The sequence below is a fragment of the Trachypithecus francoisi genome, unplaced genomic scaffold (genome assembly GCF_009764315.1).
Source record: "Trachypithecus francoisi isolate TF-2019V2 unplaced genomic scaffold, Tfra_2.0 Lachesis_group8, whole genome shotgun sequence".
In the NCBI taxonomy this organism is placed as follows: Eukaryota; Metazoa; Chordata; class Mammalia; order Primates; family Cercopithecidae; genus Trachypithecus; species Trachypithecus francoisi.
In genome coordinates this window covers 45594268-45666356 of record NW_022681473.1, presented here as the reverse complement: position 1 = coordinate 45666356, position 72089 = coordinate 45594268, and the positions used below count along the sequence as shown (strand labels likewise).

The 72089-nt window shown below is 43.5% G+C and overlaps 1 long non-coding RNA gene across 1 annotated transcript; it reads left to right on the top strand.

Moving 5' to 3' along the window:
* Positions 1-16232: 16232 nt before the first annotated feature.
* On the top strand, positions 16233-69422 carry LOC117081749. Its single transcript, XR_004436263.1, has 4 exons — positions 16233-16384; positions 22746-22872; positions 68508-68694; positions 69163-69422. It is a non-coding gene; the product is annotated as an uncharacterized LOC117081749 (long non-coding RNA).
* The last annotated feature ends 2667 nt before the right edge of the window (positions 69423-72089 follow it).

The window sequence follows — 72089 nt, the reverse complement described above, 5'->3', positions numbered from 1 at the left end:
CCCAGGTGGGAATGCTGCTGGAAAGAGAAGACCCCTGGGCTTCCAGGGGGCTGCCTTGTGTGCTGGAATCTCTATCTGCAGGATGAATGTTTCAGAAAGGCAGCTGGGAAAAGCAGTGCCTTTTTAATCTACGCTGAATGGCGCCTGAGGGGGAAGGGCACAGTGTCCTCGGGAGTGGAATAATGTGCTGCAACACCATGTTCCCTGTGTACAATGGGACAGGAGGTGAGCGTGGGAGACAGCTTTGGCTATAGAATTCTTTTTCTTTCGGCCCATGCTGAATGAGAGCCCAGAATTGTTGCCAGTGACCTTCGACAGCAACACAGGATGAGGCAATTGTGCCGACTGGCAAACCTTGATGAATTGGAACTTGTCGGGGAGTCAAGCAGCGTCTGCTGTTCATGGAGCAGCTCGCTCCAGCCAGATGCTCCGGCAGCCCACTTACAGGCTGTGCTTTCCACACATGACTTTGCTTCGTGGCAACAACAGCTCTGTGGGAAGTAATTGTCTCCCCCACTTTGCAGAGGAGGAAACAGTGGCCCAAAGTCTAATGACTGAAAAGCGCAATGCCTGGCACATCATCCCAACAATAGTAGCTGAAACTTAGATAAGGTTTGTTCTGTGTTATACACTGTTCTAAGTGATTCTATAGGTAGAGCCCATTTTATCCTTATAACCACCTCATATAGCTTCCATTATTCACCCCATTTTATAGATGAGGATGCTGAGGTACAGAGAGATTAAGTGGCTTGCCCAAGGTTGCATAGCTAATACATGACGGAGCCAGAACTTGAACCTAGGGAGTTTGACTCCAAAGTTTGAGTGTTTGATCACTTACTATACACTTTGTATATAGATAACACTCAATAACTGTTAGCTGCTATTACTCTTATTACCTCCAAAGGCATATAGCTTGTGAGGCCAGAGCTGGGATTGGAGACAGGATGTCTGACTCCAGGGTATCTGCATTGAACTTCTACATTAGGCTGATTGAGGGATTTGTGGATTTTTCTTGTTAACTGAGGCTTAGGAAGAAATCCCATTTGCCTTCAATCCTGTGACAGACACTGCTGTAGTGTACTAGTATCTGTATTCTCTCTGTCCTGGCTCACAGCCCCACCACATATCCCTGCTTCCTTTGCAGTTAACTGTGGCCATGTCAATGAATTCTAGTCAGCAAAACATGAGCAGAAGAGATGTCCACCCCTTCCAGGCTTGGCCCCTCTTCCCAAATAATCTCATGATACCAGAGGACTTAAAGGAGAGTCATAAGGTGACAGTAGCCTGAGTACTTGAATAGCTACATGGAGCAAAGCCCTTCAATTTGCCCCCAGCATTAAACTATGATGCAAGTAAGAGATCATCTTTTATTGGGTGAAGTCAATAAGTTATTTATATTGTTACAGCAGTCAGTTTCTCCCATCCCTGCTCCCAACAATATAGACCCTTTTTAAAAAGCCCTTGAGAAATGCCTTAGTCTGCATCTCTACCACAGTAAACAGAAGCTGAGAGAGTCAAGTTTTGAAACAGCAGACTTCGGTGTCACACACAAATGAGTTCTGGTCCCAGGTTACCATTTCATAACCGTGTGCCTCAGCCTCTCTGAACTCCACAGACCTCCTATGTGAAATCAAGGTAACACTACCCTTGCTGGTATTGCAAGGCATCAGAAGTAATTCAGCCAAAGCCCCCGCATAGTACCTGCTGTATATTTGCTCAATAAGTGTCAAAGCTTTTTCCTTTCAATGAGAGAGTAGTTGGACAATATGCGTCAAAACCTCAATGTTTGTGTTCCTGTTAACCCAGCAATTCCACTTCCAGGAATTTAGTCTAAGAAAATAATCTTGGATGCTCAAAGATTTAGCTCTTAAAATGTTTATCCTCATGTTGGATTTAAGTGAAAAGTTGGAAACAAGGTTAATTTTCAGCAATAGGGAATTGGCTAAATAAACCGTGGTGCATCTATTTAATTGAGAACTGTTCAGCCATTAAACATTATGTAATAGAAGACTGTGTAATAACATGAAAAAATATTCAGAATAGAATATTCAAAGTAGAAGAAGCAAATTATGTAATAGTGTATATTCCATGAACCCATTTTTAAAAATAGAGACAAAAACATATATATGCAGAAAGAAGAGACTAAAAGGATACATCTTAAAATATAAAATGTTTATCTCTATGGAGTAGTGCTTGTATATTTTTCTTCTTTGCTTATTTGTAGTTCCACATTTTCTATAGTAAACAGATATTACTTTGGTAAAGAGAATAAAATGAGTCATAAAAAGTTATTTTTTTGGCCTTGCCTGCATTAGCTGTGACCTTGAACATCCTTTATCATCTTTATCATTGTGCAGATGTTGACTTCGACAGTGTGAGAGACGAAGACAAATGTGAGTTGACTCAGGATATCTGTGAAACTATCTAGGATAGGGTTGGATTGCTGTCATTTGTGGCTTAATTGGGTGCTGGTTGTTGGATTTTTACTGCTATGGGTGTTATTTGCATGGACTCATGTGCACATGGATCTCTCCACCCCTCGCCTTCCTTGCAAAAGTGCTGCTTCTAGTGTGAATCCAGTCCTGGATAGGACCATGTATCCTGCACACTCTGCAGGTGCCCAGTGAATATGAGCTTCTCTGGACTGACTGAGGACCACATGATGAACACTGGAAACTCTCAGCCTTCATACAACAAGGCATCTGGTATGGAACTGTTCAGTGCAGCCTTCTCTGGCTGATACACTCGCGACGGACCTCCTTATCCCTGAGCTGGGACCCTAATGGATGTGCATGAGTTTGTCTCCAAGCTTGTAAAAAATGTGCTTTTGCAAGAATGAGTGAATCACAGACTGAAAGAATATATTTACAATGCATACATCTGACAAAGGATTCACATCCAGAACATATAAAGATTTCCTAGAAATGCACAATAAAAAGACAACTCAAAAAAATGGCAAAAGACTTGAACAAGCACTTCACAAGAGATATGAGAATGACTATTAAACACACAAAAAGAGTTCCACACCGATGATAATAAGGAAAATGCAATTTTCAACCACTATAAGATACCCTTTTATACTCATTAGAATGGCTAAAATACGAGAGTCTAACAATTCCCATAATAGATAAGGATATGGAGCAAATGGGATCTCAGTTCAGTGCTACTGTAAAATCAGTTTAAATTCCTGTTTATGTTAAACTCTGTTCAAAATGATTTGATGTGATAAAATAGTTTTGGATAAATATGTTTATTCAGTTATGCACTTGTCCAACAGTTATATATTTAGAGTTCATGATGAGTAAAACAAAGTTAAAGCCTTCAAGAACCATAAGATAGTTCGCAAAATGAAGCCTTGTTAAGTTAGCCACCATATAGCTAGTGCTATTTATCATAGTTTCTTGGTTCTCAGACATACGTATTATCTTACAACAAATTTCAAAATACACCTGACAACTGCAAAAAATGTTTTTGCACCAAGAATTGAAGTCTTGAGGTGCCTGTGTTTGTCTGTCATTTTTTTTTCACAACTTAGACCTTTCTTCTTCAGGAAAGATGATTTTTAACCTCTTGCCTTTGCCTCTGCATTTAAGTTCTTTGAAAAGAAGTGCATATTAATGCACATGGTAATAATTATCTCATTCTATCTGTAAACTGTTTATTTCTCAACTGCTTTTTCAATATAGCTCCATTTTTGACCCCTCAATGTAAAAACAATTATCTTAAATTAACGCAGTCTTAAATTGTACATTGACATGGCTTTGTTTACTTGCCCAAAAGCATGAATGTAAGGCAAAGATAAATGCATTTAACAATCTTTCGGATACCCAGCATTGAACCAGACACAGAAGGAATAGCTCTGATGTGAAAAACTGGTATCATTTTATAATGAGAGGGATTCTGGTTTTGAAGTCAGAGAACTGGGTTGCACTATTGCTCTGTGATGTCTTATGTGATCTTGGGCACATTCCTTTAATTTTCTAAGACTCTGTTTTTTCCTGGATGGAATGGGTATGATACGACCCATCTCATATGGTTGATTTAAATGGATAAAGTATAAACATCCTGGCATGTAATAGGTGCTCAGTGAATGCCTGTTGAATCTGAATCTCAATGGAGACATAAGATACACTCCAACAGATTCTCAGAGACAGCAGGAGACAGTGGGGAGCCTGTATTACCAAGTTCACATTTGGACTGGTACAGCTTTTAGTGTAACTTCTACCCAAGGATTTTTCAGCAGCTTTCATTGAGCCATAGTATAACATCAGGAAATGGGTCAATAACTTTGACCTTGGTTTCGTAGAGAGAAAATGTGAGTTGGCAAAACTAAAGTGAGTTTTTGAAGCAAGCTCCAAAATAATCCCCTTATCTCTGTGACTTGAAAAGGTAATGGGTAAAGGGTGAAAAAAGTGGGAGCAGAGACATGATATTCAGAAATAATTTCCTGAAAAACAATAAAGCATGGGAGGAGCTCAGGGGAAAAACAGACGGAGGTGACACCTGCTCAATGGAAGGACAGTGGGGTCTTTCTTTGGGGTACAGTATAGGCAAAGGCGTGGGATGGGTGCTGGGAGCTGCTTACCAAGACTACACAGGTGGTTACTGCCTGATCCAGGACAGGAACTCACATTTCATCCTCCAAGTATCCTTTTTCATTCCATTTCAAAATTTTCTTTGATAATATCATTTTCTTGGTCTTTCATTTACTAAGTGTGCTCACACACACACTTGCACTCACACACACTCTCTATATGCACATACACAAGACAGTTCATTGGTTTACGATAATCATTTAAAATTTTCCATATCCTGCTGGGTAGGTTTTAAGCATCTGTGATCCCAATCAGCTAGGTGCTCAGGGAGCATGGTGGCGGGAGGAGGAGTAGCAGTGGAAGGACATCCCAGAGCTTTCTTTCTCTGAGGTTAGAGGATGACAGCTCTAAAGAAAATGAGGTAGTTCAACCATTATGGAAAACAGTATGGCAATTCCTCAAGGATCTAGAACTAGATGTACCATATGACCCAGCCATCCCACTACTGGGTATATACCCAAAGGATTATAAATCATGCTGCTATAAAGACACATGCACACGTATGTTTATTGCGGCACTATTCACAATAGCAAAGACTTGGAATCAACCCAAATGTCCATCTGTGACAGACTGGATTAAGAAAATGTGGCACATATACACCACGGAATACTATGCAGCCATAAAAAAGGATGAGTTTGCGTCCTTTGTAGGGACATGGATGCAGCTGGAAACCATCATTCTTAGCAAACTATCACAAGAACAGAAAACCAAACACCGCATGTTCTCACTCATAGGTGGGAACTGAACAATGAGATCACTTGGACTCGGAAAGGGGAACATCACACACTGGGGCCTATCATGGGGAGGGGGAAGGGGGGGAGGGATTGCATTGGGGAGTTATACATGATATAAATGATGAATTGATGGGTGCTGACGAGTTGATGGGTGCAGCACACCAACATGGCACAAGTATACATATGTAACAAACCTGCACATTATGTACATGTACCCTAGAACTTAAAGTATAATAAAAAATAAATAAATTAAAATAAATAAATAAATTATAGCTAACTTAATCACACATACACACACACACAAAAGAAAAGAAAATGAGGTAGTTAGGATGCAACAGCATTCCAAGGAGAAAGGGCTGCATAAGGACTCGAAGTGTGGAAGTTTCAGACACTGCCTGTAGTTCAGGCTGCTGTAGCATGGGCTGGGAGGTGGGTGGTGCAGGAGAGAAGCTGCTGAGTCTCACTACCCATTTCCTCCAGGGGACATTTTCTTTCCCTTCCCAGTTCTGCCAGCCAAGTGGAATGGAGAAGTATTTTCTTCCTCAAGCAAAGAGACAGGAAGGGATTGAGTAGCTGGTGGGTACTGAGTAAGGCTGCCTGGATCGCAGGCAGCACTGGGGACTTGACCCACAGAGTCCCAGAAACTGGAAATAGAGGACTGGAGCCGTTTTAATGCCAGTGAAGATGGTTAAAAGTGGTTCAGAGGAACAACTCTGAAGTCATTTGTTTTCTTTAAGTCTTCCTCTTTGCTGTAATTTGATTTAAATAGAGTTCTTTGATTTTCAGCCTAATTTAAAAGTAGCATTTACAGGCCAGGCGCAGTGGCTCAAGCCTGTAATCCCAGCACTTTGGGAGGCCGAGACGGGCGGATCACGAGGTCAGGAGATGGAGACCATCCTGGCTAACACGGTGAAACCCCATCTCTACTAAAAACTACAAAAAACTAGCCAGGCGAGGTGGTGGCGCCTGTAGTCCCAGCTACTCGGGAGGCTGAGACAGGAGAATGGCGTGAACCCAGGAGGCGGAGCTTGCAGTGAGCTGAGAAGCGGCCACAGCACTCCAGCCTGGGTGACAGAGCGAGACTCCGTCTCAAAAAAAAAAAAACAAAAAGTAGCACTTACAGAAAAAAAAGCTTAGTGTAGAGGAAAAACTTGCAAACATGTGGTTCCCTTCTATGAATCTTTGACATGATTCACCCACTTTTTCTCTTATTCATCTCCTCTCTCAGTGAGCCAACCTCCAGCAATGACACTGCCTCTGAGCTTGTTAGAAGTGTAGAGTACCAGGATCCTCCCCAAGACCTCCAGAATCGGAACGTGCATGTTAACAAGATCCTCAGGTAATTTGAATGCACATGCTATGATAATCATAGAAAGTATAACTAATTTCCTAGGAGGTGAGACCTTGAAAACTCCAAGAAAGAAACTTCAGACTTTGGGATGGAAGGAACGGGGTCAAGGGATTTTAGAAATGATGTTCAAATCTTTATATGTTTTAGAATACCTCATGAAACCGTGGATTATACAGTGCATAATTGGAGTTTCTCAGGATAATGGGCATTTGTGACTCTCCTTGCAAACCCATCGCTCATCTCTGAAAAAACTTTGCAAGAGCCCGACTGTCCCAGCTGTTCCCAGTCCCAGAAAAAGAAGCTTTATCTCAGATGTCTTGAGTCCTGCTTCCTCACAGTGGAGCCTCATTGGAGATGCTTAAAATTTGCCTGCTGATCCTCTTTCTTATTCTAAAGATTTTAATTGCTAGAAATTAAAAACACCCATGTAATACATATTCCATCTGAGAATCTGTTTTTCTAAACTTCCTGTACTATAATCTTCACAGAAAGATTGAACTATAAGATGAATGGGGATTTTGGCTGGGAGGAAGTCTGAGAGGGAGTGGGTGTGGTGGTGGATTTTGGTGGATTTGGAGAAGGTGCTTGACCCCGAATGCTGCTTTCCTAGAGACTTACGAAATAAACGTTAGCAGTGTAGGTACACTGGGCAAGATAATACCTGTGCAATCTTATTCTGTTATCACCCCTAAAATTCACAATAGCCATAGTTTATCAAATACCTACTGTGCACTATGGACTTTGGATACATTGTCTATAATCCCTACAACAATCCCATCAGGCAGATGGTGTTCTCCCCATTTATAGATGAAGAGACTGAGGTTCAGAAAGGTTAAGTACCTATCCAATGCCACAGCACTAGCTGTGATGCCAGAATTTGAGTCCAGACTCTTTTAACTTCAGAGTTATTGATCTCCCTACTAGGTCTTCAATAGTCCACTATGAGCCAGGCTCATTTTTGACATAACATTCTGGTTTTTTACCAGCCTCCTCTCTCCAGCTATGCTTTGTGATCTAGCTCACAGCTATCCCCATATCAATACTCATTTCCCTGATGCCTCCACTGATGGAAGCAAAACTCATAAACTTGTCTCTCTGTGAACCACTGGAGGGTGAGCAGTGACTGGCTTGCTGTCCATCCTGTCTGTTAGCAGTCAATCCACCAGCTTGTCAATTCACCAACATTGGATAAATAGCTGCTATGCACAAGGCAGGGCTCTAGGCCACAGGGAGGTAGAAGCCTTTAAGATAGGGATTTTAGTCTTACGGAGACAAGCAAATAAATACATTTACCACTTACCTGCATGTGCTAAATTGCATATTGGAAGCACAGTGCACTTTTCCAATGTGTCTTATATTTCAGAGGCTGCTGCAATATATCAGAAAGGGCACAGAATTTGGACACAAAGTGCCTGGCTTTGAATCTTATTCTCCCACTCACCAGATTTGTGCTGCTGAACAGATCCTTTTCCTTCTTTGAGTCTCAGGATCCTCATCTGGACCATGAAGATCAAGGGCAACCATCACACAACCACTCACAAGGAGTTGTGCTTCACTGTGTTGTGCCTCACAACTCACTGTGCTGTGCCTCACAAGGGTTAAATGCCACAATTTGTGTGAATGGCCGGTGCAATGTATGTATGGCACATAGTAGGTGCTTTAAAAATGTTTGTGGAACTATGAGTCTTTGGTGCTTTACTATTTTAAATCTTGCTGTTCCCAGACATCTCATCTGTGTTTCTGTGGCTGGCCTAGGCCTCTTGAACTTTCCTGAAATTCTCCTGCCCAGCCCACATTGCTAAGCTCTGCACGGTGAAGGACTGGCCAAGTTCCTACATTGCTTCTCAGCTGTCAGCTGGTCAGACCAGGAAAACTGTGACCTCAGTTCGGAGGCAGAATCCCTCTGCCCTCTATTCATGGCCCAGACTGCTCTGTGACCCTAGCCATGTGATATTTTTGTTATTTGGCTAGAGTTTTGTAATCTGCACCATTTGTGCAAACATTCCAGGAAGGAATTGTTTGTGTAGGCTCATAAATTTGTGGATAGTTTACATGTGAAGCCTGATTGCATGATAATCTCCAGGAGCGCAGTGTCAATTCCAGGGTCCTCACCATGGTCATTGCTTTATTTTTGGGCCCAGCTGTGTGGGTGCTGGTGGACTGATGCTGTGATGATTCTGTTCTGGTCTCCTTGGACTTGTTTTCCATGCCCTCTCTGTGGCCTTTCATGATGGATGGTCCTGGGTTCACAGTTTTCTGTTTCTCAAGTCTTTCCAAGCAGAGATCACCATATCCTTACCTCAGCTTTTGAAGCCCAGTGGATGACTCCCAGATCTGTCCTGAAAGCCTAATCCTGCTTCCCTGCCAGAAAAATAATAATAAATATGAATTTGGTCCTTTTGCAAACATTCGTTGAGCTCCTACTATGTGCTAGCCCAGGGGATTCAGGAAAATTCAGGGTGAACAATATAGACGAAGACCCTGGACGGAAGCAACAAACAAGTAAGATAAATAAATAAATCATAAAGTTTCACTTGAGGGGAAAGAAACATCAAACCAAATGGTCAGGGAATAGGGCGATTGGGTTGATGGATTGTCTCATAACTGAGGATTAGTGAGAAACCCCTCTGGTTTGCCTGCTATGAGGAAAGTAAAGTAGGGTAAGTGGTGAGGGGGAGTGGAGGGAAATGGTCAGGGAAGGCTTCTCTTGGGACTTGACCTCTTAGCAGACCCTATATGCTGAGAAAGAACTGGAAGATCAGGGGAAGAGGAAGCCAAATGTACCAAGAGGCCCTGAGATGGGAGTAGGTTTGGTGAGTGTTAGGAATGACTACCATTTATTGTCCAATAACTACTCGCCAGGCACTGTGCCTAGTTCTTAAATGCAGCATCTAATTGATCCTATGAGGTCAGTGATAACATTATCCCTTCCAATTACTCAAGAGATAGGAGCTACTCTAATTCATTCCTGTCTTAAGAATGAAGGTGCTGAGAGGCAGAAAGGATAATTTGCCCGTAGGTATCTCAGGCCAAGTAAATGAGGAGCCCAGCATTTCATGGGAGTCACTGTACCCCAAGGCTTTCATTCTGTAGTGATAATTGCTCACACTGCCTCCTGCTGCCCCAGTCTCATTTTGATTAAACCTCACCCCTGGTCTTCACTACCACTCACCTCCAAGAAGGCACCCCTTTCTTGTCAGAGCCCCTCTGAGCTGCCTCTGACCTGTCCCCCTGCTTCACCCTTAGCTTCCAGTCAGTTCTTTCTTAGTGTCTCACCTCTGTTCCTTCCCAGCTGCTGTTTCACCTGTTCCCAAAGCCCATAGCCTGGTTTCTACCACCCTGTCCACACACCTTTAATAGAAAAATTGTCCTCACATATGACTTCAGCATCACCCTTGGGTTAAACCCTCAGTGAGTTCTGATGCTCTGAATTTCAAAGGATATCAAGTATTTTAAACCTTATCAATGATATTGAGAATAATGTCCCCTTACATTTGAGGAGGATGTTGAAGTGGGCAAGACATTCACTGTTAATGTGTCCCTGTAAGTAGCAGGAACAGTGGGATATGATTTTAAATTTGGGTGTTGCTAATGGCACTGCTGTAAGAAAGTAATAAATCTTTTAATGCCTGTTAGTATGGTTTGGGGCAGTGAGGGAGGGCAGGAACAGCAGGGGGATGGATTTTATACTGTGTGTTGTAACAAACACTGGAGTTAAATCTCAAGTGTGACTTTTCTTTTTGAGTTTATTCTTCTCCAGTGTGTCTAGAATACTGACTGACAAATACTTAGGACAGTGCCATGCACATGAAGATGCTAATACTCATTCCCCCACTATGTCTCCACCCAGCAGCTCAACCCACAGTGATTAACCAGCTCTCCTATGTGTTTATTTTAATGTGACCATCCTTGAGAAAATTATACTTAAGTGAAGCTAAAAAATAAATAATGATTATAAATCATGGTAAGGGAGGGAATACATTAAACTCCTGACAAGAAGGCCTAGAGAATGGAGAGTTTGGATTAGTGGTTTCTAGGAACTGAGGATTACTCAGACTCTCCTTTAACTTTGATGACGGAGAATCAGACTTGGAAAGTAATATGGAAGAGTGGGTATGGGCATACACTTTGCCAGCTGCATTCAAGTCCTGACTGTGCTCATTGCAAGCTGTTTGAGGCATGACTTAATCAATCCAAGCCTTGATTTTCTCATCTGTAAAATGGATAGAATAAGAGTTTGTTCCAGGCATTTATTGCTATATAACAAACCACTCCAACACAATGACTTAACTCAATGACATTTATTTTAGTCAGGAATCTACAATTTCTGAGCAGGGCTCAGCAGGGGTATTTTTTTTTCCTGCTTTTTGCTCCATTCAGCGTCAGCTGGGGTGACTTGAAGCTGGAATTATCTGAAGGTTCTCTCACTAACATACCTGGTGGTTGATGCTGGCAATCAGCTGGGCTACATGTGGCCTGGCTTTCCTTACAATGTGGTTCCTGGATCCAAGAGGGGGCATCCTGACAGCATGAGCAAGTCAGGCAGAAAATGTACTGCCTTTTGTGACCTAGCCTCAGAAGTCACTCAGCATCACTTCTCCAGCATTCTGTTCAATGGGAGTGAGTCTGGAAGCCTGGCCCATATAAAGGGGAGGGATATTAGACTCTTGATGGGAAGGGTGGTAAATAATTTGCAGCCATACTTAAAACTGCCACATAGTTCCTACCTGGTCAGGGCTGTAGTGAGGTTCAAGTGTGATCTTGCAGTAAATCCAGGCACAGTGCTGGGCACACAGTTACAAGAACAGCCTTAGGAAGTATGTTATCTTTCTCATTTACAATTGAAGTGACTGAGACTCTGAGGTGATAATGTGACTTTCTCAGATTCCCAGTAAGTGCCAGAGCAGGGATTTGAACTTGTTTATGGCCTCCCTATGGGTATTCCAGAGGCTAGCAAACAGTAGTGATGTCACTCAGCATTGTTGGTGCGTTGTTCCCTGGTGAAATATGCTATGCCACTGGTCACAGGCAGAGATCTGTGAATTGGATGATCTAACCTCTGCAGCCTAAAGTCATACTTCCCCCTTCCCAGACTGTCCATCTTTTCTCTTTGAAAGAGGGCTTATGGGTTGATTACCTGGGGACTGTAATATTTTGCTTTGCACTGCCCATCCTGCCATGGGAATGACACAGTAAGACCATCAGTTTCATTCTTCTCATGCTGTTGGCCAGAAGGCCTCTGATAAAGGTGCCAGACAGGCCTGTATGCCATTGAGCCCAGTGCCTCCTGCACCTTGGGAGGCTTCTAAAATCTGCTGGCTTGCTCTGGAAACTTCTGTCCTCTACTTCAGCTATTAAGTAAATTGGTCTGATCTGTAGCTTTAAAACATTTCCATCCCATTCCACTTGCTGCGCTCCACTGATTTAGAGCGGAAGCTGTGGATCCCTTTGTCTGTTACACACAAGGCTTATAAAATCTGAGCTATATCTGTGCTATGAAATTATGTGACAATAAAAAATATATTTTTTGGAAACAAACAAACCTTGACAAAATGTATTTTAATTTTGCAACAGAAATCATATCAGCTGTCAAATTAAAATTTATTTTTTCTCCTTGAAATGAAAAGTACCTTTTGTAGACAAAAGCGTAAGGAAGAAGACAATGTAATTGCACATACCTCTAGGCTTTTTAATTTGGAATTTTCTTCTTTTTTCTCTCTCCTCTGTGCCTGGTTATTTTTCTTTCCCAGTAGGAATTTGCTTGCCTTAAATTTGAAATGTACTGACTGCAGAGCCTTTTGGCTCCATATTATTACTTCTGTTCTAAAAAGAGATTTTATAACTTAAGGTTTTTTTTTTTTTTTTTTTTTTTGGTCAAATCTCACCTGTAAAAGTGTGAAATTCATGTAGACTGTTGTATCAGAAACTTCTCTTTCCATTTGGAAACTGTGAACCTGGAGCATTTTCAGAGGCAGCAATGTTGAAGACCTGCTTTACTTGGGGAAGGGAGTGAAACAAGAAGTCAAAGGAAACATCATAGGTCTCTTCTGGAAGCTAAACTCTGAGCCATTCAGCATGGTTTCATTCCCATGGACACTTCATATCCAGGAAAGTCACTGATTCTCCTTAGCATCCTGGATGCTTTGCCCAATGGTGCCTCATGATTTTACTGTTTAGGGATAACTTTGGGTCCTGGGAAGGAGGGTATTTCCCAGTTTCTTTCTATTTCTCTTTAAGGTATAGATAGTACTTTTATAACGGGGGGAAAAAACCCTTTGATTTAAAAAGGAAAACCAAAACTCCAAAAGAGACTGTTTCCAGGGTTGTTGGGCATTCATTCACTCATTTATTTCTTTAGCCAATATTTTCTGGACACTTACTATATTCCAGGCATACCCATGCTAGACTCTGGGTACATAGTGGTCAATGTAAGGAGCCAAGACTCTGGGCGCACAGTGGTCAATGTGAGGAGCCCTGGCTCCTGTATTCTCAGAGCTTAGAGTCTTGTGGGAGTGATAGCAGTAATGATAGGGCCTCACAGACATCGCATGTTCAAACAGGGATATGGTGACACGTCTTGTGGGGAAGGAAAGTCCCAGGCAAGAAGGTGAGACAAAGCTTTCCTGAGCTGAAATCCGCAGGCAGAGTGAAGTTGATGAGTGAAACAGAAGGGAAGAGTACCTCAGGCAGAGGAAACAGTGTGGGCAAAAGCCCAGCGGGGTGGGGAGTGGTGCATGAGGACCTGAAAGAGGCACAAATGTGGCTGGGATTGAGGCCTCACCACACCACACAGGGCTGTAGCGCATGTTCAGGAAGGATGTCCTTATCTGAGAATGAACCAAGGAACGGCTGAATGTAACCTACAGTGTGTGTGGTTGACCAGTACATAATCCCATACAGCCCAAAATGCAGGAAGCCACTGAGCTGCTAAATCTCACTCATCAGAGGTCTTTTTCAATCTGTGAAATGGGAACATTAGCAGTTCCAATGACTTTCCAGGTGTGGACAGCTTTGGGTTCGCACAATATCTTGAAATCTTCTGGTGCTGTGCTTTGGGACAAATGAGGAAGAGTGAGGCTGTGTTCCCATGGACACACCTGTGAGCATGTGGCCATGTGCATGTGTGAGTCCAGGGCTACACCTGAGTGGGTGCATGCATGCTGCACGTGTGAGTGCATTCACATTCCTGTTCATCAGTCTGCAGATATTTGTCAGGAAGAGAAGGCCCCTCAGTTGGGCCCACACATGTGCTACCTTGGATAGCACTTGTCCGTCTTTGCCCTTACGTTTGTTCAGTGTGCATTTTGAAGGCCTCCTCTGTGCAGAGTGCTTGGGATGTAGAGAGGACTCTTGTTTCTGTCAAAACTGCCCCAGCCAGAGCCTAGTCTGTGGAGAATGCCCAGACAGGGTTGAGACCACCACTCTGCAGGGCAGTACCTGTATCTTGCCCTTGTTCAGAAGCAGGTGCATCTGCCCAGGTCCTGACCAAGGAGACATCATCTTTGCAGGAGTCTGAACCATGATGGTGGCTGACAGACCTTCCCACCACTGTCCTCAGGGCATAGGATGCTTTTGGAGTGGACAGTGGCTGAGCCACTGAACTTGCTACTGGTTTCTGGATGTCTCTTGGGAGCAAACCAAGCACACGGATGGCTCTGGGATTGATTTCAGCCTCTGTCCTTGCCACTGGGCCTCTTCCTGCCTCCCTTCCTCATGGTCTCTGTTCCTTTTTCCCCCTCTCCTCTTCCCCTTTACCTGCTGACCCCCTTTACTAGGGCTATGTGTAGACACGTTCCTTCAATTATAAGAGGTTCTCTCTGATTACCAGAGCTATCTAAAAGTAGACAGGATGCTATTCCTGTAACAGAACTGAGTCTCTGTCCCAGCCTTGCACTTCCTTACGGAGTATAATCTAGGAGAGTTTTGAATTGGCCTCAGGCAGGACTTGGGAATTTGCTCATCTTAACAATGGGTGATAATGCCTCCCTCCTGGAAATTTGTGAGCATTCACTGGGATAATGCATATAAAGTACCTAGAGCCCTGCTCAGCACATCCCAATAAATCCCTAATAAATGAGGATAGTTGTTGTGAATAACCAGTCTCAGCAGCTAAGAAAATACAGAGGAGAGAGGATGTCTTTAAATCAGCAGAACAACTGGCATTTAGTAAGCACCTACTACTACCACTGACTAGCATCTGAGCACTTTGTAGCCAGTACTTGTCTGTACTATCATCCGAGATGGCATGGTGAGGAAGTACAGAGGCAGGATTCAAACCCAAGCAGGGGCCCAACGTGGAATGTGAGACCGTGACTCAGCCCAGTGGCGTCTGTCTTAGGTTGGCGTTTGAACTGTGACTCACATACAACCCATGAGGGTGTCTACACAGTGTGCATTTTCTGTGAAGAGGTAGCACATTATTCAGAATGCTCTATCTGTGTCCTTCTGCTCTTGTCCAGGACTTCCCTATAGTGGCCACCCTACTAGATCTATGAAGTCCGTTGCATCTCCAGAAGGGAGCATGCGCTCTTTCCATCCCCTGGCACCTCACTGGGTGGGGAGGTCTCCACGGTATGCTGGTTCTCGGGCTCTGCTCTCTGCTGGTGCATTCCTTCTTAGGTGTTCACTGATAAAGAGAACTTGGTGAACACTGATGGAGTGGCCCATGGGGCCTCCAGTTCATGTTTGGAGTGGGATCCAGATATTTGTGTCGCAGTGGATAGTGTGGAATTTGATGCTTGTTTAAATACCCCCAGAGCTCTCTAGTAATGCAGAATTTTCACTTTCCAAAAGAATCCAAAAATACATGCTACCAGGCAAGTCATCCTTCATGACTGCTACATTTGGACTTAAATGTGGTGGATTCGCTTAAAGTGAGGCTCACGTGTATTCACTGGAAGCCACTTCCTCCTTTTATGGGGACCACTGGGGAGTGAGGGTGTAATGAATGTATCTCTCCCTTGCAGTTCCCTGTGGCTCCAGCCCTGGATGAAGCTTGTAAGGGACAGGTGGCCCTGAGCCTGTTCTTCAGATACCATTGATAGAACCAAGGGTGGTTGCCATGGACAGGAGAGAACCCAGAGGGCTATGGGGACTATTCTTAGATGCTTGGAGGTCCCCATAAAAAGAGGGAACTGACATGTTTAGGGGTGTCAAAAAGGTTAAACTAGGGCTATGGGTAGTCATTTTCCCTCAATTATAAGAGGGTTTCTCTGATCACTAGAACTATCTAAAAGCAGACAGGATGCTTCCAGAGGTAATGATCTCTCTCAGTTTTGGAGGGACACGAGTCAGGACTGGGTGACCACTTAGCAGAGCTACTGTGGAGAGAATTGGATTCTCTGGGGAGTGTGTGTGTGTGTGTAGAGAATACTGCTGTCATGTCTGCCTCCTGAGAGGGAGCTGTAAACACCTCCCGTAGCTTATCAAACTGTTACAGTGGTTACCTCTGGTACATGTGTTTATGGATAAGCTGGGTAGGGGAGGAGGCACATCATCTTTACATTTTATTATTATTTTTGCATGTATATTTAATTTGATTTGTCACAACAAGCAAGCATTGGTTTTATAATAAAAAATAGATTAAAATTTCACCTTGAATAAAAATGACCTCTAAATTATATGTCACAGAGAAAAGGTCAGTGCTTAAGAGACCTGGAGTCAAGCTTCAGATTAGCTGCTCTCTTGCCACATGGCTGGGTGAGGTATGTCTCCACTCTGGGTCTGAGTTTTCCCATCTGTAAACTGGGAGGACTGGACTGTATATGCTAAGCATGAGCCCATACAGCTCTGAGACTGGCTGGGCTGCAGTGGGGGAGGGGAAAAGAGAAAAGGAGAAAGGGCAGCAGCAGTGCCTCTATGTGATGGGAACAGAGACAGTAGCTGGCATCGCTGTACTCCAGAAGCCTTGATGCCAAGAGGGATGGCTTTTGGAGAAACAGGCTAGGGAGATGGCACTGCTGGCTTCCCCCGTGTATTAGGCCATTCTTGCATTGCTATAAAGAGATACCTGAGACTGGGTAATTTATAAGAAAAGAGGTTTAATTGACTCAATACTGCGGGCTGTATAGCAAGCATAACTGGCATCTGCTTCTGGGGAGGCCTCTAAGGAAGCTGACAATCATGGTGGAAGGCAAAGTGGGAGCTTGAATGTCACATGGGGAAAGCAGGAGCAAGAGAGAGAAAGCAAGGTGCCACATGGTTTTAAACATCCAGATGTTGGAGAACGTACGTACTCACTATTGCTAGGAGAGCAACAAGAGGATGGTGCGAATGCATTCATGAGCAATCAACCCTCTTGATCCAGTCACCTCCCACCAGGCCCCACCTCCAATACTGGGGATTACATTTCAACATGAGATTTAGGCAGGGACACAGATCTGCACTACATCACCCTGCATCCGCCTGTCTCTGTCCCTTTAAACATAGCTGGCTTTCCCATGTACCATGCTTCTGCCACCACAGAGAACCTGTGGTATCAGCCCCACTTACACTTGTTGGTCCACCAAGCCCCTGCTATGTTCCATTCACCCTCTCTGCTGTCGGGACTTCTGACCCCTGCGTTCATTCTCCAACCTTCTGGGTGTCCTTCCCTGATTTCCTGAACCTCAGTTTCCCTTCTGACTCTCAGTTCTTGCTCAGCCCCTTAATTATGACTTGACCCACCATTTGGGATTAAGAAGCATTCTGTTAATCTCCCGCTCCCAAGCAGCAGCCTGCCCTGCTGGGGATCCGGGCCCCTCCTTCCCCCCCAAGACACACTCACAGCTGGTGGGTGCACAGTATTTTTGGATGCAGCCTCAGCTCCTGGCAAACACCTTTCCTGAACTCAGGGTCACTGTTGCTTAAGTCACAGCTGGAGGCTGGCTTCAGAGCACATTGATTTTTCCCAGGGCTTTAATAACCCTCTGCTTCAGTTTGCCTATTGGCTCTTTTGTAATGCATCAGCCTCATAAAATGGTCACTTTCGGTTAAAAGATCTTATTACTGCAAAAAGAGATGTTGAATCACACTTTCAAGGTCGCTGGTGAAATGTGATCTTGGAGACTTGTTGGCCCTGTTCCAGGGCACGAGACAGTGGATATTAAGAAGATAAATTAAAAGTCAAAACACAGTTCTGTTTTCCCCTGTGTCTTAGGCTGAGTGTCTGTGATGAATTTTGCAAGAAAAAATCAGAACCCACGCTGCACTCCCTGCCACCTTCAGAAGTCAGATTCTAACCTGGAGAGTCAGCAGATTTTTATTTCAGCTCTGACACTACTAGTATGCTAATTTCCCCGGGTAGTAATGCAGGCGGCTTCCTTCTCTCCTACAAGTCAGAGATTGGATTTACTCCTTAGCCCATATTTTGCAATTCTGTGCAGCTCAGCAAATCCTTACTGATCAATTTTCTCTGTACAGGCCCAGTGTAGGTGGACAGGGGACATAGAGAAATCGGACAAGGATCCTGCCTTCAGATCCCACAAGCCTACAGTGTGGGAGCAGTGGACAGATGGGGGTCAGAGCCCCCTCATGTCCTCAGTACTGCAGGGTTAAGATGGCAGGCCCTGTGCTAAGTGCTTAATGTGTATTATGTCATTGATCCTCAACTGTAGTTGCTATGATCAACTTCATTTATGGTGAGGAAACTGAGGCTTAGAGAGATTAAAATGCCCAGGGCCGGTGGTGAAGCTGAGACTGAAACTGGGTAGGTCTGCCTGACTCTGAAGTTAACTAGCCCTTTACCACATATAGGGTGCTGCCCCTCCTGGCACCTAGATCGTTGGGGGGTTCTCTGATATGATGGCTCTAGGAGTACAGAAGAGAAGTCCCTTACCCAGCCTGGGGTCAAATGGGCTTCAGGAATAGATTGCTGGAAATGACGATGCTTCAGCTAGGTCTGAAAGACTGAGCAGGAGTTATTCATAGTTAAAGGCAGGTGGGAGGAGACTATGAGAATATGGGAAAGAATGAAGAGGGAACAGCAGTTACTCTAAAGAGCAGAGTGCATTTGGGAAGCCGTAAGTCTTTCAGGGAGTTGTGGGGACTGGGAGTGTGTAGGAAAGTGTGTCTGAGGGGTAGGCCGGAAAAAGATTGAACACTTCCTTACAGCAGAGACAAATCCTATAAGTTAGGATTCAATTCAGTAAGAGCTTTGGAAAATCCGAAGGGATGTGAGACATAAGGAGTCACAAGGAAAAGAAAAATACGTTATCTTCAATGGAGTGGGGCTCCATCTCCCTGCTATGTTCCAGGTAGAGCCTCTGGTAGTGGGCTTTGCCAGCTCTGAAGGTCCTAACTGTATGATAAGGAGGCATTACCTTGGCTTTCCCATCTGTTCCAGCTGGTACTTTCCTTGAATCTCCTGGAGTCACATCGGTCCCTCTTAGCAGCCAGCTTGTGTGTTGTCCACCATAGTGCCAGGAAAACAACACAGAAAATGAAACCAGGTGGACTGAGTCTTAGCATCCACCCTGGCTAATTGTATGGTAGTGAGTAGGTCATTCACCTGCCTAAGTCTCCTTCCTTAAATGTAGAATGGGGATAATGACTTTTAACTCACATGTCATTAGAAGGTAAGAATTAGAATTAGAAAAAGGTGCCCTTCTTCAAGACACTACTGTCATCTTCTAGCCTATGATGTGAGCAGTGATCCCTAGGGCCATGTACGATGCACATTATCTATTGCATAAATGATAGCTGCTGCTATTATAATCATTATCATCATCTTGATGGAAAATGGCTCCAACTTGACATTTTGGTGGGTTAGTTGGACCAGCCTGATGTCTGATTAATTCAGATTCATCACAGAAGGGTAGTTCTAATCTGACCAGCTAGTATGTAATTGTGGCAACTGGTGGGGGTGAGTCTGGTTCAGGCAACTGGGTGAGCCAGGAGTCTTGTCTTCTTATTGGAGCTTCTTTAGCATTTGGTGTCAAAAGCTGAAGGTCATCAAAACATTGGCTCCCTCTAAATTATTGTGCTGCTAAAATAACTCCTACCACAGAGCAGACTGTCTCCAGCTATGGGAGATCAAAATAGAGCCTAATGGATTTAGGAAACAATCAATGCTATCAGTGCTTCTAGAGACGTTTGTGGGTTGTAGCCCATAAAATATTAATTCTTTCTGTTTGTCTTTAAGAATATATTTTATATGTTAATGCATTATTGAAAGATACTTATAATGTTAAGTGACTTAAAACGAAAGCATTGAATGACCAAATTTCTTTTTCTTTGGGATATTCATGTAAAATATAAAGACAAAACCAAATACCACTGACTATGCCTGCAGCCACGAGTTGCCAGCCTTGGAATCCAACTGTACCCCTGTAAAATGAAGCTGTCTTATTGGTGTTGATAGGCAAATAAATAACTTATGTATGACGTTTCCCACCTAATAAAATGTTTCACTGTTGGATTTACTGGGCACATTTATGAAATCACAACTGTGCAGCCAAGCTTTATTTGGCCTTAGACACTAGAGCCAGGGAGGGATATGTCTGGATCTTTGATGTAGAGAATGATGCGTTGAAGGAGGAATGATCACAAATCAAAGGAAGAAAGGGTAATCCAGAAGACACAGGGAAAGCTATTTAAAATCGACTCAGGATTCACCCACTCTGCAGGGAGCACTATGTATACATTTGCATTCTTCTGAGCATGAGCATGGCATATTCCATACAAAAGCACACAAGATATGTTTCTTCGTATATTTCATGGAACACTAAGTTCTAGAAGGAATAATTTACTGTACTCCTTTGGGGCCACAGATCACTCTGAAAATTTAATTTAAATTGCAGTGCCACATTTAAGAAACATGTCACATTCACATGCACACAAATGTCGTCACGTGATTTCTAAGTATCCCTCATTCCCCACATAAGACATTGGACTCTGATCTAGTCCAGTAGTCTTATTTTTAACTCAAGAATACTGAAGTCCAAAGGGGTAGTGGCCCACCCAGGGTCACACAGCTCCTGACACGTCATCCTAAAGTCACCTCTCTAGATGGTAGGAGAAGCTATTCTCTAAGCAATGTGCTGAGGAGCATGGACTCTGGAGCAAGACCACCTGGTTCAAATCTAGGTTTGCTACTTACTAGTGGTTTGACCTTTAGCAAGTTACTTATCTTTCTGTGTCTAAATTTCCTCATGTGTAAAATGAGGATAACAATAGCACCCACTGCATAGAGTCCTGGTGATTATAAACTGGCTGATACATGCAGAGCTCAGGGCTTTGAAACAGTGAACACTTTGAAAGTATTAGTTTCTATCACTGTATGTCTAGTGCAAGGTCCCCTGCTATATGCTTTTGTAGCTCTTTGTGTATTTCCTTCACAGTTTGGATTTTTACCCCTTCATTACACTTATAAAATTTATATAACTTTTGAAATTTTTCCATTTATTTGTTTACTTATTTTTGATCTATTTGAGTGTAAATAGATACTGCTTTATCCCCAGTACCTGGAACAACCCCTGGCACATAGTAGACAATCAATAGACATTTATTGGATAACAAAATGAATGCAGAGTGAATAGTCCTTGTTATGATCTGTCCCTGTATACTCTTGTGATTAAGTAGCATCTGTCTCCATGTGAGCATTGTTCACTGTAGTTACCTCTCTCTCAGCACAGTGCTTGGCACATTGTGGGTTCTCAACAAATACCTATGAATTGAATGTATGAGTAAGGAGCAGGAGAGAGTAAGAATAACAAAAAGAACACAGAAGAGGGAAAAGGAGGAGAAAAAAGAATATTACTTAAGGTTCAACATTTATCCCTCATTCATTCATTACTAATGCAATTGGGAGTGGTGGTTAAGAGTCCAGACTCTAGAGCTGGGTGCAAACTCCAGCTCAGCCACATATGTTGTGTGAATTTGGGGCAACGTATTTAACCTCTCTGTGATTCTGCTTCCAAATCTGAAATATGGGTTGTTAAAAGGTGACGAATTAATCTCTGCCAAGTGCTTAGAATAGTGACAGGCAAATAGCAAGCACCCAATAGATGTCAACTATGATGATCAGTTGTTTGTTGAACCAGCAGCCATTTATGAAGTATCTACTGTGTGCCAGGCCCTCGCTGGGTGCTTCAGATACATAGCAAAACCAACACACTTTTCTGGAGTGGAGGTCAGCATGCCCCAGGGGAGACAGCAAAGCATACCAACAATGACACTCTAGTGCAATAACAGGAGCTGGCAAGGGGCACAGAACTGGCACTCCCATCAGGTCTGGGTTCAAGGTAGGAAGACACGTGGAATTTCCTAGAGAAGGGGGCTTTAAACAAAAGCTGCAGGTTAGCCTAATGAGAGGAATGGGAGGAAGAGCATCCCATGTAAAAGGAACAACATGTTCAAAGATAGGGAGGCATGTAGCAGCACACCATGTGGGGATCAGCAGACAGAATGGGATGCCATTTGTTCACTTAATTCATTCTATCAATATTCATTGAGAGGCAACAATGTGTATGGTAGGCACTGTTATGTGCACAGAGATAGTGCAGAGAACAAAACGGGCAAAGTTCTTGGTGTCATGAAGCCTCTGTTCTAGTGTGGAAAGGCAGTCAATAAACAGGCGTGGATGTCATGTGCCAGGTGACCACAAGTATGTGCTATGGGGAAAATAAAACAGAGGAAGGGATATAGAGTGTGGGGTTAGGGGAAGGGGTGTTATTTTAGTCAGTGTGGCCAGGGAAGACCTCTCTGCTAAGTGACATTTGTGCAGAGCCCGAGGGAAGTGAAGACTCCCTTGCATACGTGGTTCTTTAAGGGGACCCTGGTCCAGATAGAGAAACAGTCGTGTGCAAAGGACACGAGGTAGGAGCATGCTGGGAAATGGTGAAGAGGAGAGTCTGAGAAGTGAGTGAGGGAATGGTGAGAGAAGGTCAGGTAAAGGTGGGGGCAGATTCTGTTGGCCTTGTGAAAATAAGGTGGAGGCCTCGAGTACAGGGTGCGAGACGGAGAGGTTGGGGGCCCAATTGCTCAGGGCCCTGGCATAATCTTTGCCAAGGGAGCAGGCTTTCTTCATGGAGGGGGATATCATGGAAAGATTTCAATTGTGAACGATGTGATCACATTGTATTTGAGGTTGAGAGTTTCTTGGAGTTCATTGGAGCCAATTGAGGAGCTCCCGGGTTGCTCAGGTGAGAGAGAAGGAAGGCCTGAACTTGGCAAGGGAGCAGAGCTGAATGCACATCAGACTCTTCGACTACTGGTGAGTTCTCCTCTCTCCAGCACCTCTGCAGTGCCTCACTGTGAATGAGCATCTCCTCCTGAATTGAACTGTGGGTGGGAAAGACCAGAATTCATTGGTCCATGAGGCCAATAGTGAGAAATCAACCTTCAACTTTCTGTGGATGCTTTTATAGATATAGTTTCTGCAGCTTTAACCCGAGATTCTGAACAGTGAGTCTTTCTTTTTAAATATGGTATACTGCATTGCAAATCAGATTATTTTTTAAAAAAATTAATGGCATCTGTCATTTAAAAAAATTGTAAATGCGCCTCTGTCTCTGCTCTCAGAAAACACTAACTCTTAATTTTTATGCTAAATCGAGTGATCACAACCCAAGAGCTCAGCACTTAAACATTTACTCTCTGATTTATTTCCTTCCAATGAATTCATGATTAAATTTTAAACTCACACTCCTATTCAGCAGAGAACCATAGAACGGAAGGTAAAACAACTTTTTTCTTCTTTTTTAAAGTGTTAATCTGGAAGGGCTGTCTGTCTGGTCTTCAAAGCCCCACTGCCAAGTTGCCTTCCCTCCTCTCTCTGTGCTCTCTGTCTGAAGTTCCAGTTATACCAAGCAGTGGACAAGGACTATGGACCAAGGACAGAAGCAAAAGGCAGCTAACTTTCATAAATATTTTGTCCCTGGTCCATGGAAGACAGGAATTAATATTAACTGTCTTAGAAAAGCCCAGAATCCTGATGCCTCTCAGCGCTCATGAATAAGAAAAGGAAAACTCATTCACAAGTACATGAAGGCTGTTGGTCTTAGACCGCCAGGCATACACTCTGCCAAGTGAGTGGGCTCTCTTCATGGATGGGGAGATCATGCAAAGGAACAAGATCATTATTTTTCCAAACAAATAGGGAAGCAGATGTTTGGGAGGTGCCTGCCAGATATTGATTGTTTTTCACCCAAATTCTGACACTGGACTGGCTCCCTCCCCTTCTCCTTTCCCACCTGGGTCTCTCGTCTTCCCCACCATGATAAATTATCCCTTCCCTTCTGTAGCAGTTGCTTCTGTTCTCCACTGAGTTCTTTCCACAGTCAGGGCTGTATTTATCTTAATACGAAGGAGTAATGTGAGGCTGCTGAAAGGTGTGTGTGTCCTGAGAATCCCTCCTTCTGTATACTGTTAGAAAACCATCCGTCTCCCTTGCATACTCATGAGGTGCTTGAAAACACTATGCTGTTGAAAGACAGCTTGACACAGTGAGATTCAGACAGGCTTAGATTGAAAGCAGTATTGTTACTTCCTGACTTTTACATTGGATTGAGTTATTAAATCTTTCCAGGTCTCAGTCCCCTCATTTGTAAAATGGGATTGACAATAATTGCTTTGTAATATCTGTGAATGTGCCCAGCACAGAGTGGCATTAGGGAACATGATTGTTCTCATTTTCTCTACTCTTATTAGGCCTTTGGGTAAAAGCATTGGATCTCCAAAAAGACCCCTGCAAAAAGGCTGAAGTGTTATCTAGGAGGGATGCCATAGTCATCACCCATAACTGTCTTGGTTTGGACTGCTAATTTGGTAAACAAGACAGGGTCACAGGGACAGAGTAGGAGAAGCATGGCATTGGTGGGTGGGGAGGGGAGGGATAATGTAATTTGATGCTGGGTACAAAGAAATAAATATCAAGAAAGAGCTATGAGGTGCCTGGTAGGTAGGGAGAGGTGGAGCGTATTGTCTACTTCTGTGGTCAGCACAGGCTGGCTTGGCTTTTGTATTCTCCCCCCAGGTTACAGCTGGCAGGAAACTTGTGCCACCTGGCAGCCTGCTAGGCTGGAGGGAGAACACACTGTGGACTCATCCTGAGTTTAAATCTGAGCATGGCCACCTACTAGCTAGGTGAGCTTGGACAGGTGGCTCTATTTTTTCTGACCCACAGTTTCCTCATCTGCTAAATGAGGGTCCTGTCTAATAGGATGTGGGGAGATTAAATAGCATGAATGGGGAAGCACCGTGCAGAACGGCAAGATGCTAAGCAAACTGTGGAGGACAGCATTTTTCAGAAGAGGAAAAGGGAAGATAGAAACAGCAAGTGACTTGGCCTAAAGTCATGGGGTAGACAGAACCGAAGCCATTGTTCTCTCTCCTCCAGGCTGGGCTGCTCAGAGGCTTGCTGATACTTCTCTGGTATCCCTGCCCCCCAGCGAAGTTATACGTTCCCTTGAGATGGGCTCATGTCCCTGGGAGACTCATCCTCTTTCCCCTCATCCAGCCTTCTTTTTTCTCAATTAACTAAGCTTCTCATTCTCTTGGAATCTCTGTCGTCACACAGGCTTGTAGAGGATCTGGGCCTCCCTGCCCCATCTCCCTATACCCAATTGGGTCTGCTTAGTTTCTGACCCTTGAAACTCACGCAGCAGCATATATTCATGATTGTTTAAGGAAATTCCTTAATATCACCTCTTCTCCTGTCTGCTCCTGATTCTCTCTCATTTCTCTGACTCCAAACTTCTGGGTCATACATCAAATTCCATACCCACTTCTACTCCCCTATTTTGGGGTAACTTCCAAACTCCCTTTCAGGGATTGTGTTTGGGACCTGTATGGCTTTTAACTTTGTTAACTCATTTAATCTCTCCTTCCTGGTGCCAGATGGAGGCTCATTTGGATGGAGGCAGGGAGGAGATGGGGATCCTGACCCTACTTGGCAGGATGTATGAGTGGCCCACTTAGGACTGCTGCCTCCTGCCAGTGCAAAGATTCTTTCTCTGCATATTTACTCATCCATTTCGTAAATAGTTTTGAGCATCGACTCTGTTTCAGGAATTTTGCAGGGTACTGGAAAGACCACAAACAAGAGAGTCTAGAGGCAGGGACCAAGGCATCAGCAATACAGCTAAACAGAGCCGTGCTGAGAGAGGCTTACAAGGAGCACTAAATTCCAACTTAATGGTGATCAGGGAAGACTTCCTGGAGGAAGCCGATCTCAACTGAGACATAAAGGATGACAGAGCTAGAGGATGGCATGTGCAAAGGCCTGCAGATATAGCCCGAGGGTGGAATACAGGTGGGAGCAGAGTTAGGTGGTGTAAGCAGACGCAAGAACATAGGAGGGTTTGTAAGCATGCCAAGGAGTTTGACATTCACCACTGGACAATGGGATTTGCATTTTGGAGATCTCTCTGTGGCTGCTGTGTGGAGACTGGAGCCAGCCACTGAGGCCCCGTGGTCACAGGTGACTTCAGCCTTTGGAACTTGTATTCTTTAGAGAATTCCCCACCCACCCATAGCCCCTGAATGCCCCTCTTCCAACTTGCTACCTTAAAAAGCAATCGCCAGCCTTCTTTCCCTTCCACACTCGGCATTTTGTGTGTCCCGGGCTTTGTCCAATCAGCACCGTCTGGCTTAGCGCCGCTCCCGTTCTCCGGCTGGGGCATGATAATGTGTGTTGTCCTTTGTTTCATGGTTTAAATATGTGTCTGCGATGTGGTTGGGGCTGATAAGTAAAGAAAATTGTGTAGCTTAACAGCAGACATTTCATGACCTCAGGAGCCCCCCAAGATGCGTACTCCCAGCAAATTGTCGGCAAGCCCATTTATCACCGTGCTGACCTGGGACTTCGTGCACATTTCCCTATGAAAACAGCCCCGCGCCGTCAGTTCCCATCTGCCCCAATGCCACTGTAATGAAGCGAGCTTTAACTAACCCTGGTACCCACTGAGCGGCCCCATCACAAATGGCTTTCGAGATGCAGACACCTGCACGTGGGATGCATCCTCTTTCTAACGGTGGATTTGTGTGGAAATCCAATACACCATTGAAGCTTTATTTATTTTTGGCTTAGATAATTGGAGAGCATTAATTATTTATATTCCATGTTGCAAGTGGGCAGGAAGAGGGCAGGAAACGGGGAGGTTGGGAGGGGAACAGCAGACCCATTGAGATCATGGAAAGGAGCTAAAATGTTCTGGACCTTGATTACATCTGGGTAACTGTGTGCAGTCACTCCAAATAATTTTTGCTAGAAATATTGTATGTGGTTTCCCATAAACTGTTTTGTGTCTCCATCAAGACAAAATGAAAATGCATCATTGTTTGGGAGTCTGCTTGGCAGTTCAGGTCCTGCTACCTCAAAACTCATTACCCTCCATCCTCACAACTTCAGTGACAAAAGCAAACTGCAAACCTTTGATATGTACTTACTGCCTTCCAGGTTCTGTGCTGAGATCACAATAAATGTTGCACTCACTTGAACCTCCCAACAACCTTGTAAATTGTCTGTTGAATTATTATCCCTATTTTACAGATGAGGAAACTGAGGCTGAAAGAGATTAAGAATGCTGCCCAAGGTCACTGCCAGTGAATGGCAGAGCCGGAATTTGAGCCTGGGCCTGGCTGATGCAAACTCTGCAGCCTCTTTTTGTGTGTGGGTGGGGGGGGGGATGTTAATACTCCAAACTGAAGACAGCCCCCCCACCCGGCCCCGAGATCTCAGGAGTCCCACTGGGGTTTAAGCCACATGGTAGGATCAGGATGGGGAAGTGGATAGAGTTCCCTCTTTCATACTTGGCTTTCTTTATGAGCTTGTGAAGCTAAAGGTTACTCTGTTAATTAAATGGGGGGTGGGCGGAAGGAGGTTGCTGGAGGATCAGTGGCAAAGTGATTCTAGTTAAGTCCTTAATGAGTATATTAAGCCATGTAAATCACATGCCTTTTTTTTCCCCTTTGGGAACATCAGCTTCCCTTGGGGAGCAAATCATTGGCCCACCCCGTGTCAGCCAAGCCTTTGGGAAACTAGAAGAATGGTGGATTTATTCTGAAAATGCAAAAGTCTAAATGATGCTTGAGGGTTTAAAAAAGAGAAAGAAAGAAAGAAAAGAATCCTTTCCTCAATCACTGGTGTTTTATGTGATTTTCAGATTTAACAAAACATGGAGACTAATTTAAGCATTGCTTTTCTGATCTTTCATTAACAGAACTTGATCTCTTTTTGAACCTTCTCATCACTCCCAGTCACTCTCTAAGCACTCAGCCTTGCTCTTGGATGGTGGGTGGAGTCTTGAAGCTCTCTCTTCTCCTTCCATCTCTTGGATTTAGATAGCCCTTGGCTGCTTGGAGGGGCCTTGGCAAGGTTGAGAGGGAAAGAAGGAATGCAGTACTAGAGGCCTGTCCTTTGTAAGGGGAATGGTGAAGTATGTCAGCAGGACTCCAAGACTGTCTGATCTGAGTGGCCTTTCAGTAGTTCATTCCTTCGGCAAATATCCACAGAGCTCCCGTGATGCTGCAGGTGCTGTGCCCCAGGATTCACCTTCACTATTTAATTTACTTCTCTCCAAAACTCTCGGAGGCTGACTTATGGCCCTGTCTCCATTCTAAAGATGAAGAAACTGAGACTCAGAGAGGGTGGTTACTCACTTCAGGTCACACGAATCGTCTGTTGTAGAGCTGGTATTTGAACCCAGGTCTTGTTTGATACCAAAGTTTGGGATTTTAATCTACCCACCCAGAATTGGAGAGAAATGACTGAGTACTCTGGGCTGAGACGGGGCTCAGGATTCGGTGGGAAGGAGTGGGAGCCCTGGCCCCAGACTAGGGGCTGGGAACTTCTCTGGGAAGCTCTCCTGGTCTACTGTAACCAGGAGACAGGACCCCACTAGGTGAGGCCCCACGATATCCACAGCTTCTCCTTGCCAATCCTTTGTAGAGCTGCTTTTCCACCCTACTCATTTCCTGCCCTGCTTCAAGGGGGCAGACAGAGGGGGTCTTCCCCGAGTAATGGGGACCTTTCTGAGAGCTATGGAACACGCAGGGGCAGGCTTAGCTGCTTTATAAACGTGGCAAACTTTTTGTTTCACTTCCTCATCTGGGCCCTTTCCTTCCTTTCATCTTCCCTTTCATATGGAATTTCATTCTGACTCTCTGCTGGTTTCCATCTAAGCCCTGCCTGATTATATATTCAACACACGCTTAAATAATGTTAAGTGTACCCTGCACTATTCTAAGCACTTTACAAATACGAATTCATTTAATCTCCATACCAACTCTACTAAGTAGTAATTATTATCCCTATTTTACAAATAAGGACACTGAGGCATGGAGAAGTTCACTAACTTATCCAGGGCCACGCAGTCATTATCTGGCTAAGCTGGGATTTGAACCCAGGGGATGTGGCGCTAGCATCTGTACTCCTGGCCACTACATTGTGCTGAGGCTTCTGATGACTCCTGTTATAGGATATTCTCATTTTTTTCTTTATGTTAAAATGAAAAGCATGCAAAACATAACTAATGAAGGTATAATAGATAGAATGACATGCCGTAGGAGATAAGGACTCTGTGTGTCCTTCATGAGATTCATCCCTGCAGCCGGTGTTTCCAGGGCTCATGTCGGGAAGAAGAAGGGCAGGCAGGTGTAAATACTTGTTTGCAGTTTTGAGCCTCTATTCTCAAGGCTCAGCTTGGGTTCCAGGATCAATTGTTCATTTTTTGTTTGTTTGTTTGTCAATGAAGGGAATCACAGATGTGTGCACAGAGAGCAGCTTGACATCAAATCTTTCCTCTGAAATCAAATCTTTCAGCTAGTCTGAAATATAGGGAACCCATGTTGTTGGGGCTAGAGGGACCCTGGGACACCTCTGTCACGTGGGAAAGGCTCCCTTATCTCCCTTTTCTTTTGCTTTCCTCCAGGGCATTGGCATAGCAATTGGCACACACGGGCACGCCAGTCACCTGGAGGCCTTTTTCAAACCCAGGTTGCTTGACCCCACCCCTAGAGTTTCTGATTCATTATAGCTAGGTGAAACCTGAGAATCTGCCACAACAAGGTCCCAGGTGATGCTGCTGCTCCGGGGACTATCACTGCATTAGCAGCAGGAGGTATTTCAGTTCTGACCACCTTGTCAGCTAATTTTGACCTCCTGAAGTCATTGAAAGCCACTGGGTTATGGGGAGTTTAAAGGATCTGCTAAGTACCCAGACTATGTTCTCTACACCCATGCCACCAATAGCATTTCCTTCCTCTTCTCACATGTGTTTACGGGCTTTCTCCATTATTACAAGACCCTGGAGACACAGAGGACCTGGAGTCATTTATTTATTGTGACTGGAGTATCTTTCTTCCACATCCTGTAAATCTCTTCTAGCTATCCTTCATCTGGTTGTATCCCATTTATTATTTATCAAGAGGCTACTATCTCAATCTCAAGGTGCCCTGATAATGTTCTAAGGGATAGGGATTGGGGAGAGGGTATGTGGAGACTGTTCCCTTCCACCTGGGTGAGGAGAGGGTCAGAGATGTGACTTAATCAAGAGCGTAGCCATGCTGTTGGATCTGCCCTGCTTGGTGCATCTTCGTTTTGTGAAGCATCTGCACAACTGGCATCTCGTTTTTGGTATAGCATCTATGAAGTAGAAAGGGCATGTATTTGCTAAAAGATTGTAAAGATGAAGAAATTGAGGCTGAAAGTGGTGAAGTCATCTGCCCAAGGTCACACAATTTATGCTATAGACTAGAGCTTGGAAAGAAAACCAGGGGTCTTCCGAGCTGGCTTTCATATTCCAGTGGCACCTGGAACACCAGAGAGACAGAACCATTCACTCCGCTGGAAAGGGGCTGAAGCCAGGGAGGCAAGTGGTCTAGCTCAGCAGCTCCCACCCCCATGGAGCCCAGCAAGCTAAATTCACTGGCCTGAAATTCTTGCTGTCAGCATAGCAGTCTGAAGTTGACCTGGGACGCTTAAGCTTGGTGGGGGAGGGGCGTCTGTCATTATTAAGGCTTGAGTAGGCAGTTTTCCCCTAACAGTGTAAACAAGGCCACCGGGAAGTTCAAACTGGGCGGAGCCCAATGCAGCTCAGCAAAGGCGCTGTAGCCAGACTACCTCTCTAGGTTCCTCCTCTCTGGGCAGGGCATCTCTGAAAGAAAGGCAGCAGCCCCAGTCAGGGACTTAGAGATAAAACTCCCATCTCTCTGGGACAGAGCGCCTAGGGGAAGGGGTGGCTGTGGGCACAGCTTCAGCAGACTTAAACATCTGCTGAAACGTCTCTCTGAAGAGAGCAGTGGATCTCCCAGCACAGCACTTGAGCTCTGCTAAGAGACAGACTGCCTCATCAAGTGGGTCACTGACCCCTGTGCCTCTTGACTGGGAGACACCTCCCAGCAGGGGTCGACAGACACCTCATACAAGAGAGCGCCAGCTGGCATCTGGCAGGTGCCCCTCTGTGATGAAGCTTCCAAAGGAAGAAACAGGCAGCAAACTTTGCTGTTCTGCAGCCTCTGCTGGTGATACCCTGGCAAAGAGGGTCTGGAGTGGACCTCCAGCAAACTCCAGCAGACCTGCAGCAGAGGGGCCTGTTAGAAGGCAAGTTAACAAATGGAAAGGAATAGCATCAACATTAACAAAAAGGACGTCCACGCAAAAACCCCATCTGAAGGTCACCAACATCAAAGACCAAAGGTAGGTAAATCCATGAAGATGAGGAAAAACCAGCACAAAAAGGCTGAAAATTCCAAAAACAAGAATACCTCTTCCCCTACAAAGAATCACAACTCCTCACCAGCAAGGGAACAAAACTGGATGGAGAATGAGTTTGACAAATTGACAGAAGTAAGCCTCCGAAGGTGGGTAATAACAAACTCCTCCCAGCTAAAGGAGCATGTTCTAACCCAATGCAAGGAAGGCTAAGAACCTTGAAAAAAGGTTAGAGGACTTGGTAACTCGAATAACCAGTTTAGAGAACATAAATGACCGGGTGGAGCTGAAAAACACAGCACAAGAACTTTGTGAAGCATACACAAGTATCAATAGCCAAATCAATCAAGTGGAAGAAAGGATATCAGAGATTGAGGATCAGCTTAATGAAATAAAGCGTGAAGACAAGATTAGAGAAAAAAGAATGAAAAGGAATGAACAAAGCCTTCAAGAAATATGGGACTATGTGAAAAGACCAAACCTATGTTTGATTGGTGTACCTGAAAGTGTCAGGGAGAATGAAACCAAGTTGGTAAACACTCTTCAGGATATTATCCAGGGGAACTTCCCCATCCTATCAAAAACAGGCCAGCATTCAAATTCAGGAAATACAGAGAACATCACAAAAATACACCTCGAGAAGAGCAACCCCAAAACACATAATCATCAGATTCACCAAAGTTGAAATGAAGGAAAAAATGTTAAGGGCAGCGAGAGAGAAAGGTTGGGTTACCCACAAAGGGAAGCTCATCAGACTAACAGCAGATCTCTCTGTAGAAACTCTATAAGCCAGAAGAGAGTGGGGACCGATATTCAATATTTTTAAAGAAAAAAATTTTCTTTTTTTTCTTTTTCATGTTTTTTATTATTATTATTATACTGTAAGTTCTAGGATACATGTGCATAACATACAGGTTTGTTACATACGTATACTTGTGCCATGTTGGTGTGCTGCACCCATCAACTCGTCATTTACATCAGGTATAACTCCCAATGCAATCCCTCCCCTCCCCGCCTTGATAGGCCCCGGTGTGTGATGTTCCCCTTCCTGAGTCCAAGTGATCTCATTGTTCAGTTCCCACCTATGAGTGGGACCATGTGGTGTTTGGTTTTCTGTTCTTGCAATAGTTTGCTGATAATGATGGTTTCCAGCTACATCCATGTCCCTACAAAGGACACAAACTCATCCTTTTTTATGGCTGCATAGTATTCCATGGTGTATATGTGCCACAGTTTCTTATTCCAGTCTGTCACTGATGGACATTTGGGTTGATTCCAAGTCTTTGCTATTGTGAATAGTGCTGCAATAAACATACGTGTGCAACCCAGAATATCATATCCAGCCAAACTAAGCCTCATAAGCGAAGGAGAAATAAAATCCATTACAGACAAGCAAATGCTGATTTTGTCACCACTAGGCCTGCCTTATAAGATCTCCTGAAGGAAGCACTAAATATGGAAAGGAAAAACCAGTACCAGCCACTGCAAAAACAGACCAAATTGTAAAGACCATTGACGCTATGAAGAAACTGCATCAACTAACAGGCAAAATAGCCAGCTAGCATCATAATGACAGGATCAAATTCACATATAACAGTATTAACCTTAAATGTAAATGGGCTAAATGCCCCAATTAAAAGACACAGACTGGCAAATTGGATAAAGAGTCAAGATCCGTGGGTGTACTGTATTTGTATTCAGGACACCCATCTCGCATACAAAGAAACACGTAGGCTCAAAATAAAGGGATGGAGGAATATTTACCAAGCAAATGGAAAGCAAAAACAAAAAACAACCAACCAATCAAACAAACAAAACAGGGGTTGCAATCCTAGTTCTCTGATAAAACAAACTTTAAACCAACAAAGAGCAAAAAAGAGAAAGAAGGGCATTACATGATGGTAAAGGGATCAATGCAACAAGAAGAGCTAATTATCCTAAATATGTATGTACCCAATACAGGAGCACCCAGATTTATAAAGCAAGATCTTAGAGACCTACAAAGAGACTTCGACTTCTACACAATAATAGTGGGAGACTTTAACACCCCACTGTCAATATTAGACAGATCAATGAGACAGAAAATTAATAAGAATATGCAAGACTTGAACTTAGCTGTGGACCAAGCAGACCTAATAGACATCGACAAAACTCTCCACCCCAAATCAACAGAATATATAGTCTTCTCAGCACCACATCTCACTTATTCTAAAACTGACCACATAATTGGAAGTAAAACACTCCTCAGCAAATGCAAAAGAATGGAAATCATAAAAGACAGTCTCTCAGACGACAGTGCAATCAAATTAGAACAGAGGATTAAGAAACTCACTCAAAACCGCACAACTACATGGAAACTGAACAACCTGCTCCTGAATGACTACTGGGTAAATAATGAAATTAAGGCAGAAATGAATAAGTTACATGAAACCAGTGAGAACAAAGACAGTGTACTAGAAGCTCTGGGATACAGCTAAAGCAGTGTTTAGAGGGAAATTTATAGCACTAAATGCCCACAGGAGAAAGCATGAAGGATCTAAAATCGACACCCTAACACAACAATTAAAAGAACTAGAGAAACAAGAGCAAACAAATTCAAAAACTAGCAGAAGACAAGAAATAACTAAGATCAGAGCAGAACTGAAGGAGATAGAGACATGAAAAACCCTTCACAAAATCAATGAATCTAGAAGCTGTTTTTTTGAGAAGATTGACAAATAGATAGACTGCTAGCCATACTAATAAAAAAGAAAAGAGAGAAGAGTCAAATAGACACAATAAAAAATGATAAGGGGATATCACTACTGATCTCACAGAAATACACACTACCATCAGAGAATACTATAAATACCTCTATGCAAATAAACCAGAAAATCTAGAAGAAACGGATAAATTCCTGGACACATACACTCTCCCAGGGTAAAGCAGAAAGAGGTCAAATCCCTGAATAGACCAATAACAAGCTCTGAAATTGAGGCAGTAATTAATAGCCTACCAACCAAAAAAAGCCCAGGACCCAGCGATTCACAGACAAATTCTATGAGAGGTACAAAGAGGAGCTGGTACCATTCCTTCTGAAACTATTCCAAACAATAGAAAAAGAGGGACTCCTCCCTAACTCATTTTATGAGGCCAGCATTATCCTGATACCAAAACCTGGCAGAGATACAGCAAAAAAAGAAAATTTCAAGTAAATATCCCCGATGAACATCAATGCGAAAATCCTTAATAAAATACTGGCAAACTGAATCCAGTAGCACATCAAAAAGCTTATCCACCATGATCAAGTCGGCTTCATCCCTGGGATACAAGGCTGGTTCAACATACAAAAATCAATAAGCATAATCCATCACTTAAACAGAACCAATGACAAAAACCACATGATTATCTCAATAGATGCAGAAAAGGTCTTTGATAAAATTCACCACCCCTTCATGCTAAAAACTATCAATAAACTAAGTATTGATGGAACATAACTCAAAATCATAAGAGCTATTTATCACAAAACCATAGCCAATATCATACTGAATGGGCAAAAGCTGGGAGCATTCCCTTTGAAAACCAGCACAAGACAAGGATGCCCTCTCTCACCACTCCTATTCAACATAGTATTGGAAGTTCTGTCCAGGGATATCAGGCAAGAGAAAGAAATAAAGAGTATTCAAATAGAAAGTGAGGAAACCAAATTGTCTCTCTTTGCAGATGACATGATTGCATATTTAGAAAACCCCATTGTCTCAGTCCAAAATCTTAAGCTGATAAGCAATTTCAGCAAAGTCTCAAGATACAAAATCAATGTGCAAAAATCACAAGCATTCCTGTACATCGATAATAGACAAACAGAGAGCCAAATCATGAGTAGCACTCACAATTGCTACAAAGAGAATAAAATATCTAGGAATACAACTTACAAGGTACGTGAAGGACCTCTTCAAGGAGAACTACAAACCACTGCTCAAGGAAATAAGAGAGGACACAACCAAATGGAAAAACATTCCATGCTCATGGATAGGAAGAATCAACATTGTTAAAATGGCCATACTGCCCAAAGTAATTTATAGACTTTATGCTATCCCCATCAAGCTACCACTGAATTTCTTCACAGAATTAGAAAAAACTACTTTAAATTTCACATGGAACCAAAAAAGACCCCGTATAGCCAAGACAATCCTAAACAAAAAGAACAAAGCTGGAGGCATCACACTACCTGACTTCAAACTATACTACAAGGCTACAGTAACCAAAACAGCATGGTACTGGTACCAAAACAGATATATAGACCAATGGAACAGGACAGGGGCCTCAGAAATAATGCCACATATCTACAACCACCTGATCTTTGACAAAGCTGACAAAAACAAGCAATGGGGAAAGGATTCCCTGTTTAATAAATGGTGTTGGGAAAACTGGCTAGCCATATACAGAAAACTGAAAGTGTACCCCTTCCTTACACCTTATACAAACATTAACTCAAGGTGGATTAAAGACTTAAACGTAAGACCTAAAACCATAAAAACTCTAGAAGAAAACCTAGGCAATACCATTCAGGATATACGCGTGGGCAAAGACTTCATGACTAAAACGCCAAAAGCAATGGCAACAATAGCCAAAATTGACCAATGGGATCTAATTAAACTAAAGAGCTTCTGCATAGCAAAAGAAACTATCATCAGAGTGAACAGGCAACCTACAGAATGGGATAAAATTTTTGCAATCTATCCATCTGACAAAGGGCTAATATCCAGAATCTACAAGGAACTTAAACAAATTTACCAGAAAACAACATGACCCCATCAAAAAGTGGGCAAAGAATATGAACAGACACTTCTCAAAAGAAGACATTTATGTGGCCAACAAACATACCAAAAAAAGCTCATCATCACTGATCATTAGAGAAATGCAAATCAAAATCACAATGAGATACCATCCCATGCGAATTAGAATGGTGATCATTAAAGAGTCAGGAAATAACAGATGCTGGAGAGGATGTGGAGAAATAGGAACGCTTTTACACTATTGGTGGGAGTGTAAATTAATTCAATCACTATGGAAGGCAGTGTGGTGATTCCTCAAGGATCTAGAACCAGAAATACCATTTGAGCCAACAATCCATTACTGGGTTACAATCCCAAAGGATTGTAAATCATTGTACTATAAAGTCACATGCACAAGTATGTTTATTGCAGCACTGTTCCTAATAGCAAAGACTTGGAACCAACCCAAATGCCCATTAATGATAGACTAGATAAAGAAAATGTGGCACGTATATACCATGGAATACTGGGTAAATAATGGAACACTATGCAGCCATAAAAAAGGATGAGTTCATGCCCTTTTCAGGGACATGGATGAAGCTGGAAACCATCATTCTCAGGAAACTAACACAGGAACAAAAAAACAAAGACCATATGTTCTCACTCATAGTGGGAGTTGAACAACAAGAACACATGGACATGGGGAGGGGAACATCACACACCGGTGCCTGTCAGGGGGTCGGGGGTAGGGAAGGGATAGCATTAAGAGAAATACCTAATGTAGATGATGGGTTGATGGGTCCAGCAAACCACTATGGCACGTGTATACCTATGTAACAAGCCTGCACATTCTGCACATGTATCTCAGAACTTAAAGTATGAAAAACTACAAAACAAAAACATAGTGTCTTCTCTATGACTTTCTGACTTTCTGGCATTGAGATCAGTACTTTCCATCAAGCAAATAGTCTATCACTCAATCAACCTCTCAATCCATCAGTGTTCATTGAGAGCCTCCTGTTTGACAGGCTGCATGATAGGGACTGAGAATGAGCTATGAACAAGTTCTACATTGCATCTGCTTTCAGGAAGCCTACGCTGAGAGAAGAATTACTAAATGGGATGAGCATTTCCAGAGGGGAACATGCAGATGGTGTGAGGCTTACAGCCCAGGGATGCCTCCTCACCTTGGGCTTGGATGAGTGTTCACTGAAAACATGTTATCTAAGCTGAAACTCTCATTCAAGGATGAACAGAATTTGAGAGATGAAGGACAGGGAAAGGCATTCCAGACAGAGGGATCATCATGTATAATCACATCAGCATATGATGGTAGGAGAGCATAGGGGCACATTTACGAAACTGAAAGACCTGTGGATCTGAAGCAAAATAAGCCAAGGGGAGAATGGATTGAGACGGGGTTGGAAAAAGAGGCAGCAGCCGGATCATGGAAGGTTTGGCAGATGAACAAAATGGCTTGGGGCATTTTTCTAAGGGCCATCCAAAGCCATTGAAGGGCTTGTGGTGGTGGGGTGTTGTGATCAGATTTTCATCTGCTATATAGCTGGGTGGCCAGAGTGGAGTCAGGGAGACTGGTTAGGAGGCTGTAGTGGGAGTCCAGGTAGGAGGATTAAGGGGTCACCTCTGGTAGTGGCAGTAAGGAGCGATAGCAGGGCATGGATTCCAGACATAGATGACTTGTATGCTTAGTTAAGGGTATTTGGGAGGTAAGGGAGGAGGCAAGGAATACAGTAGTGAGTGCAGTAATGGGGGCTCACGGAGGGTATACAGACCTGAATACATCTGATAAGATGTATGTCTTGAGTCTGGGAGCTGAGCCCGGAGATTCAACAGTCAGTGGCACTGGGAAGCTGGCACTGTGCTGGAGTTTGGGTGCCTTCTCTTTCTTTCATGGCCCCTGCCTGCAAGTAGTTCACCTTCTATGAACTGCATTTTGCTCATCTTTGTTGTTGAAATGCAAATGCTGTTTCACAATTATTTGCTCTTTCAAAAACATAACTTTCTTACTATCTTTAGAGGAGAGGCACTGCAGGTGAGCCTCATCAAAAGCACTTGCAGAAATCCATCATGAACCAATTAGAAAACTTAGGAAACATGTCTGATATGAAGGAATCTCATGAATATGATTCTCCTGGCAATGCGGGCAGAACTTTTTTCCAGCAGTGTGCATGCCTCAGGACAGCTGAGGAGGAGGTTTCTGTAGCAATGGACTGCTCCTCCCTTTCTGCGCTCTGCTTGGCATGAGAAAGGAACTGTGGCGGGTGGGGCTTCGAGACCCACTTCTCAGTCTAATGTGAAGATGTGGGGAATGATAGAAATGCATATTCCAAATTCTTTTCATTTCCTTTTAGACAGGATTGAGCAAGGATCTTCCATTTGGTTACACACTTGGTGAGTGAATAAACCACCCACACACTTAGAAACAAATCAGTCCACCATAATGAAACTGGAAGGAACATCAGAGATCCTGCAGTTCAATGGATGCTTCTGAGAAATGGGGAATAAGTGAATTAAGAATCAATATAAACTCAGTGAAAGGAAACTGAACTGGAATCAGCAGAAGGTAGGCCTGAAGTTTGCATTGGGTATTTACTTGGAAAGTTAGGTAAGCTATTGAGAGTAACTCCTTCCTTACCTGCCTTCGTCAGTTTGCTGTGAGGGTGAGACGAATGAATGAGCAAAGCCCTGGGTCCGGGCTTTGTAAATACCAGTGGCAGTTCTTTCCTAATGGCATTGCATCAGTAGCGGGAGAGCAAGCAGTAAGGTGAGGTCTTCTGAGTCAGTCTACTACGCCCATGTCACTGTCTTTAAAAGTTATGTTGACCTATGAGCAACATAACTTTTGTTGTGTTTCTCCCATGTCACCATCTTTAGAAATGATGTTAACCTATGGGCTGTTGTGCAGTTTGGAAAAAAACAAAATGTGGGTGACTTATACACCCAGTAGAATGGCTAATCAAAAATATTTTAAAATGCCAGGTGTTGGCAAAGATATGGAACAACTAAAAGTTGCACTCACACCCACTGTTGGTGGGAGGGAAAATTGGTGTGACCAACATGAAAAACTGTCAGTATCCACTAAACCTAAACATGTCTATACTATGACTGAGCTATTCCATTCCTACATACACACCCAAAAGAAATGAAGGCAAAAGTAATGTGCTAGAATGTCCATGGCAACATTACTTAGCCAAAATCTGAGTAGGACTTACATACTCATTAAAGGTAGAATGAAGTCTGTATATACAGTGGACTGCTACATATTAATGAGAACAAACTAAGCTACATGCAACAGTATGGGTGAATCTTGCAGACATAATGTTGAACAAAAGAAGCCAGACACAAGACTCCATATGTATGATTTCACTTCTATAAAGTTCAAAATAGCCACAACCAATGTCAGGTATTAGGAATTAAGATAGTGTTTACCCTTGGGGCAAGAGAGTGACCATAATAGAATGGAGCATGAGGGGGCTTCTAGGATGAAGTTGATGTTTTGTTTCTTTTTCTGGGTGCTGTTCAGGATTTGAAAATTCATTGAGCTGTATACTTATGAATTATGCATTGTCCTGTCTTGTGTTATGCTTCAATTAAAAGCTAAACTAACAAGGAAAACAAAACAAAACTCAAGGGTGACCTCCACAGCATGGCAGGGTACAAGGTGGGCCTGCCCTCCTCCCCACAGCATGCCATAACTAGATCTCTGAGGATGCTGCTGCCTCTGAAGGCATTGAGCAGCTGCTCTCTCTAGCCTTGTACTGTGGGAGGCCTGGCCTTGGCTTTGATGCTGTGGCTGCTGGTGGAGGGGTCATAGTCAATGGACCTGCCTTTCCCTTCTCTCCACCTCTTCATGTTCACTTGCCCCAAGCCCTCCAGCCCTCTCAGCTGCATCCCAGCTGGAAGCCACGCTTCCCTGGGTCCTCAGAGCTCAACAATGCCTCCTTTGCCCACCTGCTGCAGTCCAGGTTCCCATCACACAGCTGTCTCTGCACTAGCCCAGCATCCATCACAGAGGACCAGAGTGTGCAGCTGGGAGATGACCTGGCTCTAGGGCACGCATGCTCACGTGTGTCCCCGCTGAGGGAAGGGCAGAGAATCACAGACCATTTCCCCCACAGAAGGCTCACATGCTCCAAGGTGTCACTTGGATGAACAGTTTATAATTTAATTGTTATCAATTTATTTTTTTGCATATAAGGAACGAACATAATCAGTGTACTAAACCCTTGATATTATGTATATTATTGCTTAGGAGGATGTTACGTTTTAAAAAAATTAGTTGATTTAAATTTGATTTAAAGACAAATATTAAGTATTAGTATATGTGATATGAGGATGTGGCAAAAATCATGGAGGTGGAAATTTGGAAAACGGAGGCTGCAAATGGTGGGAGAAACAACATAATGATCCGAATTCCTAACACTGATGACTTGAGAGCCCATAAAGTGCCTTAAGAGAGAGGCTTTCTTTTTTTTTTTTTTTTTTTTTTGCCCAGCATGAGAAGTTAAGATAATGACCATTAACCCTTATTATAAATGAAGGAGCAGAGTCCCTGAGGGGCAGTGGTGAGAATACAGGGCTTCAAAGCCAGACCAACCTGGAATCACATCCTGACTCCTCATTTTCTTGCTGTGTGACACTGGACAAGTCACCTAGTCTCTCTGAGCAACAACTTTCTTACCTGTAACAAAAACCTTTATACCTGCATCATGGGGTTATTATAAGGCTTAAAAGAGATGTTCAAGCCCAAGAGCCTGTCAGTCTCCTACCCTAGAGAGAGGAGGGGACTTGCGTAAGGTCACACACAGAGACAGAGCCAGGCCTGGAACCCAAGACTCACTGCTCCCAGCCCAAGTGGGCTCCCAGCCCACTGAACCCAAGACTCACTGCTCTCTCTCTGAGGAGCCATCCCTCATGCTGCTCTGTGAGTCCTTGTTCCAGTGACACAGTGCTGGCTTGGAGAGTGGGGAGCGGGTGGAAATCACGCCTTGTTATATGGTGGTTTACTCTCATTTCTGCTGGGCTGATCCAGCTTCTGATGGTGAGAAAACCAGTGCTTTTACGAGGCCTTCATGCGTGATCCCATGGAACAGTGAGTTCAGTCTAATCAGCCTCATAGGTGACCTGCCAGTGGGGAGGCTCCCAGTACCCTGAAGAGCAATTAGGGGCTGATAGAAAGGGAAGGAATGCCCCTGTGACTCCAAACCCAGCAGAGCGTGGCCGGTCTGCACAGGATTGTGGGTTGGGTAGGAGCTGGAGAGCCTGATTCCTGTCCCAACAGGAAGCCGCCCAAAAGGCCCTTCTGGGGCTGAGCATGCAGAAGAGGCCTTCCTCTCTGTTGATCTGCACGCTGGCCAGAAACTGCGAGGTCTGGAGTCCAGCCTGTTCTGCATGGCAGCAATTACACAGAAGATTACATTGGAATGGTCTGGCCTTGTAGGAATTACCCAGATAGTTACAGTGCCTGTGAAAGTCTTCCCTTTTCATTCCTGTTCTCTCCATCACTCTCTCTTCCTATGCCTGCTCTTTCTCTCCATCCCTCTCCCCTTCTGCCATTCACTGATCCATTGATTCAAGAGGCATGTGGCACATCAGGGGCTTGAGGCAGACAGGCCTGAGTGTGAGCTTGTCTTCTCCTTTTAATATCAAGTGGATGAGACTTCCTCTCTCTTGGCCGTTGTTGTGAGACTAAAAGGGTCAAAAATTGTGGTCAACTTACTCAACCCTTCTGAGCCTCAGTTTTCCTATCTGTGATTTCACCTGTTTCACAAGGTTATAATATTTAAATTATAATATATGCAGGATATTTACCTCAGTGCCTGGCACACAGTAAATACTCATTTGTATTTTTTAAACGATGGGATATAGGCAACTTCATATGGTTTATCTATTATTTTGGTAGCCTCAACAAAGCTGCCATACCAAATCTCTTTGACCTTTTGTATCTTTAACCTCTAAACAGCGACAGTGTCTACCTCATAGGGCTGTCGTATAGCTTAAATGAGCTAATATGTGTAAAGTGCTAGTGGTAAGCACCCAACCACTGGTGGCTATTTTTGTTCATTCATTCATTCTACAGATGGTCATGGACTAAGAACCGTATGCTAGGCTATGTGTGAGGTGCTGGGAATACAGAGGTGGGTCAAACAGCTCTCACCTTCAAGAATTTACTGTCCTGTAGACTTCAGAGGCAAGAGGCTTGAGAATATTTTGTTTCGGGGAAATCAATGAAGCTTCCGAACTACTGGACTGAAACTTAGCATCTTGTCTTAAGTAGGGAGAGCATTTATTGAGCGTCTACTCTGTGCCATGTACAACACACAGTTATTTCATTGAGCTCTTGACATTCCTCTAAGGCAAGTATGACATTCCTCTAAGGCAAGTAAGAGGAAACAGTGGCTCAGAGATTGAAAGTGGCTTGCCAATATCTATCTAACTGGGGTTCATTATCTTTTACTCTACACGGCTACTCCAGGGAGCAGAGAGGTAGAAATCAGCTTGACCTGACTGGCAGGAGTTTCTTCTCACTGAGTCACCCATGAGTTGGTAGAGATATTTGGGGTCAGGGGAGACTTCTGACAGGTTTAGCCTTCTTGCCTGGGATGGGCCATCTGTGATTGAGAAATAACTAAGAAGTTCTCTAGGAGCTGAGGCACGAGCTGAGAATCATAGAATAATAGTATGAAATCTCTTTAGATCCAGGCCCACTCCCCAAATATGACATGTTAATGAAGGATCCCAGAAAGCCACAGGGTCCCCACTTCCTTTGAAAGGGAGTTAACTGAAATGGAGTTGTATGCTGCACTGCGATAAACTAATGCTCTTAGAATTTTAGCTATTCTTTGTATGAGCTGCTTTGGCAGGGAAATTACATATGCGGAATTTCGAGCTCTGGCCTTATTCAATTTTTAATTAATTTTCGTGTAATAAGCTGTAAGCACATTAATATCAATGAGATACTTTCTGCACTGTGGCTAATATACAGCTTTAAGGAGCCATGGGTATTGTTTTCTCCATTATTTGTGTTGAATAAAGAGTACTAGTTCTCTAAGTATTATTTGCTGGTTCCTAGAGGCATGGGAAGGCTGTAAGAGAGGAATTAAATCTTTCTAGAAGGTTGGGCTGAAATGCTGTCACAGATATTTCTTTGAGGGCCAAGAGAAGAGCACTATGTGTGGCATTCATCAAAGATTTGATGTCAGAAATTAAGGGTTCCTCCACATTCTAAGAAGTGGGCAAATTAGGGATCCATACCAAATAAGCCATAGAATTTGGAATAGGATTAGTTCAGTGTTTTTTGTTTGTTTGTTTGTTTTGAGATAGAGTCTTGCTCTGTCTCCCAGGCTGGAATGCAGTGGCGCAATTTCAGCTCACTGCAACCTCCACCTCCTGGGTTCAAGTGATTCTCCTGCCTCAGCTTCCTGAGTAGCTGGGATTACAGGTGCATGCCACTACATCTGGTTAATTTTCTTTTTTGTATTTTTAGTAGAGACAGGGTTTCACCATGTTGGCCAGGCTGGTTTCTAACTCCTGACCTCAAGTGATGCACCTACCTCGGCCTCCAAAAGTGCCAGGATTACAGGCATAAGCCACTGTGCCTGGCCTTAGTTTGGTGTTTTTATAAGAAGATCTAAGCAAGAATTTAAAAATAAAAATATTTAAAGTATTTAGGTTAAATTGGAGTAATTTTGCTATGTCCCATAATATGTAGATATTATGGGATTTCATTTATTCATCCATTAAGTCAGTCATTCTGTGGTAACCTGAGCATATACTATGCATGAGGCATTTTACTAAGCATTATTTGGTACACATTTGTGGAATACAACCTTGTGTCTAGGAGACTACCGGCTATTTTGGAATAATAAGGCAAAGCGGCAAGGCTTATTAGAGAGGTGCCAATTAATGCTAGAATAGTTCAGTGAAGAGATTATTTATAGAAGAAGGTTAAGAAAGTGACTTTTGAACTGGACCTTTAAGGATGAATAGAATTGAGTCTCATGCAGAAGAAAAGAAATGTTATTCTTGGAGAAGAGCAGAGCCAATCCATATTCAAGGAGAGTGTAGATAGGGTCACCAAATCCAAGGAAAATGACAAACGTGCTTTTCCATGGACATTAATCATGCTCTTCCCTTCTTCATGAATGCCTTTTCCTTCTTCCAACTGGATAGGTACTCTGTGCCCTGCTGGTCTCTCTTTCGTTCCATCTAGAGACAGCCTGCACTAATTCAACTGGCTTGTCTTACATGCGTGGGAACTGAGACCCAGAGAATTAGAGGGGCATGTGGCCAGTGGTTACAGTCTGGACTAGAACCATATCCTCTGTTTATTTTACATGGTCCTGCTCCATTATGTCATAGAATAGAGGCCAAGAAACATTATACAATGGAAAGGTTCAGTGCAACTTCCATTAAGTACTAAACTTGGGGACAGGGATGATTCTGGATAATGGAGGATTATCCAGAAAACCATTTTGGTTTTAACCCTTCTTAGTTCTGAGCTGTTTTTCATATGTGAGTGGGTAGAATATAAGACTCATATTAAATCCCTTTTTGGTTATTGAGGATATTACAGGACCCCAGGCCTGTAATTCTGAACATCAATTCCCAAGCCTCTTTATTGTTGATGTCAAGCCCAATATATCTGCTAAAAGTTATCATCCAAAGCCCTGCGGTGAGATTGTTTTCTTATCTTTTGCCTTGTTTCAATGACAGAGAGAAAGAGGGAAGTAGATGGTATTTGAGTTACTGAGAGTTCTTACTTAGCAAGGCTTGATTCACTGAAGTCGCTCTGTTTCAGAGAAATGCACCATTTGGACAACTCTAGCTCAGTGATTCTGAGTTGTGGTGAAAGGAGACACGAGTTTGGGTTTGGGGAGGTTCTGGGAATGTGGGTCTCAGCAAAATTTGACAGCTTCCTGCCTGGTCTCTCCAGTGCTCCTAACGCCCCAAGAAACCAGCTTGCCTCACAGCTCTAGATGTAAAGAGTTGTTTCTTCCCCAAAGAAGGGGTCAGATGGGCACAGGGAGTTTCCAGGATGGGGAAATGCAGCTGGCAGTCTCCAGAGGAACTCAGCTTCCCCAGGGCTTATTTAATGGCTTTCTTCCCATCCCTCTTCTCTGGGAATTTCTGCCATCACAACCTGATACTCCTTGAAGGACTCCATGAAGAAATAACTAGGGATGCTCCTTGGTTACAAAAAAAAAAAAAAAAAAAAAAAAAATCGCCTTTTTGCTCTAGTCCCTGATTTACAAAGATATTCCCTTGCCAAGCACAACAACGTCTACCCACAGTGGTTCTACTAACAAGGAGGGACCGGTCAGCAGGAATCCTAGTGTCTCTCATAGGAAACTTGCCAAGAGAGGAATATGCTTTGGGGTGTGGGGAGAGGGAAACCAAACAGGCCATAGCCAGTGAGAACCTCTTTTCAGGCTTAAACAGCCCTATCAATTTTTTTTTTTTAGTTGAGGGGCGGGGTTTTCATTAATTTATTGACTCCTCCCAGAACTGCTCTATTGGCAGGAAATTTATGTCTCTCTTGAGGACCTATCTGACTCTCAGCTCTACCACACTGCCCAGGGACCTAATGATTTATGCAGTGTGAAGAATCTTCATACTTTATCTTCTCATCAGAGGGAGCAATGGCATTTGATGAATTCAGTGCTGCTATTTGCTTCACATAGAACATCCATTTAAGACTGGTCTTAACACCTCTCTCACTGGAGGAGAGGATTAAAGAAAAACACAAATTAAATCCCTGGCATGGCACCCTGTTACAGTGTGACTGAGACTTCTTAGCAGCTGACCAGGACACTCTTAGCTTCCAGATTTCCTTTGACTCAATCAATGGAAAACGACTCATATCAAAATAAGCTTCTCCTCCAAGGGAACCCAAGCTGTGGCTCCTTTGTTCAGATTCCCCCTGCACACATCTGTCAAAGAAATCAAGTCATATGGCTACTCTGAGTGTCTTTCCTCCCCTGCAGAAAGAGGATGGCAATGCTCTTGCACTTGATGTGGGCTATAAATGAGATAACGCATATAAAGCTCTACGCAGCTCCTGGCACACAGCAGGATTGCAATTGTGCTGGTCCTTCTTCTTCCTGCTGCTTCTCCCTTTCTTTCTTTTAATAAGAAATAGAAGAGCACATGCAGCTAGGATTACTGAGGAGACACCTGTTATTTTTAACCTGAAGCTTTGCCTAGTTATAGGAGGGCAGCATGTTAAGTGTCAAATAGAACTCAGGCAAAATTGTCATTTTCATCTTCAGAATCCAGGTAGGAAACTCCCAAGGGAATCTAACCTCTGGGACACATGACTTGAAGTCAAATGGCTTCCTGTCTATGGCACAAACAGTTGTTGTTGTTGTTTTTAATTTCTGGGATGTGGGTCAAGGGCAGGGGAATTGCAATCTCCCACAGCCATGCCAACAGTGTATCATCAAGATTTAGGGTATTTACCATTCTAACATGTGAAAGATGGCATTTTGATATAATTTAACTTTTTATTTTTTAAATCATGAGTGAAGCTGAACATCTTTTGTACTCAAAAGCCACTTGTATTTCACCGTCTGTGATCTGTCCGTTCACTGCATGCAGTTGTTTCTTATTGGGTTGTTGACCATGTACTTACTGATTTCTTCAACTTTTTATATATTGGAGAGCTAATCCCCTTCTGATATGAGTTTGAATCTGCATCCCCCCACGTTTGTTTTCTGTGTTTTTTATTGTGTTTGGGGTATTTATTTAATGTAGCCAAATTAATCATTTCTTTTAGAACTTCTGGATTCTTGGTCCAAATTAGAAAGACCTTCTTTACAGGTGGTAAAAGGATTCTCCAATGATTTCTTCTGCTATTATAATGGGTTTTAAAAATACATTTAAATCTTTGAGACCTTTCACATTTTTAAGAAAACCCAGAAGTCAGGGTTTTTGTTGTTGTTGTTGTTGTTGTTAAATATCCCAATTTTTAATATTGGCAACTAATTTAAAACACACATACACACATACCATTTCCCAATTTGTTTAAAAGCCTCTGCCCTTTGTCTGTCAGTGTCTGTGGCTTGGAAGGGGTAGTCTAGTGGTCTATCTCAGTACTGGGCTTTGGGAGACGCTGGACATTTTGTCAGCTGCAAAGGGGGACTGAACCAATTAATGTGGGCCATCCCTGAGAATTAGCTCCTTGACTCATTCAAGCTAGTGTACCATCTTGGCTGCATTTAATTGGTTTTGCATCCAAAGAGGTAAGTGCTTATCCCTGCTATTACTTATACTGAATTCAGATTTGGATTACCTGACTTTTAAAAAAATGCAGCTTGTGTTCTTCCTTCTGTCTTTTGAGATCACTGGTCAATGGTGATACTTGAATGTGAAATTTGATACATTGAGCAGGAATTAAACCTTGAGCTCTATTAGTTTTGCTCTTTTTGGGGAAGTACCTTAGCAGTCATCTTTCCTCTATGCCACCTAGTCATCTTCCTGTCATAAAAATTTCTAAGCAGAGAATCAGGGTGGGAAGAGAAGGGCTGATCAGTAGGACTGTTAACTTGTGAAATGAGCAGAGGTGTGCGAGCTGATTGTGGGAAACTTCTTTCCCATGTGATTCTTTCTTCATGCATATCAGGAAAGCTGTTGCCTAAGAGCCTTGATGTGTGTGCATTATAATAATGTACGTGGAGGCAAAGGTAAGGTTAGAAAGGACTTCCTCCTAGCCCCACTACACAGCCAAGGAATTCAAAACTGGATACCCCTAAAACAGAGAGGTCACCTGGGGAGAAGGGGAAAAGGGAATAGACCTAATAGACCTCCATCCTTTTCTACCCAATTGCATAAGCTCAGTAAGCCCTCTGTGAAGCCTTTCTAGAATCCCCCAGGTGCACGCAGTCTTCTGCCTCTCTTGCCGGATTGGGAGCTCAGTGAGTCCAGAGGTGGTGGTTTCCAGGTCTGTATCTAGCTCTAATCATAGTTCCTGGAGCAGGGCTGGTACTCTGTGAATTGAAAACTTGTGCCAATGCATTTATTTATTGGGCAGCTCCTGGCACCGCCAAGGGGGCCAGGCCCAAGTTTAAAGGTCGGTCTCCAGTCACTTTTCAGTTAACCAATCAATAAAACCTCACTGGGCTATTATGGGAGTGTCCATACACTTGGTAGAAAAAAAAAGACGCATGGGGATCAGGATATTTTGGTCTCAATGTTGATTCTGCCAGTTACCCAGTGGGTGACCTTAGGCAGCAGGACTCCAGCCTCTCTGAACCTCAGTTTCATCTTCTCTAATAGGAGGAAGTTAGACCATAGCTCTCCACAGTCTCTTCATCTTTGCTGTTCTTCAAGTCCGTTGGTTTAAGATTCCAGGGAAGGGCCTCTGCTCAGTGATGGCAAATAGAGGAAGAAGGGAGCACTGTTGGCTGGGCACTCCCAAGTGTCCCAAGCCGGACACTTTAAAGATTGACATAACATTTTCATTTTAGTTCTCAAAACACTTCTAGGAGGTGAGCATTGTGCTCTCCATTCCCCCCATTTGGCAGATGATGAGGAATCTAAGGTTTGGGAAGATTAAGTCCTGAGACCGTGCAACCAGTTTCTGGAGTGGCCTCAAGTCAGCAGGATTTCATCGGGAATGCACATTGTCTTTTCCCACTAGGGCCTCCAAACTAACTTCCCTGTCACTTGGTGAAACATCATTTCCAGTCCCTTTTAGCTATTAGAAAAAAAGTGGCAGCAGCCTCATCTTGAGTAATAAAGTCTAGCCCAACATAAATGGAAACTTCAATTTCACATTCAGTTTACAAACCTTGTCCCTTCCATCAGCTCAAACGTGGTCTAGCGCTCAGGGAGCAATGGTGGGCATGAGGGGACCCTGGCTGGCCTTTCACTCTTCAGTTCCACTTCTTACCCACCCGTCCCCTTACCGCCACCCCTCTCAGTTTTGGCTCCCTAGGGCCGAGCAAGGGAAGGAAGGAGTGGGGCAGAGGCCTCTTCATACAGCTGATGCTCTTTGCACTTCTCCCTTGGACATCCAATCACTTTTGCTGGGGCAGTTTCTAGAGTCAGCTGTTCCATGGAGCATCTGGCAGGCTTTCTGAGGGCCTCTGAATGTGATCTCTTCCCCCAAAGCTGACCCCTTTGGTTTCTTCTCCCCTTCTTCAGTCCCCTCTCGCATAGCCTTCTCAGGCTGGGTCCTCTTGAGACAGTTCAAGCCCAGCGACCCTCACTGGCATTCCCTGTCCCATAAGCACAGTGCACCCTTGCCCTGCCAGGAGGGGAGTGAGCAGTGAGCCCAGCTGCTGATGCCATCTGCTCACCTGGCCATCACTGCAGCTTCAGCTTGTGGGCAGCAACGTTTATTTTACACACACTTTCAAACTCCTGGAGACAGATCAAGTTCTCAAGAACTTTCTCACTTTGGCCTGCTTCACTAACACCAGGGGGTTGTTTTTGCAAGTTTCTGGAGCTCTGCACACATCCAGTTAAGAAGATACGATGCCAGTCTCCCCTGCTGTGTGGATCAGTTGACAGCTGAGGGTAGAGAGCATCACCTTTCTTTGTCCCCTCCAATTCATCTACAGATGTCCTTGGAAAGGTCTGCTCCTCAGAGAAGCTCCAGCCTCCTCTGTACAGCTTCTTACCCAGGGAGGGTGTTTCCAGGCTAGCTTTGCCGTCTTCCAGAAGTGCCGCAAGTGTGTCAAGCAGCCCTCTAGAACATGGACTACTTGCCACCAATTATCTTTAGCCTGAGTCTTTAGCCAAGATTTAGACATAAGAGAAAAAAGACTCCCTACATGGCCTGCTAAACCTTTGCAATATAAATCTGCCTTATTTTAGCTTGTTAAAGGCAACATAGACAGGCAGGTGGAGGGGCATCTCATCCCTGCCTGGAAGCTGCCCACAGCTGGTTTCCACTGCTCTTCCTCAGCCCTGGTCTGATGGTACCAGGGATAAACAGTGCATCCCTTCAAGCCGTGCTGAGGTGCTGCTGGTTAAAGCCTGAAGTGGGAATTGGCACAGCAGGCTGTTGCTTCCTGGAGCAAGGAGGTAAGCAGGCATTCTTCTAGTTCTTTGCTGCGTTTAATGACTGCTGGAGCTGGAAGCGTGACAGGGCACTGCAGTGTACCCATCTTAGTGTGCCCCAGGAGGATGTCCTGGGGGTTGGTAAGCATGCTATGCTGAGAAACAAGACCAACCACTGAGCACAGAAGCCACAAAAAGACCCCGTCTCCATGGTTTTCAAATTTTATTTCTGTTTCAGAAAATATTGTCCCAAGAAACTCTTACCTGGAATTCTGTTGTGCTAGAACAGTTTTTCTGGCCAAAGTGAGGTTGGGGCTGGATGCTGACTTCAACCTTCTTAGTCTCCTTCCTCTCCTTGTGGTTCTGATAGGACTGTAAGGAACCTTTGGTTTACAGAGCAGATAGTAACAAACAAACAAACAAACAAACACCTGGTGTCAGAAGATAGAATTTAGATTAAGAGCAAATTTGCAGGACTGGGACTTTCCATAAAGTCTCTTAAGATGAAATATAATAAGCCAAGATTTGCACATATAGGTGCAAGGTAGAGAGTGCTGGCTTAGCAGCAGCTAGGAAAAACACAGCTTTTGGATTTTTCCATAACACACATCACATTTTCCAACACACATCACAGTGTGATCTGGTTGTCAAAAGCATTGATAAGACTGGGTATGGTGGTTCATGCCTGTAATCCCAGCACTTTGGGAGGCCAAGGCTGGCTTATTACCTGAGGTCAGGAGTTCGAGACCAGCCTGGCTAACAGGGTGAAACCCCATCTGTATTAAAAATACAAAAATTAGCTGTGTGTGGCAGCACAGGCCTGTAATCCCAGCTACTTGGGAGGCTGAGGCAGGAGAACTGCTTGACCTCGGGAAGTGGATGTTGCAGTGAGCTGAGATCACACCACTGCACTCCAGCCTGGGCATCAAGAGCAAAACTCCATCTCAAAAAAAAAAAAAAAAAAAAAAAAAATTGATAAACCTGAATTCACATTCTGTGAATGTCATGAAAACCCAGAATCCTTCTGTAGAAATTGCCACTTTCCTCTCCTGTGGCCCACCCCTGTCATCATTAATTGATGTTTATTGATTAGGGGAGGGCATTTGAACTAACCCACAGCCTGGCCAGCAGCTGCTATGACAAACTGTGGCTGAAACATTTCATGACTGAGTTGGTGGTGATTAAGGGAAAAGATCATATTCTCTCCCTGTGGAAGTGTTGAATTTAAGTCATAGAGAGTATGTTGGGAAAAAAACCACAAATGACACACTCACAAGAAGGCAGGCAGAAGCCAAGAGGCGTCATGGACAATGAAGAGGTGAAAGCCAGGATGAAGCAGCCACTGAGAAGACATAGAGGGCGAGGCAGTGGGAGAGTGGGTGGTATTGAGAGCAGCAGAAGTCAACCAGGAAGGAGCTGGGGCCCCCAAGCTACAGCTAGGGTGTCCCTGTAGTTGAGACTGCACTGAATTCTAGATTTCCCTGCAGGTTTCAAAGCATGTTCCAGTACTAATCCATTCCAGGGTTTCTGTGAGGCCCAGGTTCTTGTGTTCTTTATCCTCATTTGAATCTCCCCAATAACTCTTATGGCAGCTGAGGAGAGCTGCTGCTGTCCTCTGAGGCAATTCTGACTTTTCAAAATGCCTCAAACCCAATCACAAGAGTCCAGCTCACCCAGAACTGTAGTGTCCTGAAGGCACCGATGTTAACCCCCTTCCTTTCCATGTTGCTCAAACTTGTGGCCAGCTCCTGTCACTTCAGTTTTCACTGGACATTGACAAGCTGGAGTATGTTCTGACGAAGAGTCTTGGGAGTTATGCTGTAGAAAGAGAGGACTTTGGGGCAGAGATAAGGAAAAGATAAGAGTTCAGACTTCAATTCTGTCTTCAAATGCCTGAAGGGCCAATATGTAGAGATGGGACTATATTTTGGGAGGATGCCTCTAAAGGGCAGATATGGGACTGAAAAATGGAATGTTTGTGGAGGTCGGTTTCAGCTTTCTAACTGGAAGTGCTCTTTAACACTAGAATGTGTTACTTCATTAAGCGGTGAGCTCCCCGTCAAAGAGGGCAAGCAAGAACAGGATACTCCACCTGGAATGCTCTAGAGGAAATTTCTGCATTTGATGGGGCACCAACAAGGTAAAGCCCAAGGGCCCCTGCAAGCATGAGATCCTTGGCTTTATTTTGTGCCTTTTAATAGGAAACAGAGATCTGGTCCTGTTGACCTCCCTAAAGGGAGGAAATGGAACTTGTTGACTATTGCTTTTTAAGACTGAATTTGGAAGCAGGCAAAAACAAATCTATTTTCAGAGCAGCAAATGCCAGCACAATTTATATCAAAACCCCCATCTGCTCAACTGAAAGGCGGTGGTATGGACCAAGCATTTTGTGAGCCAGCAACAGGCTTGCTTGTTGAAGAATGTAAGCTCCACAGGGACTCTCTGATTAGGCCTCTGAAGCTAACTGGGGACTTTATATTAACTTCTTGCAGTTGTGACCGCCGTTGGCAAATTGCATTTCCCCTAATTCAAAGGCAGATCATTTCTTTTCAAAAGATCTCACATCCAATTGAATGTTTAAAGTATTACACGCACAAATAAAATCTGTATTAGAGAAAAGTCTCAAAAAACAGAAATATATTAGAGTAAATAATGCTGGCTGCTGTAAGAGATGAGCCTCAAAATCTCAATGGCTTAACACTTCAGCAGCTGGCCAATAGGCGAAGGAAGAGAGCAAGAAGTATCATGCAGGAAGTGTAGGTGCCAGGCTTGGAAGTAATGATTATTTTGCACACACTCCATTGGTGCAAACAAATCATATGGCCTCTGTTGGATGAAAGGAGACTGGAAAATGAGCCAAAAAAGAGAGGAGAACATGGATATTGGTGAACACCAGCAGTCTGTTACAAGAAACAGAAGATATGGTGTCTCAAGAGATGGATACTACAAATTTATCCATGAAATTGGAGCAAGGCATCAGATTTTACACATAGTAGATGCTCAGTGGCTGATGATATAGACATTAAAGATATTAATGCATCTTGGTCCCTGGAGGGAGAAAGTGGCAATGGGGTTCATTTCTGTGTGATTAGGTGATGGAGAACTGAAGCATTTTTAAAAGCAGAATTCATGTGTCAGAATGGCCAATGTTTTATTATTGATAATTAGAAAAAGGAGAATGAAGAAGTTGGAGAGCAAGAAAGGAAGTGAGGAGTTTTTCAGTGTAGCCTTGAGAAGAAGAAAGGAGCTGAGTTGCCACCAGAAGCATGGAATCTAGAGCTGGACTGGACATGAAGTTACCAAGAATGAATACACAGTGATTTATCCCCAGCTTTGGGGCACATTTCTTTTTTAGCTCCTTTAGAAAATAAGTATTTTAACAGCTCCTAGGGCATTTTCCTCTTTTGCAAAATCAAATTACTCTGAACTGGGAAGTGGGGTCAACACCTTGGCTTTGTTATAAATGAGACTTCAAATATCACAAAGATGTTCATTAACCTTATACATGGAAATATCAATTGTCACGTGAATCTCTCATATTTTTATGGTCAAAAGCAGCACAGGAAAAAAGCAAAAGATTGTGGATTTTTTTTTTTTTTGGCCAAGATCTTTTCAGCAAAGATTAAAAACATTCTTTATTTTCTCAAAATATGTCTCAACTTCTCACACTGATATCCAGTTCTTCGAAATCTTTTTCTTCCCTTTTTAATTGATAAATAATTGCATATATTTATGGGGTTTTCAGTACATATGGTGTTTCAGTACATGTATACATTGTGGCATGATCAAATTAGACTAATTTAGCATATCCATCACCTCAAATATCTATCATTTCTTTGTGGTGAAGGCATTTAAAATCCTATTTTTAGACTATTTTGAAATGTACAATACATTATTATTAATTATAGTCACCATGCTGTGCATTAGGTCATCAGAACGTGTTCCTCCTATCTAACTGAAACAATATCCTCTAACCAATGTCTTCACTTCTCCTGTCCACCCTTCCCATCCCACCACCAGCTTCTGGTAACCACCATTCTACTCCTTCTATGAGTCTGGCTTTTTTAGATTCCATATATAAGCGAGACCATATCATATTTGTCTCTCTGTGCCAGGCTTATTTCACTTGGCATAATGTCCTCTAGGTTCATCCATGTTGTCACAAATGGCAAATGTTTCTGTTTTTTTAATGGCTGAGTAATATTCCATTGTGTATACATATCACATTTAAAAAATCTATTCATCTGTTGATGGATATTTCAGTTGTTTCCATATCTTGGCTATTGTGAATAGTGCTGGGAGTGCAGACATCTTTTTGACATATTGATTTCAATTCCTTTGAGTATATGCCCAGAAGTGGATTGCTGGGTCATGTAGTAATTCTATTTTTAGTTTTTCGAAGGACTTCCATACTGTTTTGCAAAATGGCTATACTGATTTACAGCACCACTGACAGTGTACAAGGATTCTCTTTCTTCCGTAGTCTCACCAACACTTGTCTTCCTTGTTTTTTTGATAATAGCCAGGCTAACAGGAGTGAGATGATAGCTCATTGTGGTTTTAAGTTTCATTTTGCTGATGATTGAGATGCTGAGCATTCTTCCTTTATCTGTTGGCCATTTGTATGTCTTCATTTCAGAAAGTATTCAAGTCCTTTGCCTATTTTTTAGTAAGGTTATTTGTGTTCTTGTTATTGAGAAATTTGAGTTCTTTGTCTATTTTGGATATTAGCTCTTTATCCAATGTATGATTTTCAAATATTTTCTTCCAGTCTCTGTATTGCCTCTTCATTCTATTAATTGCTTCCTTTGCTGCGCAGCTTTTTAGTGTGATGCGAACCCATTTGTTTATTTTTGCTTTCGTTGCCTATGATTTTGGGGTCACATCCAAGAAATCATTGCCCAGACAAGTGTCATAGAGCTTTTCTCCTACGTTTGCCTCTAGTAATTTTACACTTCCAAGTCTTACATTTAAGTGTTTAAGTCTTTAACCCATTTTGACTTGATTTTTGTATGTGGCATAAGTCAAGAATTTAATTTCATTATTCTGCATGTAGATGTCTAGTTATCCCAAAATTGTTTATTTAAGAGATTGTTCTTTTCCCCATTGTTTGTTCTTGGCATCTTTGTTGAAAATCAGTTGATCATAGATGTGTGAATTTATTTCTGGGCTCTGTAGCCTATTCTATTGGTCTGTGTGTTTTTATGCCAGTAACATGCTGTTTTGATTACTATAGCTTTGTAATACCTTTTGAAGTCCTGTAGTGTGATGCCACCAAGCTTTTTTTTTTTTAATTTGGTCAGTATTGTTTGGCTATTGGGGGTCTTTCATGGTTCCACTGATTTTTAGGATTGTTTTTCCTATTTCTGTGAAAAATGACATTGGAATTTTGATAGGGATTTCATTGAATCTATAGATTGCTTTGGGTAGTATGGACATTTTAGCAATACTAATTATTCCACTTTATGAACATGAGTTAGAAGACTTGGAAACAGCTTTCCATTTATTTGTGTCATCTTCAATTTCTTTATCAATATTTCATGGTTTTCAGTATACAAGAGCTTTCATTTCCTTGGTTAAATCCTATTTTCTTTGATGCTGTTATAAATAGGATTGTTTTCATAATTTCTTTTTCAAATAGTTCATTGTTAGTGTATAGAAATGCTACTGGGTGTCTGTATATTGATTTTCTATCCTGTGACTTTACTAAGTTATTTTATAAGTTATAACACTTTTTTGGTGGAGTCTAAAGGATTTTCTCTACATAAGATCATGTAGTCAGCAGAGAGAGTTTCACTTCTTCCTTTCCTATTTGGATGCCTTTTCTTTCTTTTTCTTGCCTAATTACTAAAATGAGGTAGGTAAGACTGTGAAAGCAGCAGTGCATTTCTAGATAATGTGATCTGTCACAAAGGAAACTGACCACTCATGAAATAAAGCTACTACTATCATCAATTCATTTAACTGGAAGGTTCCAGGTTCATTAGTTTCTGATTACTTAAGGCTAACCAGAAAAACACTATTTTCCAATCCTTGGAAAACTTTCAACTCAAAACCCACTATCTTCCCAAACATACATGGTAAGTACAATTGAATCTCTGCTTGATGACTGAGGATTTCACAGTGTCTTGGGGTCATCCTTTAAATATTTATTCCTATCAGATCAAACCTGTATCCAAGCGTTAATATATAAAATTTGTTTCCAACAGCACCCCACACTCTGCTTCTCTTTTATCTTTTCCATCCCCTTCCTTCTGTCCTCTTGTCTTTCTTTGCACCATTATTTTCCAGCAAAATTAATTCTGGAAAATATTGGGGACAATAGTCTTTTATACCTTTGGCTGAATTCCTTCTTTAGGCAGTTAAAGCTCACAAATGGGTCAAATATCCAAATGTCTATTTGCAAAAAGGTTATTGCATTTCATCAAATCTCAAAAACCATTGATTATAACATTCACTATGATTTTATGTACCACTCAGAAAAAAAAAGTTACTGCCAATTAAACTGTGACATGATGCATTCTCATCACTTAGAATTTTTCTACCCATTATAAAGTTTTCTTATACTTAACTAGACATAACTTTCTATCGTATCACTATTGTGCATGCATAAAAAAGACACAGGGAAAATACATTGAATAAGTATTCCTCAAGCATCTTCAATTAGAGGCTGAGTTTTCAGAATCACTTCTGAGTCATTGATATGTGTATTTTCCTACATCATATCACTCTCTGTGCCAGCATAATCATTGGTGATTTAATGTTTCTGGAATGAATTCTTAAAAGATTGAAAAGCCTTTACTGGGGCTAGGTTCCAAGCCATCTTCTTGGCAATGATATAAAGTGCTTCTACTTTTAACTCTGGTCTCACCTGACTTCTGATCCACCACCACCCATCCCTTGTCTTATAGTCATTTGATTCTCAGGGTTAAAAGAGGAGTTCTCTGTGGCCTCATCCTTGTGCTTTAATGTGCACCAAGGTACTCTCCATGGACTATCTTGTCCATCCTTAACAACAACCCCATGGGTACTATTGTTATCCCAGTCTATAGGTAAAGAAGCTGAGGCTTCCGAAGATTAAGTAGCAGTCCTCAGCCACTGTGTGTGGCAAGACAGGGAGCAGGGGAAGCACAGGTTTGGATGCAAGCAGCCCTATTCTCAAATCTTCTCTTCAGCCCTTGTGAGCTATGCAGTCCTGGGGAAATTATTCTGTATCTCAGAGTCTGTTTTACCAGCTACTGTGATCTGTTTTTACTCATAACACTTCTGACACCAAATGTGAGGATTTTCCACACCAGCAACCAATTTTCAAACTCTCCAGACACCAACCATTCCAACAATTCCATTCAATTCTGACTCTAACTAACGACCCAGTGACATTGACCAATCGGCTATACATTAGGATTTTCCATACCTCCTTCCTTGGGTCTGATAATTTGCTAGAATGGCTCACAGAACTCAGGAAAGCATTTTATTTACATTGACTGGTTTATTATAAAGGGTACAGATTAATAGTCCAAAGGAGAAGTGCATAAGGTGAGGTCTGGAAAGATCCTGATTGCAGGAGTCTCCATTCTGTAAAATTAGAGTGCGCCACCCTCCTGGCATGTGGATGCATTCACCAAACCAGAGGCTCTCTAAACCCAAAGGCTGTCTAAACTTAGAAGTTTAGAGATTTTTTTTTTGTAGAGGTTTCATTAAGGGGCATGATTGATTAAATCACTGGCCGTTAGTGATTAGCTTAATCGCCAGCCCCTCCCTGCTCCCTGGAAATGGGGAGTGGAGAGGGCTGATTGCTCCAATCCGCCATTGCATGGTTGGTTCCTCTGGCAGCCAGCCCCCATCATGAAGTTTTCTAGGGTCTCACAAAGGCTCACCTCATTATCATAAACTCAGGTGTGGTTGGAAGGGGCTTGTATGAATAGCAAAAGATGCTCTTTTTCACTCCTATGGCTCGGGAAGTTCCAAGGGTTTTAGAAACTCTCTGCCAGGAACCCAAGACAAAGACCAAATAGGTATTTCTTATTATATCACAATATCATACCAGCTAAGTGGCAGTGATACACACTGGGGTCTATTGGAGGGTGGAGGGTAGGAGGAGAGACAGGATCAGAAAAAAATAACTAGTAGGTACTAGGATTAATACCTGGGTGATACAATAATTTGTACAAGAAACCTCCTGAAATGAGATTACCCTGGATCATCCAGGTGGGCACCACATAATCACACTGGTCCTTAGAAAAGGGATATAGGAAAAGTGAGTCATTTTACTTATGTAACAAACTTGCACATGTACCCCCGAACTTAAAAAAAGACCGGTGTCAGTGACAATATTGACCTCACAAAGAGGTTGTGAGCTGTGGATGGGATAATCTATGCAATAGGCCCAACATGATACCTGTGTTTACTTTCTATGTCCCAATGTGGTCATTCACATATTTGGCTCCTTAATCATTCATACATGACATGATCAAGAAATACATTTTTATGAATGAACATGTGACTGATGCAATTTCCTAGATAACTGAGGGTTAATTAGAAATCCTCTTTTGTTTCAAACCTTGTTAAAAATCCTTAGAACATGTCAGAATTCATTTTTCTCACATGCACTGAGCATGATTTAATCTTCCATTCATTCCAAACATCAGTCCTCATTACCCAGAGCTGCAGGTATAGCCAAGGATGATGTGGGATATTGAGAGTAACATGCAAATTGGTTTAAAAAATTAATTACAAGTGAAATTTTTTAAAGTAACTTACTTTTTGCTCAGACCTTCAGCAAAACACCCATATATTTGAAGTTAGGTAATTAAAAGCTAGATAATAGAAGCATTCTTTCTTTATGTTCAATTGCCACTCAAGTGTTTAGTCGATCATTCATGTAAAAAATAATCATTCGGGGCCTACTAGGTGCCAGGCAAAGGGCTGGTATACCAGATAGATGTGGTTGCTGTCTGCATGAAGCTACTGTCTAGTGGGGAGGACAGACAATTAGCAGGGGATGTACCGGATGCTATGGGAAGCCATGGCAAGAATCCCAACTCAGTCTCAAGTTGTCAGTCTTGGGTCTAGTAAGGGTGGTGGTGGTGGTGATGGTCGGGACAGGGAAGGCATTCTGAAGGAAGTGATGGTTAAACCAAGTGCTTCAGGATGAGTTGGAGTTAGGCAAAGGGAAAAGTTGTAACCTGTACAAGGGTGCAACTAGTATTGTCCAAGCTGCTGGGGTCAGTGTGGTTGGAATAGAGGGTGGGTCTGGGAAGTTGGGAACAGGGTAAGGAGAGGGGCTAGGTTATGCTCCTGGCTGATTCTCTCATGGAAGGCTTATATAACTCTAGTCATTCACTCTTGTATTGGATATGTATTTGGTACCAAGGATGCTGAAAGTACTGACTGTGTTAGGTTAAGTGCAGTCAAGTATGGTAAGGGGGTGAGACATGGGCACAGAATACCAAGCCATGGCTGTCTTGATAACTGTTGAACCTGTTTCCCAGCCTACACACCTCCAGGCATCGACTAGGCATTTGGTGAACTCTAGGTGACTGACTAACTGAATTAATGAATGGAGACTTGGTTTAACCTTCACCCCCTCCCCCAACAACTGTTATCGTTATTTTCTTTGTGCAGGATAAACATCTTGAAACACCTCTGCTCCATCGCTAAGTAGGCCAGTCTTCCATAGTGTCTAGAAACCAGTACAGAAAAAATGCAGTTTGACCTTGCTGTCATCGTTTGCAGTGTAATGAGGAAAACAGGCATTAAATAACTAACCATACAAATAATTGTGTAATTAAAACTGTGGCACATGATACAAAGAAGATGTACAGGATGATGGAAGGGCACATAAAGGAAAAAGCCCAGGAAGGCTTTATTGAGATATTGACGTTTAACTAGGTTTAGAAGGGGCAAAAGGAGGTGGGAAGAATGTCTCAGGCAGGGGGAGGAATACAATGCAAAGGCCTTGGCAGGACAAAAGGCTGGTGTGACTGGACCCTGGGGATCAGCTAGGAGGATGGCTGGAGATGGGTCTGGAGCTTGGAGGAGATTCCTCTGCAAGGTCTCTCAGCCGTGTTGGAGATTTTGGTCTTTGACTTAAGAGTCCTAGTGAGATATTGAAATGTTTTAAACATGAGAGATATGTGATCAAATCACACTGGCTGCTGTGAGGAGAATGGATTGGAGAGATACAAGAAAGGACACTGGGACACAAACACACCCGCACACCCTTCAACAGGCTGACAACACCTTGTGTACAGATAGTGGTAGGAGCATGAAACTGAGATCTGATTAAGAGAGGACCAAAGTCATTGCACATCATTGCTTCCTAGTCTTTTCGAAACGACCCACTCTTTCATCCTGTCTTATGGCGGGCACTCGTAAGTGGGCTGCTACTTGTTATTTATTTTTTAACCAATTTTGTGAAACAACAGACATGGTGCTTCTCTTGTGGTTGTTATTCTCAAAGAGAGGATGTTGGTTGCAGCAGAAAATTTATCTGAGCTCATTTTCTCCCTTGGCTTCAGCAGGGAGCCAGGGGCTGGGGGTGCTAAGTTGTGCAGGAGTGAAATCTACTCTTCTGTCAGCCGCTGGCTTGAAAGCAAGCATTAGCACATATTCAATTTGGTCTGGGAGCTCTCCTCTGGACACCGAACCTGGTCCTTATCTCATTTTTCCCATTAATAATGAGCTGTTAAATCACACTGCTCATGCCATTTGCAAGATAGCAACGTGCGGTTTAATTGTGGCTGCTCTGATCCCCCATCATCTCAATCCTCCTCCTAATGGCTTGGCAGGCTGGGCAGGGCTGCCTGGGAACCACTGGCTCAGGCCTGCCATTTCCTGGTCTAGCAATCTCCAGTTTTAGAAACAGAGACTGCTGTGGTGGAAGTGGAGTGGAGCTCTGAGTGTCAGGGCCCTGGGGAGGGGAGACTGCATGTACTCACACCTGCATTCTCCCTCCTCCCCAGCATCCCAGAGGCCCTCTCAGAAATCCTAATGGTTGAGGAAAGGGGGCTGGCCTGGCAAGAGGCTGGGCCTCCATTCCTGTTTCTCCTGCTCATTGCCTGAGCCTTTCAAACCGTCCCCGCTCCTATCTGGTTTTCACTGGCGGCACAGGCAAGTTGCTGACTTCTTGGGATAAGACCGGCTGATACACAAGAATAATTAAGTCTGTGGGTTTGGAATCACTCAAAAGCAAAGGTGAAATGACTCAACACAGAGGAGGGCTTTCCCCCAGAGAAGTGACTCATGCTCTGGTGGTGGATATGGCTAGAAAGAAGGTACATTTCTCAAATGTGAGAAGGTGACGTTTCTCTGCTGTTGCTGGAGAGCCCAAGTGTGGGAGAGCTGGCCAGGGTTAGAGGGCAGGGCTCGGGTGGCTTGCAGAAGCCTACAGTGATGTTGGGAGATGGTAGCATCATAGGAAGGGTCCAGGGCTCTGGTCCTACCCTGCCACCAACTGGCTGGGTAAACTTAAACAAGTCCCCCTTTGGCTGCCTTGGCCCTAGAGTCCCAACCTTTACAACAAGTTTGACAATGTGCTATATAAAAAGTTTCATTCTCTCCCTTCCAGTAGCTTCAAGTGTGTGCTTGTTTCCCTTGACTAAAGCAGCTTAGAAGTGGATTGTCCTGTGTTTTTGGTTTTTTTGATTTCAGCTGCCTCTTCCACCATCGGGAGAAAAGTGGTCCCTTTTAGGATGAGATTTGAGATGCAGTCCTGCCCAAAGAGGTCCCCCTACCTACCCATCAAGGTGTCTGAAATGCCTACATTTAGATCTAACTGGAGAGGGAGGCCAGGTAACATAGTAAAAAGAGCATGAGCTTTGGGAATGAGACATGAATCTTTGGCATCATATTACTCATACCACTTCCTTCTTCCTGAAGACACAGTCACCTTGCCCTGCTGCCACCTACGGCAGCATCCTTGCTAGACTCTCTGAGCTGAAGCCCTGGGCCAGCATGGCCTTCATGCCCTCTATCCCAGGCCTTATCCTTGCTGAGTTGCTCCTCCACTGCGACATTTGGATGAAATGCTACACTGCAGGATATGGCTTCTGGCCTTCTCAGTGGCCACCAACGGCCTGCAATGATGTAGAAGTACAGAGTCAACTCTCCATGGAGTTGGACCAATGGGAAGGAAGAAACTTGAAAGAAATGGGCAGTGCATCCCCACTCTCTCTCCCTGCCATAGACCACTCTGAGATACAGTTTGTCCTTGCAGATCTTTTGCAGAAAGTCCCACCTATCAGGTGACCTGCTGCATCTCCCCGCAGCTTGTGGCAAAGCAGTGACCAGCACACTAAGGCATCTCATTGCATCCTTTTGCTCTCTTCACTTGGGTTTTCTTCTCTCCTCTTTCTCACTGTCCTGGGCTTGCACTTCCCAAACAGGGTTTACACTTAATTCCTGCTCAAGCTCTGTTTTCTACAAGACCCATACTAAGACATCTGGCTTGGAATTTGGATCTGCCCCTTGATATGTGTGTGAGATTGAGCAAATTCTTCACATCTTCTAAAATGTCAGTTTTCTTCTCTGTAAAATAGGCATAATAATATCTATCTTTTAGAGTTGAGAAAAATAGATATAATCATGTCAAGTACTTAGCACAGAGCCTGGTATAGATCCATAGTGAGTGTTCAATAAAGGACAGTTTCTCTTATTATTATCTTTTTTTGTTGTTGTTGAGATGGAGTCTTGCTCTGTTGCCAGGCTGGAGTGGAGTGCAGCGGTGCAATCTCGGCTCACTGCAACCTCTGCTTCCAGGTTCAAGTGATTCTCCTGCCTCAGCCTCCTGAGTAGCTGGGACTACAGGCACCCGCCACCACAACTGGCTAATTTTTGTATTTTTAGTAGAGATGAGGTTTCACCGTGTTGGTCAGAATGGTCTCGATTTCTTGACCTCATGATCCGCCTGCCTGGGCTTCCCAAAGTGCTGGGATTACAGGCATGAGCCACTGCACCCAGCCCTTATTGTTATCTTTATTGTTGCTGCTATTGTTGTTTGTGGTAGAAATGGCTAGCTGTCTCCAAAGATTTGGGCTCCCCCTCCACAGTGCAGAGTGACTGCTCAGAAGCCCTGCCCAGCCAGGGACTTCATTCCTCAACCTTTCTTGCATCTAGGGAAAGTCATGTGACTAAGTTCTGGCAAATACAGTGTGGATAGAAGTGATGTAATACCTCTTCCAGATGGTTTCATAAAATGTTCTTGCTGTGGTTTAACCATGAGCTGAAGACTGTGCAGCAACCATCAGCCTGGATCCCTGAATGGTTGTAGAACAAGCACCCCCTGCACACCAGCTCCTCCCCTCACTCTATCATTGAACTCTGTATGAACAAGGAATCAGTTCCCTTTGTGTTGAACCACCAAGAGTTTGGATCTTACCTATTAAAGCAGCTAATACTACCTTAATAATTACATTGTTATTGCTGTTTTTCCTTTATTATTATTATTAGTAATTATTATATAATATAGAATAATATCTCCTCAGAGAGGTCGTTTTAAGGCTTTTCTAGTGGTTAACCATATAGACTCTGGAGTTAGAATGCCCAGATGTGAATTCAAACTCCATCACTTAGCCCTGCAAATTACTTTAACATTTTTATAAATAGGTCATATGGATATTATGAGACTTGGATAAAGAAATCTATATGAAGAATAGGAAAATATCTGGCCCAGAGTAAAAGTTCCGTAAAAGTTAACTACCACAACCACTGTCTCTGCTATCACTGCCATCATCATCTCCATCATCATCATCACCACCATCATTATTTATCAATGGAGAATCAGGCACTGAGTGAATGGGAGGTGGACTGTGGTCTGGTCCTGGGGTTGAAGAGAGGCATGCAGAAGATTGAGAACATGGTGCACAGGTATAAAACACACAGTCAAACATAGGAAGAGGAAGTAAGGAATGTGGTCCTGAAGATAGATGTGGCCCCCTTTGAATTTGGTGACCAGAAGACTACATTTTTCTGGTAGATGGTTTTTTTAGTCCTACTGGCCAACAAACATCAGACTGCATCCTGCAGGTAGAGCACTGTGCTGGACACTGTGGGAGATACAGTGAAGAAGGAGGAGGTGAGGGAGGGGACTCTGAACTCCTGGGAGGCACCAGGCATGGGACTAGGCACTTTATTCATGTTAACTTGTTTAATCCTCATCACACACCTTAGGAAGTTGCTATGATCCCCACTTTATAGATAAGGAAGCTGATACAAAGTACTTGATGGAATTTTCCCATATTCACATAGTAAATTTTGGAGCCGAGATTTTAATTTTAACTGGGTGGGGACTCTGGTCTCTCAAGCCACATCCATTTGCCAAGGAAAATTCAGCAGAATGTCAAGATGTAGCTGCAAAAAAGCAGAAAGTGTTACGAAGCTGATACTTGCCCATTTCCACTAGCTGGATCTAGCTCTGTGGCTTTTGGCAGCCCTCCTTATTGTCTCTGGGCCTCTGACTTTTTTTAGATAAGACAGAAAGGGAGATGGAGGGAAGTCACATGTGCCAGGTACCGTATTAGGCTTTAAATAGAGCAACTATATCATTTAATCTTTCCAATAATTTACAAGGTAGGTGATGTTATTATCCCCATAGTGCAGGTAAGAAATACTGAAGCACAAAGAGAGATTAAGTCACTTGCCCATTCTCTGTTGTAGACTCAACTTCTTAGCTATGTCATATGTCCTTGTGTCAACAATGCCTTTGTGGTACAAAGCCCAAGTCATTCTGCCTTATCACGCTATGCATCTTCAAGACTTTTTCCAGATCTTAGTTTGCTCAGTCTCGTCTGTAGAATTTCTTCAGGAAGCAACACAAGGGAAACAATGACTTGATTATCTAGCTCTATATTCACCTCCTTCACTTTCCCAGACTAAGGTAATGAAAGTGGAACCAAGTAGCCTCATTTGAAGCACAGGATCAGGGATCTTAGTTCTCTTGGCTAGGAAACTCCTCCCTCCCACCACCAGAGAATCATAGCTATGGGCTCCTAGATGCCTCCATGTTTTTAAGGATTGGGGAGGAACAATTTAAATACTAATTTTGCATCCTTTCTTCCTTCCCTCCCAGTTCTTTTTAGTGTATGTTCTGTGACATTAACCAAGGCCCAGCCGGCACAGAGAACAAGGTCAGGGTTTGTTCGGGTTTAAATGAAAGTTGACACACTCGAGGTTTATCTGCTTCAATGGGCAGCTCTCCAGAGAATGGAGTTTTTGGACATGTTGGGGAGTTTTCTGCCTCTTAATGAGCTGCTTCTAGCCTGCCAGGTGATAGCAGGGGGTTAACAATTGCTTTAGGGGATTCGATAACAAGAGTGAGGACTGCATCTCAGACAGTGTGCCTGCCTGCCTGCCTGCCTGCCACCAGAGTCATCATTAATGCAAACAGCTGAACCGCTGAACTGCTCGGGGCACCTCAAATATGGGATCCAGAGCCTGGTGGGGAGGGAAAACCAGGTTATTGTAAAGGTCATTGTCCTTTTGAATATGACCATCCCATTACAGACTGGAGGTCCCATGACCCCCAAACAACTGTGTGGAAGAGATGCTGATGTAGCCTGGGAGCAGTGAAAGGGGAGCCAGCGTCAGCCTTGTCTCTCCAGTGCCATGAAAGTCCTCCAGGCACCTGTGATTCCACTTCTCTCCAAGGAGAGGAAACAATAGTAAGGAAAAGAACCTAGCACAAAGAAGTGAGGTTACTGTGCTGCCTGCTGGACCAAAAGGGAGTTCTGTGTATCCCCTCCCCAGAATCAAGAAGACTTTGCCCCACTCATGACTTGGGATACTGAGAGCCAATGTTGCTCAGAGGCCTGTGGTAAAAGTTGTTTATCTGTTTTCTGTTCCTAACCTGAATCCTTTTCCAAATGAACAAAACTAGTTGGAAACATGATACTGCCAGTCTCTTCTAGATTACTTCAGGCATCTCTGAAATTGAGTGGGCTTGGTTCTTTTCAAGATAGATTCTCCATCAGTCTGTCCTATGAACCCAAATAATCACTGGCATTTGCACCTTGCTTTGTGGTTTCCAAAGCATTTCCACTCACCCTCATCTGAACCAGTTGTGTGGGGTGAAGGTTCAGAGCCTGGGCTCTGGGATTTGGTGGAGCTGGTTTGATTCCAGCTCTACCACTTCCCAGCTGAGCCACCAGGACAAATGTGCTTAACCTCAGCTTCCCGCTGTGTAAAGTGGGGATAGGAATTCCCAGTTCACAGAGGTTTGGGGGAAGGCGAGACGATGCATTTAAAGCCCTTAGCTCACGGTCTAGCATTCAGTTAGCTGCTATAGTTATTACCCTGGATTCTCATAACACTATGAAGTAGGTGGGGTAAATATCAAGCACTCCTGACTTAGAATGTAAGCCTGCCTCATGGACAGAGACCGTATCTCTTTCACTTACCAATAGAATAAGTCACAGAAGGTCCCTTTCTGGACCAGGTAGAACTGGGTTGACTTGTAAGACATGCTGCTTGTGAAGAAGTGCTGCTTCTGTCTTCCTTAGCCTTGACGTTCAATCAGCGGGTCCTTCTGCTGGATTCTTGCAGTGAGATATGAGGGATGAGGCACAGGGACCCCCACCTCCATGCTCACCCCCAGCCCCCGATGAGCTGCTCAGAACACACGAATCCAGACCCTCCCACCTTCCTCCCTCTCCTCTGACCAAACATGCACCCTGGTTTAGCTTGAGCTGTTGCCCACCACAAATAGTTAAAGGAAGAAGGGTGCTGTCATGGCTCAGCCCTGCCCTCAAGGGGCACACAGCCTGGTGGGGGAGGCAGACATGGAAACAGACTATAATTGGGCAGCTACAAAAGCACTCCACCACGTGCCCCTACCCCACCTCCCATCACACTCCCCTGATTTCTTCATTCGCCCTCAGTCAGACACAAGGTGGGGGCCAGCCCCAGGAGGTGGTGGTCCCTGCCTGAGGAGGTGCGGGTGGGCAGGCTCAGTATAGACGTGCTGTCCCTGAGCACAGCAGCCCTCCCCGTGGGGCTGGTGCCAATGCATTCTGCCTGTGGCTGTTACTTCTCAGCTCCCACCTTTCAAACCAGCCGAGGTTTCAAACCTGAGTGTTACCTCAGCGCTCTCAGCAGGCTTGGCTGTCTCATTGCATGGATTGGAATATAAGCATTATTCTCAGAAGCAACATCAGAATTGGTCGATGACCAGGACATCCTGGGAGGTCTGGCTCCTCCCAATCCCAAGTTCCTCCTATCCTGGGATCCTGGCACGTGATTCTTCATGGGATACCATTCGCTATTCTGTCAGACATTTTGTTTTACGAGGTCTGGGCTATAAGTATTCATTATGTGAACTTGAGTAAGTTCTCTAACCTCTCTGATTCTCAGTTTCTTCATCTGTAAAATGGGATTACATTCCTTACTTCATATTATGAGCACTGAATGCAATAATACATGTAGGGCATGCTGGATATTGCCTAACATATAGTTAGCACCCAGTAAATGCCATCCGTTTTGTCTTTTGTTCACATAGTGATTAGTTTTACAAATAAAGACTCTTTGGCAATGAAGTTATGGTCTGTGAAGGAGGGATAGAGGAGAGCCAGAAAGTCAATCTGCTCTCTAAGAGTGATTGCTAAGGAAATAGAGCTGTTTAGAGTGTAGTTATTTATTCGTAAAATAAACCACCCAGGATTCTACACAGTGTGAGGCTATTTTTTTTTAAACTGTGAAATGCAATTTGTATAGCATGATCTATGGATTATTAAATTCACTTAGCCTTGAGCAAGCCCTGAAATTGAGCGATTATTTTTGGTTCTCCACACTCCCTCACTTCCAGCCGCAGCTCCTGGGTCTGCTAAGCCATCATGAACCTGGCCTTCAGTTTGGGGAGCCTGACCCAGCTGGGCTCTGAGCTGAGGAAAGACAAGTGTGGCCTTGTCCACAGTGATATAAGTGATGTAGAGGGCCCTTGAAACACTCCTCAAGAGAAGTTTCTGATGAATGTGGAGGCCTGGTTTGAAATGTGGGAGCTAAGCCTGGGAGGCAGAGTTAGCAGTGAGCTGAGATCCTGCCACTGCACTCCAGCCTGGGCGACAGAGCAAGACGCCGTCAAGAAAGAAAGAAAGAAAGAGAGAGAGAGAGAGAGAGAGAGAGAGAGAGAGGTGGGAGCTGAGAAGGAACAGCCACAGGCAGAATGCAGAATGCATTGGTACCAACCCCACAGGGAGGGTTGCTGTGCTCAGGGAAAGCACTTCTATGCTAAGCCTGCCCATACCTCCTCAGGCAGGGACCGCCACCTCCCAGGGCTGGCCCCCACCTTGCGCCTGACTGAGAGCAAAGGAAGAATTCAGGGTGTGTGTGTGTTATGCAGTCTAGGAGTAGGGGTACGGGGTGGGGTGCTTTTGTAACTCCCTAATTATTATAGTCTGTTTCCATGTCTGCCTCCCCCACCAGGCTGTGTGCCCCTTGAGGGCCATGACAGCACCTTCTATGTCCGCAGTGCCTGGCCCAGAGCAAGTCAATGGCTGTGCTAAAAAAAAAAACGACTGTGGACTCCGGTGATGCCCCCAGCCCTTCCTTCTGCAAATTTCTCTGGTGCTCTGCTCTCAACCCTGAAGATCTGTGGCTTCATTCGGTTATGGTGAGAACTAACCAGACATCCATAGCAAAGGGCAACAAAGAGCATTTCACTTTTCTAGGGAAAGACTTGACAGGAAGGGATGCTGATCTGAAAATTGTGTTATTTTCAATTCACCACTGGGACCTCATTTTAAAAAATGAACTGCCTGAGTGTTTGGAACGGGGGAAAAGAACTTCTGGGACAACAGTGACAGCCTGAACAAGGAATTTGGAAATCCATGTACGACTATACAGTGGAGCTGCAGAGGTGAGCAGCCACATGGGTATACATGGATTTTTAAAATCTCCCTTCTGAGCACATGGGGAGTGGCTCAGCACCTAATTTCCCTGCACAGTGTATGATTTGACTCCTCAGTGGTGACACAGTGTATGATTTGACTCCTCAGTGGTGACAGGTCACTTAAAATCAGCAGCATTCCAACTTGCAGGGCCACCTATTCCCTTCCCCTCTCATTTTTCTCTTTGTCAGTGTCTGAAGACCAGCTCCTTAAGCCATGGAGTGCTGGATGAAAACCATTTGGTAGCAGGAAAATGGCTAGGTCTATCCTTTTCTCACCGGAACCAGCCTAGGCAAATCACTGGTGCTAAGCCCTGAAGTCAATTGTTAAAACCTGTAGCATAAATGGCAAAAAAAAATTTCCAAATCCATTAACGGCTTATTCAAAACAGCCCATGATTCAGAACCTTTGCTATTTCCCAGCTGACAAAAATGCCCTATTAATAAAAATATCAGAAACCACATATTTGTAGTTTCATGTTGACTTTTGAATTAATATCTGGTCTCCTGAGTTTTAAATTAACAAGATTTCCCTGCATAACCTATACAACTTTGTCGTTCACAACTAAATCAAGCAGCTGGGTTGGCTGAATCAGTTTGGTTTGGCAGGGATATGTCTGTGTACAGTTTTCACCAAGTGGCGTGGATTTTCTTCCCTACAGAACAGGGTTGTACACATGATAGTCTTGTGCTTGGTGTTTCTGAAGCCTCCTTACTGAAGCCACCTGAGCGTTATGGTGCCAACTGGTGGGTGATCATGTGGGTCTGCTGGGTGAGGTGGAGGTGTGTAGCAACTTCTGAATGAGGTATAGAGTTACGGTTAGGGAGGATGAAACAACTTGGGAGCTTCTGATCAGAGTGGCCACTTAGTAAATAACCACCCAGTAGGTATTTCTCCAATCACACTCCCATAAAATACTGGCATAGAGAGCTTTAGCTATCCCCAGGTTAACTCCACCTTGGGTCACATAGTATGGAAGAAGCTGACGGGACAGAGGGACGTAGCTTTGCCCCTTGTTCATATCTGCATCCCTCCATCTCCCTCTTGTTCTAAAACCAAGTCCCAAGCCTGCTGCGTATTGTCTCCACCTCCTCTTATTTCTCTGCCCCTCCCTCATTCTCTTCTTTCATGACTCCCAGATATTCTTAGAGATTTACTTATATCCCCCAAGCAGAACAGAATTCGTCACACCACAGAAAAGGAAGCAGATCGCACTGTAACATATTCATTGTCCATCTATACCTCTCCCCAAATGGTACACATTCTCTCTCCTTCCTTCCCTGTATCCTTTTCTTCTTTCCAACAGATATTTACCGAGGACCTCCTATTATTCAGCTCTGTGCTGGGCTCTAAAAAAACAGCAGTGGAGCTTACTGTCTAAAGCTGGAGAGAGAGATTTTAAAAACCAAGTTTGCAAATACTGAAATAATGACAGGTGACTTGGGTATTGCAAATGAGAAGTGTAGGATGCTAGGAGGACAAGTCACATGAGACCTGGACTGGAGACTTGAAAGGCCTGCCTGTCCTGAGGATGTTTCAGCTGGGACTGAACAAAAGCCTGAGTTTCCTAGCAGGAAATAAGGGAAGAGGGAGCGTTCTAGAGGAAGGAACAACCTCATAGCTTATGCAAAGGCCCTGAGGCAGAAAGGTGTTAAGCAAATGTAAGGACCTGGAAATAGAAGAAGCTAGCTGGAGTCTAGAGAGTGACAGAGCAACAGCAGCTGCTGAGGTGGGCAAGTACAGATCAGCAGGGTCTTGTAGGCCAGACCAAAGGTGGGTGTCTTTATCCTAAGTGAGAGAGGAGGCATTGAAGAGGATCAACAAGAAACATGTCTTTACCATGAAGTATCCTCAAAACTATGGTATCAGTTGTTTCATCCTCACTACGTGGTTCACATCATTACCCTGTGACTATGCAACACCTGGTCAGTTCTATTAGGTTAAAAAAAGTGTGTGTGTGTGTGGTGTGTGTGTGTGTGTGTGTAAAGATTAATATTTCTTCTTCCTCATTTCCTTTCCAGTCTTTTCACCTAAGGGGATAACCCTCCCGAAATCAGTTGAACTAAAGGCAAATTTAAGAGATTGCTTTTAAAAAATTAATTTAAGAATCAAGTAGTTATGGAACAACTGCCATGTGCCAGGTATCCGGCTGGGTCCTGACATATGGAGATGAATGAGGAAGATAATGACATAGCTGACAGATTGGGAAGATGATCATAAACAAATGACCAAATTGAAAGGCTCCATGCCCTCTCCGTCTTCCAAAAAGACCTCTAAGACAGGTTCCTTGTCTAGCCACTCCCCATTCTCCTCCATAGCCCACTACCTGGGTGAGAAATGCTCCTCTCTCTTCCACAGTCCTGTCAGATGCTCCTTGATTTACAGTTGGGTTACATCCCAACAAACCCATTGCAAGTTGAAAACATCCTAAGTAAAAAATACATTAATACACTTAAGCTGCTGAATATCATAGCTTAGCCTTGCCTACTTTAAATGTGCTCAGAACACTTACATTAGCCTACATTTGGGCAAAATTATCTAACACAAAGCCTATTTTATAATAAGGTGTGAATATCTCATGCAGTTTTTTTGAATACTGTATTCAAAGTGAAAAACAATGTATGGGTACTCAAAGTACTGTTTCTAGTGAATGTTTATTGCTTTTGTACAATCATATAATCAAGCCATTGTAAGTCAGGGACCCTCTGTATTTCTACTCTGATAATAACAATAAGATAGCTAACACTTAAATAGTGGTTACTTTATGTAAAAGCTTTTTACATGTATTAATGCAATCCACAACAAACCTTTGCTATATCCCCATTTCACAGATGTTGAAATTGAGGCTCAGAGAAGTTAAGTAATCCCATCAAGATCACATGAACCCAAAGTCACATGGCTGGTAAATGTGAGAGAGGGTTTGAACCCAGGCAATCTGACTCCAAAGACTGGGATCATAAGTGGGATCGCTACACAACATTGCTCATATTCAGTTGTCCACTGCTCTGAGTTCCCATCTCAATTTAGACAGCAGACACCATGTGCTTTTTGTGCCCTCTAGATCCCCAGTGCTTAACATTGTGCCTGGCTCATCACAGGTATTCAAAAGAAACAAGTG